We start from the raw sequence: 51,052 nt of genomic DNA, 5'->3' as shown, positions 1-51,052 counted from the left end.
GTCCTAGTGGAGTAGAATGAACTGACAGATACACAGCAAAGCTCCACATACTTTTCCTTTTCTTCGTGCCTACAAAGTTCTTCTTCACCGTCCTCTCTCTTTTCAGCTACTGCCGCTGTGTTGGTTTAAAAAAAACAGGACAATAGTAAAAATTGGAGACAAGTGTTTGGCCATGAAGAGAAATACTGACTGTCTCCCGTATTTTCAAGCGTGGGTGATGGTTGCAGTTTTCCAGCTCACCTTGTAGGTGATGAATCCAGAAAAAGCTTCTGTTACAAATCAAAATGGACACGCCAGAAGTATTAGCTCAAATCAACCTTGTCCTGTCAAACCACCTAGTGACTCAAAAGACCACCTGGACTGTTCATTTCAGTGGCCAGAAAATGGAGCTGGAGAAGGAGTTGTTAGATCAGGGACAAATAACCATGTTCTAGTGGCAACAGAAAATGGAACAAATGGTTGTTTGTTCATAACCATTTGAATCACAGCGAGGTGTATAAACACATTATTGAGTGATAGTTTCAGTTCTACGCCCAAGAAAATGATCAGTGGAGTGAAGTGACTGAAGCATCACAGAAGATATATTTATATTTTTTGTTTTTTCAACTTTCAGTTTCAGGGGATGTGTATATGTATAATATTTGTGTATATAAAATAAAATTATATATAATTAAAGAAAGCCTTTGCACAGTTTGCTGGAGCCACAGAAGCACTGCTGCAGAGCGGAACAATGCCTTACATCTTCAGTGTTCATTTGTACAACATTCACTAGCAGCTACAAAGGTGACTTAATTTTCCTCTGGAAATAATGCTTGCCTGTTGTGAGATGTTGGAATATATAAGAATCATCATCACGTGTTAACACGCCATAAGGAGTTTTTGATACCTGATTCACATTATTAGAGTTGCTTCTTAGTATTCAGGTGACTTTTCACTCCAAAAACACAAGCCAGAAACTTAAGTGAAGGACACCTAGGGCAAATGGTGGCTGAAAGTGAGGAAGATCCAAATTACTGTTGCTTGTCCTGTATAAGGAAAAGAAAACAATTCTTTTCTTATTTGCCAATTTAATTCTTAATTTGCTAATTATAATTATACTTATATACATTTCAACATTTTAATAAAGTTTTTTTTTTTTTTTTTTTTTTTGAGACGGAGTCTCGCTCTGCCGCCCAGGCTGGAGTGCAGTGGCCGAATCTCAGCTCACTGCAAGCTCCGCCTCCCGGGTTCACGCCATTCTCCTGCCTCAGCCTCCCGAGTAGCTGGGACTACAGGCGCCCGCCACCTCGCTCGGCTAGTTTTTTTTTTGTATTTTTTAGTAGAGACGGGGTTTCACCGTGTTAGCCAGGATGGTCTCGATCTCCTGACCTCGTGATCCGCCCGTCTCGGCCTCCCAAAGTGCTGGGATTACAGGCTTGAGCCACCGCGCCCGGCCTAATAAAGTATTTTTTATGGTTAGCTATACAATTTTTAAAGGGATTCTGTTCCTGTAGAACCACTCTTCACACCACAGTCTCTATCAGTCTGGATTCTTCAGAGAAGCAGAACCAATAGGGTGTGTGTGTGTGTGCGTGTGTATTTGTATTCATATGATGTTATTTATTCATGTGATTATTAGGGAGGTACATACGAAAATCTGCAGGATAAGCTAGCAGGCTGAAAACGCAGAAAGAAGATGTTCTAATCCTGAGGCAGAATTTCTTCTTCTCTGGGAAACCTCAGTTTCTGCTCACAGAGTCTTCTACTGATTGGATGAGGCCCATTCACATTACTGATGGTCATTTTCTTCTTGTAAAGTCAGCTAATTCAGCATGGGGAAGGGGGTCATGGTAGACACGGGGGCGGGTTGGTCTCCCCACCTCCTCACATTAGGCTAACAGGGACGCAGACACATTCAGATGCCTTTGCAGAAAGAGAAGCCAGAGGCTCTTGAAGTCACAAAGGGAAGCGTGAAGAAATCCTGCATCTCAGTCCCTCACAAGGCAGCTGTCTCACCCTGCAGAAAATAACAGTCATGAACAAATTCAGGTCAGTGGCTATAAAGGGTAATGCTCTGAACTCCCCACTACACACTCAACATGTCCCAAAGAATCACCATAATCCAGTCTTGTCCCCTCTACCCCATCCCCCTTCCACATAAGGCCCTCCAGGACATCACCTTTACAAGATATGAAAGACACATCACAGCCCTGGGCACTGTCAGGGCTGCCTGGGGTAGAAAGAAAACAGGACCTGGTCAGAGCCTGAGGAGATGTGGGAGAGGAGGAGTTATGACATAGGTGAGCTCCTCCACACCTGTCTCCCATACTTAACACAGCCTGAGCACCTGCTTCTCTACCTCTGGGAAGAAATCATCCTGTGAGCGTCCAGGGAAGAGACAGGACCATGAGGTCCTAGAGGAACCCCCTAGTCTTGGACCCCAGAGAAATTTCCAAAACTGTGACTGCAGACCCAGGGCAGGAAACATGAGGAAAGCAGGCGTGGGAACTGAACCAACTGCACGGTATATAAAGACATACTTAGTATAGAATAGACACAAAGTTAGGTTTGGTCTTCGGTGAATTCATGAATATGATTGTATTAAAATGTAATTGCATTGCATAAAAATTACAAAATGAAGAATACCAAAAAAATTAGGAAAGATTTTATTTTATGCAAGGAGTGTACATTTCAATTCATTAATTTATTCCAATAGAGAAAATGTTATATGCTTATCTGTTGAGCCTATGTATTAATTTTCTGTTACAGCATAACATATGACCACTAACTCCGTGGCTTTATACGGCACCCATTTATTTCTCTACATTTCCTGAATAAGAAATCCAGACCTGGCGTGAATGATTCTCAGTTCAGGATTTCACAAAGCTGTGTCCTCATCTTGAGGTTGGGGTTGTCCTTCAAGTTTACATGGAGCTTGGTGGCAGAATTCACTTTCCGGTAGTTGTAGGATTGTAGTCCTGGTTGCTTGGCAGCTGTGGGGTGGAGGTGGGGTGGGGCTGCTCTCAGTTCCTGGAGCCCACCAGCATCCTTTGCCACAAGGCCCCTCCATTTTCAAAGCTCGCAGTGGAGGAAGCCCCTCACATGGAATCTCGCTCACACTGTGAATCTCTTCGCTGAGGAGAAACAAGTTGTTTCAAGACTTCACCTGATTAGGACAGTCCAAGCCAGGATAATCATGGTCTTAAAGTCAACTGATTTGGGACCTTCCTTATATCTTCAGAACCCTTCACAGTAGCACCTACAGTAGTGTTGATTGAGTAACTGGGGGAAGGTGAATAACCAGGGGTGGTTATTTGGAGGCCATCACTGAATCATCCTCGCATAGCCAGGATCTTCCTTTTGTGTTTAATTGCATCACAGTAGAAAACTGAAGTTCAAATAAATAGATTGCTGTGAATGTTAATAAAATGCATCCTATTGACACATGGAAGTACTGAAATCTTAAAACCAAATAACAGTGAATATCTCTTAGTTAATTTAGAGTAAATTAAAATTAAAGTGTAGTAATTCTTTCTCTCTTTTGAAGCTCTATTAGTTGTCTATTGCTGTATAATAAATAATGTAAAGTTCGACAGCCGAAAACAACAAATAATTATCATCTCCCACAGTTTCCAGTGGTCAGGAATCTGAGAGAGATTTCCTTGAGTGCTTCTGGGTCACGGTCTCTCACAAAGTTCACTGGGGGACACACCTTTCATAGAATATGGGGAGGGAGCCAGAGAACCCTGATAAAAGTGGCAGGCCCAGATGCAAGGCTGACTCCAGTGCTGGACAGAAGGAGAGAAGGTTTGTTGGATGAATCCTAGACCACAGGCAATCTAAAGAGAATTGAGCAAGGCCATGGAGGAGTCCTCTGGCCATAGATGGCCAATAGAGGAGTCCCCTTGTTGCCCAGGAATGGCCTGCCATAGTGCCCGTGCTGTTACCTGTCAGTGGCTGGGAACAGCCTATGAGAAGCAGGGCCTCTGCACCAATGCTGCTGAGGATGTCAGAGCACAAGAGCGAGGCTTTGGGAAATTACCTAGGAGAGTGGTTCAAACCTTCCTCCTGAGGGGTCTGGGCCTTTGGAAATCAAACTCTCTCAGACTGGGTTGTTGGATGATTCTGTTCACATTTGCAATGGGACAAGGGGAACAAAGAGGCCCCCAAGTGAATCTGTGGGTTCCACACAAACTCCTCCTGCCCCATATCGTGTAACAGCAGCCCTGCCTCGTCCTGGGGATCTGGGTCCGTCACCTCTGCCTGGAGAGGAGAGGGGTGCTCTTCTCCTCTGCTTGTCTCTGGGCCCATATTGTCCAGACTTCCCTGGAAGCAACTGCAATGTGTAGCTCAATGGGCTCTTGTTTGTCCCCTTGTCCGAGTGCCTCCCTGTGGAAAACCAGGACCTCCCATACTACAAAGCCCAGACTTGGGAGATAAGAAGTGCCAATTCCACAGTGGGTGAATATAAGAGATGGGACATGGAGCCACGCCCTCTTCCATCCCTTGGTTTCTGAACCCAAGTTTCTTCCTACTGAGAATACAGCACCGTAGTGATGTCTCTGATTCAATCACTGCACTGTGTCCTGAAAGATGGACCCATTCCTCAGTGTTTCCTCCAGGCTGGCTCTGAGTTGTGCCTGTTGAAGGCCTGTCCATGGTTCTGTGTGGCCTGCAGCCCCTGCGTGGTGCAGATGGTGATAGGATCAGCGGATCCCCTGGTCGTGGCCCATACTGCCCCTACTTCCATTTCCCTGCGAGGTGGGTCCCCCAGGAAGACACTGTGCTGGCAGTAATTCCAAACCTGTGGATCAGGAATGTCCGCAGCTCCTGGATAGTGGTGCTGGCGGAGAGTCTGAGAATAGGGGAAAACAAGCCTACCTATGGAGGAAGTGTCTATCCCTGTGAGGATGAACCCCTGTCCCTTCCATGATGAGGCTCGATGTGGTCACTGTGTCACTTAGTGGCTAGTTGATCACCTAAAGAAATAGCGCCCTAGCAGGGCTCATCAGGGCCTATCATGGCCCTCTAATCCTGACAAGCTGCATATTCAGAGGCAGCAGCAGCTGGATCAGCCTTGGTTGGTGGGAGTCAGTGCTGTGCTGGGCCCATTGTAGCCTCCAAATATGAGGTCACCTATGGGTCCAGCAGCACTGACTCGCACCTGCCAAGGCAGTCGGATGACCTGGCAGGATGGGCAAGTGAAGGGAGCTAGTGTGGTTCCTGCATGCACGCACCCATCCTGCCAGGTCTGAGCGACCCACAGTGAAGGCTGGCTAACTTGCATTTGTCTACTTGGTTGCTCACTGACACCTCATGGGCAGGTATTTTCTGCGTGGATGGGGTGTTAACCTGGGGTTCAGGGTCAATCCACATGGACCATTTCCATCTCATGATGGACACTGTTGGGCCCATCCAATCTACGACTCTGTAGATCACACAGAAGCCAATTGATATAAGCAGTTGGAATCACATGATTCTTGGTGTCCCACGGTCAAGAATTCTATCTGATCAGGGCCAGTAACACTAATGTTGCCTCCAGAAGGTGGCATATGTGTCTGCTGTGGATGACATGATCTTACTCCAGAATCCAAGGCCCTCCACTGTGACCTTCCCCTGATGCTTGGTTCAGCTCCATTCTGCATCTTTCCCCACCCCTGCCACCTCCAGCACCAGGGGGACTGAGGGACGGTGGCTGCTGGCACCACAGCCTGGATCTGCTGCAGGGTCCTCTCCTGTGTGGGCCCTACTTGAAGCTGGCATCCTCGTATGTCACCAAAAATGTGTCCAAAATGATATACCTAGATATGGAATGTAGTGTTGTCAGAACCCGAAGAGATTCACCAGGCAGTGTGCTTCTCTCTCTTTTTTTTTTTTTTTCCAGTGAAGATGAAAGATGCAACAGGTTCTTTTTTGTTTGTTTTGTTTTTTTGTTTTTTTTGTTTTTTTCTGTTTTGTTTTGTTTTCACTCGGAAGAAATTTCCCTGCATGCCCCTAGCCACCACACCCATAAAATTTCACTGTAGTGGCCACTCCTGAAGTTCTGTAAGATTTGTCCTCCTCTTCCTGGGGTGCATGTGTTTTACCAAGGCCTCCAGCATACTTTCCACCTTCTTTCTCATCCATCCCAATCTATGATGTTGCCAATGAAATGAACAGATTGAATATTCTGTAGAATGTTCGGAATCACTTAAGACTCTGTTATAGATAGCGGGAGAGTTCTAATAGCTCTCAGGGAAACTGTAAATAACTATGATATGAATATGAATAACTCCATATCCACTTTCTAATTGGAAAGGAAAGCACTCAGCAAATCCCCGGCGGCACACCATTGGCCTGCAGCCTTGTTAACCTCCGCTAGCAGTGATATGCCGCCAGCATGGCAGCTGCAATCAAGACTGCCACTAGGTCAAGTCTGAAGTAATCCTGTTCATTCTTTAGGTCCCATCAGGCTTCAGCAAGGACAGAATACACGGAGATAACAGGCAACTCCAACACCACCCCACTTTCTACAGCTGTCTAATGGTGGTGCTACCCCCACAATACCTGCAATAACCTCCACAAGACCTGCCCTGGGATGTCATATCACTTCCGATTCAGTTGAGAAGGGGACAGTTTCAGAGGCTTCCCTTTGGCCTTCAGCCCAATAAGAGTCCTCACTCCACAGGCGAGGGATCCAGTGTGGGGGTGACTCCAGCTGCCAGTGCATCAAGACCAATTATGCACTCAGGAAATAAGGAAATAAACAGGGCTGGGACTATGGGATTATGAGCTATAATGTGTCCCGGCCTCTGGAAGCCCCTCTCTGATGGGACATGATGGTGTTGTGGGAATCTGAGCATCAATGTCAGCTCACAGCCAATGTCAATCCTCCCCCAAATTCGGCCTATTTCCCTTGCCCAGTGTACAGTCTCCTGAGTAAATGGCTGTAGGTTCCTTTGCAGAAGAGCTCAGGGAATTGAGCCAGCATACACTTCCATGCTGTTCCAGGGTCTTCCTCCTATGGATATGGACTCCTCCTCTGTCACTGGGATCTGAATCTGAAAGTTGGCTGAGGTCTGGGCATTGAGAATGGATTATGATTTTGTATTGTGTCAACCACGCTCAGCCTCCTACTCCTCAATTCTTGCTTTCTTTCCATAGATATCAAGCAGCACCCTTGCTGGCTGTCCTTCTGTTCTGAACCTGAGACACTGCTCTCTATTAACCTTCCCCACATCCCTGCAGGTCAAGCACAGCCTTGGCTGCTTTGCTGGTGTTGTCATGGTAACTGTGCCCTCTGACTTTTGCAGGTCAATGCCACCACTATCTTTTCACTATCTCTATCTTTTCAGGGCCACATCCTCAAACAGATAGTAACTAGCCCAACTCTGGGACCACGTTTCCTATCATCATCCCCACCCTACAGAGGACAGAACCTCAACATTTCTTAGTGATGCAGATCTCTCTCACCAGCACGTTCATGAGGGCTCTGGTACAAGTTGTGCCCTCTGGGCCTTCTGGTGGGACATGACCCTGATGGGCCTCTGGCCTCACATAACGTCTCCATCCACACCTCGACTTTCCTCAGGCTTCTTATTTCATCCTCTGCATGTTCCAGGGCAACTAAGTTGTGGTTAACTTGTTGAGAGTTGGGCATTACTTTTTCCAGTCTACATAGAGCCACCCAGCAGTGAGTGTGCCTCATGCCCTGGAGTCCCTGATACACCCATGTCCTGAGAAACCGCCCTCAAGCCAAAGGATTTTTATTCATCCAGCCTGACATTCTGATGCTTTGATCAAACACCCTCACATTCCAATCCCGGAAGTGCTCCGTGGGCTCCTACAAGGCCATGCCGGCTGGTTCCTGCAGAGCTCCTGAGAGGGGTTCCCGCTGCATCACAGGGAGGAGGCTTCTGCAGCATCTTCCAGTGTAGGAAGCGGGAACTATTACCAGAGAAAGGGGAGCCTCCCCTGCATGCCAGAGGGTCCTGGAGGACACCCATCAGATAACTCTGTTCCAGTTTGCAGGATCTCAGGTTTCCCCAGCAGGGCCCTGACTTTCCTACAACAGGCGTGCCTTGGCTGAGTGTCAGACATCTCTGGAGTGCTGTGACCCTCACAATGATGTCTTCAGCTGCTGTTCCATGCTACTTGCCCTTCCTCTAGAGGAGATAAAGGACTGTCCATGAGACACTGCAGAGGCTCTCACACATAGCGACCGACTGCTGTTAACAATCCTCAGATTCTCATTCTCCTTTTATATGACACCAACACGGCTGAGTAGTATTCAGCCAACTCCACTGTCTCTGTAGGTTTCCCTCTCACCCTGTCATTACTATGCAGAGGCTTCTATCATCACACCCGCCAGAGCTTCCCCTAACCAGGGCATCTTCTCAGGTCAGCACTGGGCAGATCCACAGTTGCTTGGCGGCACCTTGTGCTATGCACTTTCTGTGTCCTCCACCAACCCAGATGGCATCCTCTTGGCCAGCCAGGCAGTGGGTGAGCTCATCCCAATTCCCCATGCTTTGGCCTGTGTTTTTGGAACACTTCTGATACCACTCTTGTTAGTGTCCCCGGAGAAGACTCTAATATAGTATTAGATGTGCAAGAATTTATTAGGGGAAATGCTTGTGACAGAAATTAGGGAGGAAGATAGAAAACGCTGGGAGAGCCATCAGAGGGTGATGCAAGTCTAAACTCCAGTGAAGGAGAGAGGGAGGGAGAGTCAGCTGGGAGCGCCCTGGACCCACTGCAGGCTAAGGGAGGTTCAGTAAGGGGATCAGGGAGTCCTGGAGCTCAGTCGGCCTTCAGTGGAGGAAAGGTCCTGCCTTAATTTCCCTGCTGTTCTCAACCTTGTCCGGAGGAAGCCTATGGGAACATGGTTTCAGAGCAAATGTGGTGATAGGTTTCAGGCTAGAATAGCTGGGACCATCAGCAGTTACACTTCCTCTAGCTGAGGGCCTCAGGTGTGCATTCCTGTGACTGCCACAGTGGTCCAGTGGAGAGAGAAAAAATGATGATGATGAAAGAGAAAAAAAGAACGGACTGATGAATTATTATCTTTAGTAGATGAGATAGGATGCGGTTTGGACACCGGCAGAGGAACTGGCTCTGGCTGGGACTAGGTTAACCTACAACAACTGTCTATGTGGTGGAAGGCCCATCAAGTGGTACATGAGCTGATGGTGGTGGAATCTGTGAAATTGTCTTCTAATGTGTTTACTTCTCCCAGTGAGGTAGGAAGCAAGGTCATCAGCGGAAGTAAGAATGGGGAGAGAGGGTTGGATGTGTGAGCACAGAGAGAAGGTGTGTAAGAGTCACCCAGGCCAGGAGGAGGCTGAGGGTGAGCTATGCAGGGAGAGGGTGATTGCTGAACGTGGTGGGGGCTCCCCAAGAGGTTTGGGTTGTGAAGGTAGAGAGAACAGTCAGTGTGCTGTGTGCTGCTCTCCAGCCTCCTGCACCTCATGGGGGCAGGTGAATGTAGGCAGAGGTGGAATTCACCAGCTGTGTAGTTTTGCCGAGCAAGTGTGACAACGCAAGGGAGAGACAAGGGAGGGATGGAAATTATCTACCATAGAATTCAAAATCGGTGAGGAGGGAGGAGAGGACACCCAAGGCTCAGGGACAATGGGTAGATGGCAGGATCACTAGATTGAGAATCCCGGGTTGGGGGGTGCCAGGGGGGTCAAAGGATTGCTGAAATTGATGTACTACAGGGTGGACACCAAGTCTGAAAAACAGGTACATATAGAGTGAATTATTTGCTGATATCAAATGACAACATATGATAAAGTGATAGTATCTGTGTCCTCAGAGCCTGTGGCCACCCTGCAAGGAGATGAGTGGGAAGACGGTCAGAGTGGGAAGTGTGAGACTGAGAGTATTTAAGGACTGGGGTTCTTGGCCGTGATGAGGCCTAGATGACAAGGGCACAGGGCCCAGGCACAGCAGAGGAGAAGCTCATGGAGGAGAGGAGTTTTAGGATCTCAGATGCCAGGGAGTGAGGGCGTCCTCTCTGCTGTATGGGTGTCTATTGCTGTCATAAAATTACCACAAGCCGAGTGGCTTTAAGCAGCGCCTCTGTGTCACGTCACAGATGTGTGGGTTGCAAGTCCAGTCTCATGGGGCTAAGATCAAGGTATGGGCAGGTCTGTGTTCCTTCCTGGAGACTCTGGGGAAAAATCCACTCCCAAGTTGATTCAGGCTGTTATCTGAATTCAGTTCCTTGCAGATAGGAGTGAGGTCACTGTTTCTTTTCTGACTGTCATTTGAGAGCAACACTTAGCTCCTAGCACCTTGTCTTGCGTCCTTACGCGTGGCCCCGGTGGCACATCCAATGCCCCTGCTTGGAACCTGTGGCTTCCTCTCCTGTGTCTCCTCTTCTTCCCTCTTCTGCAACATCTGACTCCAGCCAGAGCAGACTCTGTGCTTTTAATGGCTCATGTGATTTGATTGGGCCCATGCAAATAGTCCAGGAGAATCTTCCTATTTTAAGGTCCTTAATCTTCATTTCATGAGTAATGTCCCTTTTGCCATGTAATGCAAGCTGTTCACAGGTTCTAAGGATTGAGGCTGGACTTCCTTGGGGACCATTACTCAGCCTACTACATCTGCATATGTTGAAGTCATCAATATCAAGGAGACAGCACTGCTGGAGAGGCAGCCAGTGAACCAGGAGCTACAAGTCAGGATTGAGAGGAACAGCCTGGGGCCCACAGGGAATGGTTATAATGAAGGGAGTGGGGCCCTAATCTGATGACAGCTTAGGGAGGTTTGGGAGGAGGGAGGCAGAAAGGTCTCAAAACCACAATGAGAAATGAGTCCAAAGGTACAAGTCCCTGGGGAAAGTCCCCATGAGGGAGGACTTCTGAAGGGTCTGTGTCCTTCGGGAAACCCAGGTTCCTGCTGGAGCTGCGAGATCAGGAACATCCTGAGAGAGGATGTGGAGTTTTTCCTGATCGAGGACTGAGAATTCCAGGGGGCGCAGTGGGAAGATTTCTGGAGTTGGGGTGGGAGGATGAGGGGGACAGAAGAGGGGTGTGCAGAGCCTTTTGAGGATGCGAGTGCAGGGTGTTTGGGGGACCCAGTGTGACTGACACAAACAGGGAAAGGGCATGAGGAGCTCAGTCCTGGTGGACTCGAGGCAGACGGTGGTGCTGAGGCTGTGGGAGACGAGGGAGGAGGAGCAGCGGTGGCTCTCACCTGGGCTCTGTCCATGGAGGTGAGGACGGTGGAGTGGTTGGGTCTTAGTGCTGTCTGGACCTTTCTTGACCCCCTGATGACAGAATGGAGTAACTGAGGCAGGGGGATTCTTAGAGGATTGACCCTTGAACGTGAGGAAGGGAAGTGAGCTCATTCCAGGTCTCAGGTCTACCCTGACACCTTCTGCAGGTGGTGTCACTTCTAGGTCCCGCGTGTGACCCCAGCATAGGGGCCCTCTTCTTCCCTGCTGAGCAGACGGAGGCCCAGGGGAGCTGTGCTCCGATTTGACAATGCCAACATGCATGTTCACATCTTAGAATACTATGTGGACATGGAGGTGTTTCCAAATAAAAGAAAACTGAGTAAATGGGAGTTTTAAGAAACCTGAGCAATGGAGAATAGAAGAAAATGTTTCTACTTTTCAGTTTCCCCAAATGTTGCTGTCAAGGGGCTGGAGAGAGAAGTTGCAGGGAAAACAGAAACCTCAGAGAGGGTTGGAGCTCCTGAGCTCTGTTCACCTCCACAAGAAAGACCTTTGGGAAATTATTAAGACAATTTGACATTACTTGGAAATTTCATAATATTAGGGAATTGTAGTAACTCTCTTCAGTGTAATAATATTATTGTTGGAAAAATGTTATATTTTAAGAGTTGAGTACTGAAGTATTTAGGAATGAGGGTCATGATGTTGGCAAGTGATTGTTAAATGTTTCAGCACAAATTACAGAAACATAATTTATTATGTACACAAAGGAAATAATTAGATCTATGGTGAGCATTGTAGTCTTTCAAACTTTTGGACTCTGCAATTTTGTGTAATTATTTGGAGAAAAAAGTAAAGGTAAAAATACATAATCACATGAGAAATGTTCACTACATCATGTGGATTGGAAATTAAGCTTCGAGACCAGATAAGGTGGCTCATGCCCATAATCCCACAGCTTTGAGAGTCTGAGGTGGGAGGATCACTTTAGGTCAGGAGTTCAAGAGCAGCCTGGGAAACATAGGAAGACCCCATCTCTACAAAATACTAAACAAGTAATTGAATCTGGTGGTGGGTATACCTGTGGTTCTAGCTACTTGGGAAGCTGAGGTGGAGGATTGCTTAAGCCTAGGAGTTCAAGGTTATAGTGAGCTATGATCATCCCACTGCCTTGGTGTCAGAGCGAGGCCCTGTCTCAAAAAAAAAATTAAAAATAAAGAAAGAAAAGAATATTAAGCTTTAAGAGCATTCAAGAGCATGTGTGTGAGAATGTGTCAGTGTGTGCCAGTTGTGTGTGTTTTGTGTGTGATTGTGTCATTGTGTGGAGAGTATCTGAGTAAGAACATATGTCAATCTGTGTGGCGGCATCTTTGTGTCTGTGTGTGTTGGTGTGTGAGTCTATGGGTGCATTCATTCATTCATTCATTCATTCACTCAACTAGTATATTTAAAGTAACAATCAGGCACTATTCAAGGCAAGGGAAATACAGCTGTGAACAATCGAAATCACTGTCCTTGTCCTCATGAGGCTTGTATTCCAGAGGAGAGAGAGAGTATAAGCAATTAAAATAAACACATCTGTAGCTGTGCACAGTGACTCGTGCCTGTAATTCCAGCACATTGGGAGGCTGAAGTGGGAGGACCCCTTGAGGCCAGGAGTTTGAGACCAGCCTGGGAAACATAGCAAGACTCCATGTGTACCAAAAAGAAATACAAAATAGCTGAGTGTGGTGGCACACACCTGTAGTCCCCAGCTACTTGGGAGGCTGAGGTGGGAGGATCACTTGAGCCCAAGAGTTTGAGGCTACAGTGAGCCAAGACTGCACTACTGCACTCCAGCCTAGGTGACAGAGCACAACCTGGTCTCTGAAAATAAATATGTAAGTAAATAATTCTTAAATGTTAGTAAAAGTGTTGTGAACAAAAACAAAACAGGGTGGGGTCAGAGGGGATGGGAGACGCCACATGAAGTGGGCAGTGCAGGGACTGGTTGTGGTGGGAATGAGGAGAACGTCAGGGTGGAAGGGAGCCCTGGAGATGAGCTTCCAGGGAGGGAGGGGAGCAGCTGTGCAGAGGTTCTGAGGTGTGGACACCTGGGCGTGCTGGATGAACGACGCCGTGGAGGGCCTCAATCTGGCCCCATTGCACAGCCACATCTGGGTAAACTGGGCGGTCACTGAAGAGGGCCTTTCCAATGAGAGGGATTTTTCACGTAACATGTTTTGAAAAGATTCTTCTAAACATTCCAAAGGTATTACAGGGGACATTTTCCTCCGTTCCCAGACCCCAGGTCCTCTGCCAGAAACGAGCACGTGACCATGTCTCATGCATTCTTCCTGGAAAGCAGCTGTGCACGTGTTATTGTTGTTACATGAAGAAGGAGCACTGAAAAGAAAGAAGCAGAGGAAGAAAATGTTTCTTCTTTTCGGTTTTCCAGAGTGTTGTCATGAAGGGCTGGAGAGAGGGTTTGCAGGGAGGAGATAGAAACCTCAGGGACGGCACAAGCCTCCAGAGCTTCATTCTCCTCTCATCGTTGCGGAGTCCCTTGCTGCCCAGAGGTTCCTTCACCCCCACTGATGCTCAGCCCCGGGTCAGCCATCTCTGCCTGACTTACAGCCCACTCCCCTCTTCTGCTCAGAGAATCTGAGAGCAGCGCGGCGGCGTCCCCCGTGTGGCCACAGGGCTAAGGATAGTAGCCCTGAGGTCCTACCTCACCTGCTCAGCCAAGACCTCCTCTGGGTCTCCCTGGGCTCCAGGCAGCAGGACAGGGGTCTGAACACAAGAGGGCGCGCCTACCCTAGGTCAGGGTTGGGATCAGCCGGGGTCTGTGTGGTTCTATTCATGTACGCTTTATTGTATTCCATTGATTGATGCCTATTTTATGCCAATATCACACTGCTTTTTATTACTAGAGTTTATGGTAAATATTGAAATCACCCAGTATACATCCTCCAAATTTCTTCATTTTAAAAATTATTTTGGCTTTTCAAAGTTATTTTTATTTCCGTAGAAATGGTAGCTTCAGCTTGCCAATTTCTTTAAATATTTCTTTTAAAGCTCACCAGTGTTTTAATTCAAATTGCACTTAATTTAATAGCTCAATCTTGGAGAATTAATAACATTGGAGATCCCAGTTCTTGAATACACTACTTCTCTGTTTATTTTGATCATCTTTACTTGCTGTCAGTGCTGCCATATGGATCTCAGTTTGCAAATCACAAACACAAAAAATTAATGTCTGAACATGGTATTACTTTAATAAATGTTTTATAAATGGTTTTTAAATTTTTCGTTATTCTGATTTTACATTACTTACAGAGACTTTACTTTTGTGTAGGAGTTGTACCCTACAATTCTGATAAATTCACTTATTACTTCTAGAAGTTTTGTTTGCCTTAATATTTTCCACTTGCATCATATTGTCACCTGCAAACTAGGACATTTTACTTCTCTTTCATTTGTAAGTCTTTCATTTCTTTTTCTTGGCTTAATGCTCTGGCCAGGACCTCCAGGACAATATCTTCGCTGTTTTCTTGATCTTAGGTAGAGAGTAATCACTTTTCATCATAAAATATGATGCGAATTGTAGGTTTTACATAGAAGCCCTTTATCAAATTGAAGAACTTGCCTACAATTCCTAGTTACTGACAAATTTTGTCACAAATGAGTGTTACATTCTATTTTTCATTATTATTTTTTAACTTTTAGGTTCCGTGGTACATGTGCAGGCCTGTTATATATTTAAATTGCATGTCATGGGGGTTTGGTGTACAGATTATTTCACAATGCAGGTTATAAGCATGGGATTTGATTGGAAGTTTTTTAATCCTCACTCTTCTCCCATCCTCCACCCTCCTGTAGGCCCTGGTGTCTACTGTTCCCTTCTTTGAGTCCATGTGTACTCACTGTTGAGCTCTCACTTATAAGCGAGAACTCATGGTGTTTGGTTTTCTGTTCCTGTGGTAGTTCTCAGGATAATGGCCTCTAGCTCCATCCATGTTGTTGCAAAGGACATGACCTTGTTCTTTTTTACGGATGTGTGGTATTCCATGGTGTGTACGTACCACATTTTCCTTATCCAGTCTACCATTGATGGGCATTTAGGTTGATTCCATGTCTTTGCTATTCTGAATAGCCCTGCAATGAACATACACGTGCATGTGTCCTTATGACAGAATGATTTATATTCCCTTGGGAATATACCCAGTAAAGGGATTGCTGGGTCAAATGGTAGTTCTAAGTTCTTTGAAAAATCGCCAAACTGCTTTCCATACTGGTCGAACTAATTAATTTGCATTCCCACTAGCAGTGTATAAGCGTTCCCTGTTCCCTGCAACCTTGCCAGCACCTGTAACTTTTTGGCTTTGTAATAATATCCATTCTGACCGTGTGAGATGGTATCTCACTGTGGTTTGGGTTCATATTTCTGTAGTGATTAATGATGTCTATCATCTTCTCATATGCTTGCGGGCCCTGTGTATGTCTTCTTTTGAAAAGTATTTGTCCATGTTTTTTTGCCTACTTTTTTAACGCGATTGCTTGTTTTCTGCTTGTTAATGTCTTCACATTCCTCATAGGTTCTGGCTATTAGACCTTTGTCAGATGCATAGTTTGTGATATTTTCTCCCATTCTGTAGGCTGGCTGTTTATTCTGTTGACAGTTTATTTTGCTGTGCAGAAGCTCTTTAATTAGGTCCCATTTGTCAATTTTTGTTTTTGCTGCACTTGACTTTCGACATCTTTGTTTGACACCTTTAAAAAAAGTTTTAAATGGTAGTTAGTTTTTTTACTGTTTATTTTAGTTTCAGGTGTTAACACGTCAGCAGCTGAGGCAGCACAGCGGAGTGCAGGCACATCGGCTGGTGTGGGGTACCGCCGGGAGTGGGGCTGTGGTGTTCTGTGCAACGCTTGTGCTAGCAGTGGTGGTGGCGTGGCAGAGGCGGAGCTCTGGTGTCTGCTCTGGCACTCGTGCAGACAGCTGTGACAGCCAGGAAGATTGCTTGAATCTGAGAGTTCGAGGCTGCAGTTAGCTATGATCGTGCCATTGTTCTCAGCCTTGGTGACAGAGTGAGACCTTGTCTCAAAACAAAAAAGGTTTTTTTTTGAGACAGGGTCTCAGTGTGTCACCCAGGCTGGAGTGCAGTGGCGTGATGTTGGCTCACTGCAACCACTGCCTCCTGGGTTCAAGAGATTCTTCTGCCTCACCCTTCTGAGTAGCTAGGATCATAGGCATCCACCACCATGTCGGGCTAATTTTGTATTTTTGTAGAGACGGAATTTCGCCATGTTGGCCAGGCTGGTCTGGAACTCCTGACCTCAAGTAACCCGCTGATCTCGGCCTCCCAAAGTGCTGGGATTACAGGCATGAGCCACTGCACCCAGCCTGTTTTTTATTGTATTAATTGAGTGAGTTGTGTTATTTAATTTGCAGGTGTTGAACCAAACACCTCCCCATAAAAAAACTAATCTGGCATGACACATTGTTCTTTTTATGTTTATTTGAATTTAATAACTTTTTGCACAGAATTTGGGGTCTGTGCTCAAGAGAAATAGTTGTTCTTGTGATTTTGTTGTCTGGATTTTCTTCTTCTTTTTTAAATCTGAGTAATGTTTCCCTCATAAATTGACTTGAAAACGGTTGCCTCCTCTGATTTCTAAAAGGGTGTTTGAAAAATTGATGTTATTTCTCAACTATATGTTCCATAGAATTCATCATTGAAGCCTTCTGGACCTGGAATTTCCTTTATGGGAAGGATTTCAATTACAAATTCAGTTTCTGATATTTATATATAGCTGGCCACATTTTGTATTTCTTCTTGGGTCAATTTTCCTGAGTTTTCTCTCTCAAGGAAATTGTTCACTTGGTTGTCAAACGTATTGGCATGAAATTATTAATATTTCTTTTCAGGACCTGAAGACTGTGCACTGATGTTCTTTTCTTCTTGATTTTGTTAATTTGTGTCTTTTTGCCTTGATCAATCTAGCTAGGGGTTTATAAAATTTACTGATTATTTTCCCATACAACCAACTTTGGGATTTATTAATTTTTTTTTTATCTTTCTGATTCATTGACTTCTGTTTCATTATTATTTCCTTCCTCTGCATGCTTTGGTTTAATTTGTTCTTTTTTGTTTTTTTATGACAGAAGCCAAGTTGCTAATTTGAGATCTTCTTTTTTAATAGAGGCACTTAAAAATACCGATTTTTCTCTAGTACTGCAGCTACATCCCACAGATTTTGATTTATTGTACTTTCATATCCTTCAGTTTAGAAGACGTCCTAGTTTCTCTTGTGATTTCTTCGTTGACAAAATTATCGATCAGAATTTTGATGTTTAATTTCCAGATACTTGGTATGTTTATGATCACGTATCTTAGTCCATTTGGGCTGTTGAAACAGAACACTGTAGTCTGTGTGGCTTATAAACAAATCTATTTCTCACAATTCTCACAATTCCAGAGCCTGGGAAGTCCAAGGTCAAGACAATGGCAGAGAGAGTGTGTGATGAAGGGTGCATCCTGATTCACAGATGGTGTCTTTTCTTGGTGTCCTTACATGGTGGAAGGAGCAAAGGAGCTCAATGAGGTCCCTTTTATAAGGGGACTAATCTCACTAATAAGGGCTCTGCCCTCAGGACTTAATCTCCTCCTAAAGGCGCCACCTCCAAACACCATCACATAAGGATTCGGTTTCAATATGTGAATTTAGGGGATGACAAAAACATTCAGTCCACAGGATCATCTTATTGTTACTGATTTCTAATGTGTTTCCATACGGTCAGAAAATACATCTTGTATGATTTCAATATTTTCAAATGTATTGTTTTATGGCCTGAAATACAGCTTCTCTTGGTAAAATGTATCATTTGCACTTGAGACAATATGTATTTTTTCACTGATGTTCATATGTGTATAAATCAATAAAGACTGTGTGGCTAATGCTTTTTGGTTTTCTAGGTCTTTGCTGGAATTTTCTATAGTTTTAAAATTTATTGCTAAAGAGAAAGTTTCAACATGTCTAATGTTTAACGTTTAACATGTCTAACCCCTGCCTACCTGGTTCCAGCAATTCTCCTGCCTTAGCCTTCCTTGTAACTGAGATTACGGGCACCTGCCACTACACCCGGCTAATTTTTTTGTATTTTTAGTAGAGATGGGGTTTCATCTTGTTGGCCAGGCTGGTCTTGAATTCCTGACCTTGTGATCCGCCAGCCTCAGCCTCCCAAAGTGCTGGGATTACAAGTTCGAGCCACCGTGCCCAGCCAGATTCTTTTTATTCTATCCATTGTGATAATCTCTGAATTCTGATTGGGGAGTTTAATCCATTTACATTTAAAGTAATTACTGATAAGGAAGGATTTAGTTCCGTAATTGTGATGTTGGTTTTATGCAAGTCTTATAGCTGTTTTGTCCCTCATCTCCTTCATTTCAACCTTCCTTTGTTTTTAGTCGATTTTTTTCTAGTGATATGTTTTCATTGCCTTCTCATTTTCTTTTGTGTATATTTTATGTATATTTGTTTGTGATTACTATGGTATTGCATATAACAATACAGTTATAACAATCTTGAATTGAAGCCAATATGAAACTCTGCTTCTTTACTTCTTTTCCCACCCTCCTTTTACATTATTGATGTCACAAGTTACACCTCGGCAGGCTGGCAGGCTGGAAAGTCACAATGTTGCAGGCTTCAGTCTAAAATTTGTAGACCAGGCTGGCAGACTGGAAACCTAAACTGTAGTTGCTACTGTCATCTTCAGGCAGAACTTTTTCTTCTCTGGGAAGCCTCATATTTTTGCCCAAAGGCCTTCAACTGATTCAAAAAGTCCCACCCAGATTATTGAGGGTAATTTCCTAAAATCAATTTATACCAGATTTTAATCACAACTGCAAAACACTATCATAGCAACATATAAATTAGTGTTTGATTAAATAACTAGGTACTATGGTTTAGTAAAATTGACACATAAGACCCACCATCCCAGTCCATGCTGGTGAACTTGGCACCCATTAACATTTTCTTAAACCTTACTTCTTCTCCAAATAAAAACAAGTATAAGGCCTGGTGCGGTGGCTCAAGCCTGTAATCCCAGCACTTTGGGAGGCCGAGACAGGTGGATCACGAGGTCAGGAGTCGAGACCATCCTGGCTAACACGGTGAAACTCCGTCTCTACTAAAAAATACAAAAAACTAGCCGGGCGAGGTGGCGGGCGCCTGTAGTCCCAGCTACTTGGGAGGCTGAGGCAGGAGAATGGCGTGAACCTGGGAGGCGGAGCTTGCAGTGAGCTAAGATCCGGCCACTGCGCCCCAGCCTGGGCGACAGAGCGAGACTCCGTCTCAAAAAAAAAAAAAAAAAAAAAAAAACAAGTATAAAGTCATACTTTTGCCAAAGATGATACAATTAGCTTGCATCCAACTAAAAACACACTAACCCTTTCCTCAGAAAAAGATTCAAACTGAATGCGTGATATGCACTCTTCTCTTTGATGTACTGTAACCTAAATACCATGTGTAATAAAAGTTACACCATCATTAATAAAAGGGAACTATTGTTAGCACGTCTTAAGTTTTATTACAAGATGATCAGGAAAAGATGAAAAGAAAGGTATTTGCTCAAAACATGTATGGATACATACACACAGACAGAAATATCATTATAAAAAGATAAGGAAGTAATGCTGATAACATTTACCGTCCTTATTTCTGTAAGTGCTCACATGGTTACAGTTGGTTATTTATTTATTTATATATTTATTTACTTATTTATTTGAGACAGGGTCTTGTTCTGTTGCCCAGGCTGGAGTGCAGTGGCATTACCTCAGCTCATTACAACCTCCATCTCCTGGGCACAAGTGATCCTCCTACCTCAATCTCCTAAGTAGCTGGGACTACAAGCACACCACCAAGTCTGACTCATTTTTTGTATTTATTTTCAGTAGAGGTGGAGTTTTAGCATTTTGCTCAGGTTGGTCTCACATTCCTAGACTTAAGCAATCCACCCGTCTCAGCCTCCCAAAGTGCTGGGATTACAGGCATGAGCCACTGTGCTGGCCACAACTAGTATTTATAAATACTTTTGTTGTTTTTCACTAATCATCCCATATTCCCATTGCTTTCAGCAAGTCCGTCAGCTGATCAGGTTTCTTTTCCTGCTTGGGAGACTCAAACCTTCATTTCTGAAGGGAATGGGTCATTAGAAGTCCTACCTGACTTGGGTTGTTGTACTTTTTATTGACTTTAATTATGGGGCAGAGTATTACTAAGAGATGCTCTAAAAGATCTCCTGTGTTCCAGACATAGTCGTATTACTGCCATTGTGTAGTAGCAGACCAATTCCCTGTGATGACCAGGACCGATTACCCCAGACGGTGCAGTCACTCCTTCCTTTGTTGATTCGGAATCACGAGGAGCTGAAGTCCCGGGTGGCTGTCTTAGCTTCCAGCTCAGTGGTTCATTTCTGTGTCTCCTGAGGGAGCTCAATGGTTCATTTCCATGTCTCCTCCTTTTGTAAACCTCGAGATCCTGATCCTGTTCCTCCTGACTGGGCAACACCTCACAGCCAGGGTCTCCAGCACCTCTTACAGGTGTGTTCAGGCTGGCAACAGGTATGTACTTTCCTGGAACAGACCTCCCAGAGGAAGGGGCAGACCTTCATCTTTGCTGTTACATAGCCTTCACTGGTGATACCTTCAGGTACTGGAAAATCTCAGGCAACTAGGGACTGTAGCAGCCCCCAGCAAACTGTACAGCCCTACAGAAAAGTGGCCAGACTGTTAAAAGAGAAAATGAAAGAAGAGAAAAGAAAACCCACTCAAAGGTCAGCAACCTCAAAGATTTAGGGTAGATAAGCCCACAAAGGTGAGATGAAATCAGGAAAAGAATCTGATAACCAACCTGACAGAACTGAAAAACACGCTATAAGAATTTCACAGTGAACTCAGAAGTATTAATAGCAGAATAGAGCAAGTGGAGAAAAGAACCTCAGTGCTTGAAGACTGGCTTTCTGAAATAAGACAAGAAGATGAGACTAGAGAAAAAAAATGAAAAGGAATGAACAAAACATCTGAAAAACATGGGATTATGTAAAGAAACTGAATGTATGAATGATCGGTGTACCTGAAAGAGATGGGGAGAATGGAACCAATTTGGAAAACATTTCAGGATATCATCCATGAGAACTTCCCCAACCTAGCTAGACAGGCCCACATTCAAATTCAGAAATGCAGAGGATCCCAGTAAGTTGCTCCATGAGAAGATCATCCATCATCCCCAAGACAAATAATCATCAGATGCTCCAAGGTTAAAATGAAAGAAAAAAAGGTCAAGCGTAGCCAGAGAGAAAGGCCAGATCACCTACAAAGGGAAGCCCATCAGACTAACAGTGGATCTCTCAATGGAAATCCTACAAGCCAGAAGAGATTGAGGGCCAATACTCAACACTCTTAAAGAAAAGCGTTTCCAACCCAGAATTTCATATCCAACCAAACTAAGCTTCATAAGCAAAGGAGAAATCAGATTCTTGTCAGGCAAACAAATGCCAGGGGAATTCATTACTACCAGACCTGCATTACAAGAACCCCTGAAGGAAGCACTAAACATGGAAAGACAGTTACCAGCCACTACAAAAACACAATGAAGTACACAGACTAGTGACACAATAAAGCAACCACATAAGCAAGTCTGCAAAGTAACTAGCTAACATCATGATGATAGGATCAAATTCATACATACCAAGACTAACCTTAAATGTAAATGGGCTAAATGCCCCATTTAAAAGACAAAGAGTGGCAAGCTGGATAAAGAACCAAGGTCTATCAGTATGCTGTCTTGAATACACCCATTTCACATGCAATGACACACATAAGCTCAAAATAAAAAGAAGGAAGAAAATTTACGGAGCAAATGGAAAGCAGAAAAAAAAGCCAGGGTTGCAACCCTTGTTTCTGACAAAACAGGTGTTAAATCAACAAAGATCAAAAAACACAAAGAAGGGCATTACATCATGGTAAACGGTTCAATTCAACAAGGAGATCTAACTGTCTGAAATATATATGCATCCAACACAGGAACACCCAGATTCATAAAGTAGGTTCCTAGAGACCTTCAAAGAGACTTAGAATCTCACACAATAATAGGAAGAGATTTTAATACTCCACTAACAATATTAGACAGATCATCAAGACAGAAAATTAACAAAGATATTCAGGACCTGAACTCAGCCCTGGATCAAATGGACCTGATAAATATCTACAGAAGTCTTTACCCCAAAGCAACAGAATGTACATTTTTCGCATTGCCACATGGCACTTACTCTAAAATTGATCACACGATTGGAAGTAAAACACTCCTCAGCAAATGCAAAAGAACTGAAATCACAACAAATAGTCTCTTGGACCACAGTGCAATCAAATTCAAAATAAAGACTAAGAAATTCACTTAAACCATACAATTACATAGAAATTGAATAATCTGTTCTTGAACGACTTTTGGGTCAATAATGAAATTAAGGCACAAATCAGGAAGTTCTTTGAAGATAATGAGAACAAAGATATAATGTATCAGAATCTATGGGAAACAGCTAAGGCAGTGTTAAGAGAGAAAATTATAGCATTAAATGCCCACATCAAAAAGTTAGAAAGATTTCAAGTTAACAACCTAAAATCACAACCAAAAGAACTTGAGAACAAAGAGCAAACATATCCCAAAGCTAGCAGAAGACAAGACATAACAAAAAAAATTTAAAAAGGCATTGTCTCCTGAAGGAGGCAGAGACACAAAAAAACACTCAAAAGATCAACGAATTCAGGAGTTTTGTTTTGTTTTGTTTTGTTTTGAGATGGAGTTTCACTCTTGTTACCCAGGCTGAAGTGCAGTAGCGCGATCTCGGCTCACTGCAACCGCCGCCTCTCGGGTTCAAGCGATTCTCCTGCCTCAATCTTTCAAGTAGCTGGGATTATAGGCATATGTCACCATGCCTCGTTAATTTTTCGTATTTTTAAGAGAGATGGGGTTTATCTATGTTGGTCAGGCTGGTCTTGAACTCCTGACCTCAGGTAATCTACCTGCTTCAGCCTCCCAAAGTGCTGGGATTACAGGGGTGAGGCCATCGCTCCTGGCCTAGGTTTTTTTTTTTTTTTAATTAATAAAATCAATAGACCCCTAGCTAGGCTAGTAAAGAAGAAAAGAGAGAAGATTCCAATAAACACAATAGGAAACAATAAGAGGGACAATACCATTGACCACACAGAAATTCAAGCAACCACCAGAAAATATTATGAACACCTCTATGCAAATAAACTAGAAAATCTAGAAGACAAGGATCAATTTCCTAGACACATACACCTGCCCCCTCCAAGACTGAACCAGGAAGAAATTGAATCACTGAACAGACTAAAAATGAGTTCTGAAATTAAGGCAGTAATAAACAGCCTACCAACCAAAAAAACCCAGGACCAGATGATTGACAGGCAAATTCTATTAGATGTACAAAGAAGAGCTGGTACTATTACTACTGAAACTATTCCAAAAAAAAAAAAAAATGAGGAGGAGAGACTTCTCCTTAACTCATTCTATTAGGCCAGCATCATCCTGATACCAAAATGTGGCAGAGATACAACAACAACAGAAAAGAAAACTTCAAGCCAATATTCTTGATGAACATCGATGCAAAAATCTTCGACAACATGCTGGCAAGCCGAATCCTGCAGCACATCAAAAAGCTTATCCACCACAATCAAGTAGACTTCATCCCCAGTATGCAACATTTGCTCAACATATGTAAATTAATAAACGTGCCTCATTATATAAACAGAACTAAAGACAAAAAAACCACATGATTATCTCAGTAGATGCAGAACAGGCTTTTGATAAAATTCAAGATCTATTCATGTTTGAAACTCTCAATAATAGTTTAGTGATGGAATAGACTCCCAAAGTGCTGGGATTACAAGTGTGAGCCACCACACCCGGTCACTACCACTGACATTCTTCACAGAACTAGAAAAAACTATTTTAAAATTCACCTGGAACCCAAAAAGAGCCTGAATAGCCAAGGCAATCCTAAACACAAGGAACAAAGCTGGAGGCATTACACTGCCTGATTTTTTTTTTTTTTTTTTGAGACGGAGTCTCACCCTGTCATCCAGGCTGGGATGCAATGGTGAGATCTCGGCTCACTGCAACCTCTGCCTCCTGAGTTCAAGTGATTCTCCTTTTCTTAGCCTCCTAAGTTGCTGGGATTACAGGCACGTGCCACCATACCCAGCTAATTTTTTGTATCTTTAGTAGAGACGGGGTTTCACCTTGTTGACCAGACTGGTCTGAAACTCCTGACCTCGTGATCCACCTGCCTCTGCCTCCCAAAGTGCTGGGATTACAGGTGTGAGCCACCATGTCCAGCGTATGCTACCTGATTTCAACTACATTTCGAGTCTACAGTAAACCAAAACAGCATGGTACTGGTACAAAAACAGACATAAAGACCAATGGACAGAATAAAGAACCCAGAAAGAAGACCACACACCTACAACTATGATCGTTGACAAACCTGACAAAAACAAGCAATGGGGAAAGGATTCCCTATTCATAAATGGTGCTGGGATAACTGGCTAGCCATATGCAGAAGATGAAAACTGAACCCCTTTCTTACACCATATACCAAAATCACCTCAAAATGGATTAAAGACTTACATTTAAGATCCAAAACTGTAAAAACCCTAACACAACCTAGGCAATACCATTTAGGACATTGGCATAGGCAACGATTTCATGACAAAGATGCCAAAAGCAAGTGCAACAAAAGCAAACATTGTCAAATGGGATCTAATTCAACTAAAGAGCTCTGCACAGCAAAAGAAACTATCAACAGAGTAAACAACCTACAGAATGGGGGAAGATTTTTTGCAAACTATGCATCCGACAAAAGTGTAATATCTATAAGGAAGTTAAACAAATTTACAAGAAAAAACAAAACAACCCCACTAAAAAGTGGGCAAAGCATATGAACAGACACTTCTCAAAAGAAGGCATACATGCAGCCAACAAACATGAAAAAATGCTCAACATCACTGATCATTAGAGAAATGCAAATCAAAACCACAGTGAGGTGCCATTTCACACCAGTCAGAATGGCCATTATGAAAAAGTCAAAAAACAGATGCTGGCAAAGTTGTAGAGGAAAAGGAATACCTATACACTGTTGGTGGGAGTGCAAATTAGGTCAGCCATTGTGGAAGACAGTGTGGTGATTTCTCAAAAGACCTACAGACAGCAATACCATTATACCCAAAGGAATATACTTCATTCTATTATAAAGACATAGGCACACTTATGTTCATTACAGCACTATTCACAATAGCAAAGACATGGAATCAACTTAAATACCCATCAATTGTAGACTGGATAAAAAAATGTCATACATAGATACCATGGAATACTATGCAGCCAGACAAAGGAACACGATCATGTCCTTTGCAGAGACATGGATGAAGCTGGAAGCCATTATCCTTAGCAAACTAATGCAAAAACAGAAAACCAAATACTGTGTGTTCTCACTTCTAAGTGGGAGCTAAATGATGAGAATGCATAGAGATATAGAGGGGAATAGCACACACTGGGGCCTTTCAGAAAGTGGAGAGGGGGAGGAAGAAGAGGATCAGGGAAAATAACTAATGGGTACTAGACTTAAAACCTGGGTGATTAAATAATCTGTGCACCAAACTCCCACAACGCAAGTTTACCTGTAAAACAGCCTGCACTTGTACCCCTGAACTGAAAATAAAGTTAAAAAAAGGAACTGATCTGTGGATTTTGCCTGTTGCTGAGTAGGTCTATTTCGATTATGAAAACCAGAACTGAGGAAATAATCACAGGGTGGTCAGGGGCCCACCGGACCCGCTGTGAGAATGGTTCATGGATGTTAGGGCTTCAGGTTTTCTATTCTTCCTAATTTAATCTTGGTAGGTTGTTTGTTTCTAGGAATTTATCCATTTCCTCCAGATTTTCCAGTTTGTCAGTACAGAATTGCTCATAATAGTCTCTGATGGTCTTTTGTATTTTTGCAATATCAGTCGTAGCGTTTCTCTTTTCTTTCCTGATTTTGTTTGAGTTTGTTAGAAATAAAGCTCGAAGTCACAAAGAAAATGAGCACTTGAACAAAGGATTTCTCAGCAAGGCAATTTTTACTTCTGCAGAAGGGTGCTACCCGTAAGCCTGATTGCCACGAGAGCACCCAGAACAAGGGAAAGCAGGGGTTTTTATTCCTAACGCAAGTTGTTTCTACTATTGTGTCCTGTCTCCATTGGCTGGAGCTAGGCCACACAATCTAAACTGATCCCAGTTGGCTAAAAATGTTAACTTTCCTAAATAAGGTAAAGGTGCAATGGGGAACAAAGGAATTGAGGGGGTCACTTATGGGAAACGAGGAAGACAATAATATTTCTAAATAAGGCCTGTGCCATAGCGCTCTGTCTCAATGTCTCCCTGAGTCTTGGCCCAGGAGCTGTCTGAGAAACCAGGGAGAAACCCTCGGCATGGGCCCTGTCCCTCTCCCTTCACTTTTCATCCCGGACTCCCCGTCCCAGAACTGGACTCCCTGCCTCCTACTCCTTACCTGTCCCAGTGGACTCTTCTAGAAGAAAACTCACCCCAGAGAGCTTGGTGCCAGAGACTGAGCTTGCCCTGGGGATGGAGGTGTAGAGACAGGGCTTTTTTTTTCTTTTCTTTTTTCTTTCTCTTTAAATCTGGAAAAGTTGCGCCTGAGTGCATGAGATAGAACAGAGACCAGTTTGCTTTTTGTTTATTAACTACAGTGAGTAGCAGAATCTTGGTAACCCCTGAATGATCAGGAATCTAATTGGTGAAAAATGTGACTTTGGCCCCTTGATATATAAATGTGTCTAAAAGCATTATAACAGGATTCACAAAGCTCCTAAGTTTCACTTCCCCAGACAATGTATCTGTGACTCCCACTTGTTGTATTTTAAATTTACCACCATTCCGTAGCCTTGAGTTTCCCTGTGAGTCCAGGACATCTCCTCAATACAAAGCAGCACACTGTGGTACTGTATGTTGCAACCATGAGTCAGTACAGACTTTATTCACCTCATAGTTGCAAGTGTTCAACGCAGTCACAATGCCCCTCACTAGTGCTCATGCTCTGCCTGTTTTTAGGAAGTATCCACATGTAAGTGGTGTGTATATTTTTTAGGAATACTTAGTACTTTTAAACCTGATTAACATAAAAAATGATTAGTTTCTAGGCAGACCCACATAAGACATTAAAGGCCAACCTCAAAGGTCACCCTGCGAGGCTTTGTAGATGGATGTATTAAAATCTATAAAACAATGTATTTAAACCTAAGAATTCTGCTGCTTTGGAATTCTTTCCCTCTGCTCCTTTTCCTCACCTTCTGCTTCTCCAGCCCTTCCCTCCGTCCCTCTCATCCCTCAGGCCCTCTTCTCCCCTTAATCCCCACCACCCTGTCACTCCTGAATTGTGGATGTAGCACTGTTCCATGACCTGCTATGTACGTGACTGTTCTCTCCACAGTGGTCCTGCTGCTGTGAGTCACAGTGTGTCATTTCTCCACCTAAAACACTCCAGTGGCTCCACCTTGTTCTTGTGAAGCTTCTAGAATGTCAGGCATTTGAGCATATGAGGGCATACCTGGTTCATCATAGGGACTAAATGAATTTTTCTTGACTGACTGAATGAAATATGAGTGTATTAAATTGCATCACAGAAAATTATAAAATGTAAAATACTGAAAAAGTTAAAATATATTTTATTTTATGTAACTAGTGTGCATATCAATTCATCAATTCATTCCACGAGTCTTTTGAGTCTCTGTATGAATTTTACAAGACTGTGTAGCAAATTGTCACAAACATTGGCTTTAAACACACCCATTTATTGTATTCATTGATTTGTTTTTAGAGACAGAGTCTCCCTCTGTCATCCAGGGTGAAGTGCAGTCACATGATCATGGCTCACTGCAGCCTCAAACTCCTGGGCTCAAAGAATCCTCCTGCCTCAGTCTTCAGAGTAGCTCGGACTGCAGGCAAGTGCCACCATGCCAAGGTAATTCAAAAAAAACTGTAGAGACAAGTGTCTCACTGTATTTTCCTGACTAGTCTCAAAGTCCTGGCTGCAAGTGATCCTCCTGTGTCAGCTCCTCAAATGTTAGGATTACAGGCATGCACTACCACGCCTGGCCAAACAACACCCGTTTATCTGTTTATAGTTCCTTAGTCAGAAATCTGGGCATGATGTGGACAGAATGTCTATTCCGGGCTTCCCAAAGCTGTGTTTTCATTTTGAATCCCCTTCAGGCTTATACAGAGGTGGCAGAATGCAGTTTCTGGCAGTTGTAAGACTGAGGTCCCTGTTCTTCTCTGGCTGTCACTGTAGAGAACAGGGAGGGCTGTGCTCAATTCCTGGTGCCCACCAGCGTTCTTTTCCACACAGCCTCTTCATTTTCAAAGCCCACGGTGGAGGAAACCCCTCATGTTGAATCCCTCTCACATTGTGAATCTCTATGCTCAGGAAGAACACAGTCCTTTAAAGGGCTCATCTGATTAGGACAGTCCAAGCAGGAGAAACCCAGCCTAAAGTCAACTAATTGAAGTGCTTAATTATATCTGCTAAATCCCTTCACAACAGCACCTACATTAGAGTTGGTTGAATAACTGGAGGAAGGTGAATGACCAGGAGCTGGTTGTTGAGGCCATCATAGAATCAGCCTAGCAAAGATTGGATCTTCCTTTTGTGTTTTATTGGGACACAGTTGGAAATTGGAGTTGTAGTAAAGTGATCATTGTGAATGGTAATAAAACGTCCTCTTCAGCCATGAAAATTCTCCTTACCTTTTAAAACTAAGTTACATGTTTATTATCTTATAGTTAATTTAGAGCAGGTGTGGTGTCTCACGCCTGCAGTCCTAGCACTTTCGAAGGCAGAGGAAGGCAGCTTTGACTGCAGAAGTTCAAGATCAGCCTGGGCAATATGGTGAAACTCCCATCTCTACAAAAGAATAAAAAATAGAAAATTAGCCAGGCATGTTAATTCATGCCTGCTGTCCCAGCTACTCAGGAGGTTGAGATCAGAGGATCCCTTGAGCCCAGGAGGTTGACACCAGTGTATGATGATCATGCCACTGCACTCCAGCCTGGGTGACAGAGTGAGACCCTGTCTCAAAAATAGTAATATGATGATGATAAATTTAGAGCAAATGCAAATTAACGTGTAATAATACATCCTCTTGTGAAAATGTATTAGTTATTTACTACTGCATAACAAATTATGTAAAACTTAGCAGCTCAAAACAACAAATATTCATCATCTCCCACAGGTTCTAATGGTCAGGAATCCAGGAGAGGTTTCCCCGAATGCTTCTGGCTCAGGGCCTCTCACAAGGTTGCAGTCCAGTTGTCAGCCTAGGGCTGCATTGTCTGAGGGCTTCACTGGGGCTGGGGATTCACTTGAAACATGGCTCACTCACATGGCTGTTGGAAAAGGCCTAGTTCCTTGTTTTCTGGTCCGAGGCAGCCTCAGTTCTTAGCCACATGGACCTTCCTGCAGGGCTGCTTATGGCACAGCAGCTGGCTTCCCCCAGAGCTCATGATCCCAGAGACAGAGACAGAGAGAAGGTGGAAGCCACAGTGAGTTTCATATTCTGCACCCAGAGTCACAAACTGTTATGTCAGCATTACTCTATCAGTTAGAAGTTGTATTAGTCCGTTCTCACACTGCTATAAAGAAATACCTAAGACTGGGTAGTTTATAAAGGAAAGAGCTCAATTGACTCATAGTTCTGCATGGCTGAGGAGGCTGCCCCAGGAAACTTAAAATCATGGCAGAAGGGGAAGCAAACATGTCCTTCTTCGCATGGTGGCAGGAGAGAGAAATGCAAAGTGAAGTGGGGAAAATCCCCTTATATGGTACATATACACCATGGAATATTATGCAGCCATAAAAAGGAATGAGATCAAGTCCTTTGCCGGGACATGGATGAAGCTGGAAGCCATTATCCTCAGCAAGCTAACACAGGAACGAGAAACCAAACACCGCATGTTCTCACGTATACTTGTGAGCTGAGCAATGAGAACACATGGACACAGGGAGAGAAAAACACACACCGGGGCCTATTATGGGAGGGCAGTGCTGAGGGGAGCATTAGGAAAAACAGGTTCAACCACTGACTTCCACAGCTTGGGGGAACCATCCCCATGATTCAATCACCTCCCATCAGGTCCCTCCCCCAATATGTGGGGATTACAATTCACAAGACAATTCAAAATGAGATTTGGGTGGGAACACAGAGCCAGGCCCTATCAGAAGTGCATCACTAAGTCCAAGCCACACTCAAGAGAGGGAATTAAGCTGCACCTCTGAAAGAGAGCTGTATTAAAGACTTGCTATACGTTAAAAGCAAAATTAAAATTATTGTTTCAGGATTTTGTAAAACAAAGCCTTCTTTTATCTAATTATTTTTCTTTAATGCTTTAAGCTTGTCTTTTAATTTAATTTAATTTAATTTAATTTAATTTAATTTTAAGTTCCAGGGTACATGTGCAGGTTTGTTACATAGGTAAACATGTGCCATAGTGGTTTGCTGCACTTATCAACCCATCACCTAGGTGTTAAGCCTGGCATGCATTAGCCATTTTTGCTAATGATCCCCCCATCACTGCACTCTCCCAACAGGCCCCAGTGTGTGCTGCTCCTCTCCCTGTGTCCATGTGTTCTCATTGCTCAGTTCCTAATTATAAGTGAGAACATGTGGTGTTTGGTTTTCTGTTCCTGTGTGAGTTTGCTGAGGATAATGGCTTCCAGCTTCATTCATATTCCTGCAAAGGACTTGATCTCAATCCTTTTTATGGTTGCATAACATTCCATAGTGTATATGTACTATATTTTCTCCATCCAGTCCATCATTGGTGGGCACTTGGATTGATTCTGTGTCTTTGCTATTGTGAATAGTACTGCAATGAACATACACATGCATATACCTTTATAATAGAATAATTTATATTCCTTTGGGTATATAACCTATAGTGGGATTGCTGGGTCAAATGGTATTCCTGGTTCTAAATCTTTGAGGAATTGCCACACTGTCTTCCACCATGGTTGAACCAATTTACATTTCCACCAACAGTGTAAAAGCATTCCTGTTTCTCTGCAACCTCACCAGCATCTGTTGTTTCTTGACTTTTAATAATTGCCATTCTGACTGGCATGAGATGGTATCTCATTGTAGTGTTGATTTGCATTTTTCTTCTGATCAGTGATGTTTAGCTTTTTTTCTTATGTTTATTGGCCACATGTATGTCTTCTTTTGAGAAGTGTCTGTTTAGGTCCTTTGTCCACTTTTTAATGAAGTTGTTTTTCTCATGTAAATTTGCTTAAGTTCTTTGTGGATTCTGAATACGAGACCTTTGTCAAATGGACAGATTGCAAAAATTTTCTCCCATTCTGTAGGATGTCTGTTCACTCTGATAATAGTTTCTTTTGCTCTGTAGAAGCTCTTTTGTTTAATTAGATCCCATTTGTCAATTTTTGGTTTTGTGGCAGTTGCTTTTGGCGTTTTCATCATAAAATCTTTGCCCATCCCTATGTCCTGAATGGTATTGCCTAGATTTTCTTCCAGGATTTTTATAGTTTTGGAATTTACATTTAAGTCTTTAATCCATCATAAGTTAATTTTGGGTAAGGTGTAAGGAAGGAGTCCAGCTTCAATTTTCTGCATATTGCTAGCCAGTTCTCCCAGCACCGTTTATTAAATAGGGAATCCTTTGCCCATTGATTATTTTTGTCAGGCTCGTTGAAGATCACAAGGTTTTAGATGTGTGGTCTTATTTCTGAGTTTTCTATTCATTGGTCTATGTGCCTGTTTTGTACCAGTACCATGCTGTTTTGGTTACTGTGCCTTGTAGTATACTTTTAAGTCGGGTAGCCTCATGCCTCCAGCTTTGTTATTTTTGCTTAGGATTCTCCTGGCTATATGAACTCTTTTTTGGATCCATATGAATTTTAAAATAGTTTTTTTGTAATTCTGTGATAAGCTTCACTTTTTAAATTAATGATTAAAAGTTTGAGACATCACAGAGCCTTACGTGTTGAGGAGAAAACAGCTTGAGGCAGATAAAGAAGATACAACAGTATCTCTGAGTTTTTCTTGCCAATATCTTTAATAACAACAATGTTCTCTTCAATGAGTTAACACAGTTGAGAACATAGAGTAACTAGATCAAATAGTTCCAAGACTTCAGTGCCATAAAAATAATGTCTTGAAAATAAGTCTTTGTTTTGTCTAAAATGTCTCAAATTTAGTGGAAGTATGTCCCAAGCGCCAATTTTCTTATTGAAATACATCTTCAAAAAACATTTGCCTACACTTAAAAAAAGAAGCACTGCTCTGTCTCTGGAGTAGCCGTCCTTTGTTTCTTTACTTCTCTAATTAACTTGCTTTCACTTAGAAAAATATTGCCTAATCAGATTTCTTTTCATTTACAAAGATGTGAATCTCATACTTCAGTTAACACATGTAGCTTAGCCTGATGCCAATAACTGGTTTGATGCAGTATCATGAAATTGTTAGTTCAAATTGAGAAACAAGGTTTTTCGATAACTGGCTATTCTATCAGCATTCTATAATACACTTAACATCTTTTGTTGTGGTGTTGAATGATATGTGATAGAAGTGATTGGGACACCACTATGATTCTAAATAGCACTGCTATCAGGTGCTTCTGAGGTGGTTTTGTTTGTTTGTTTGTTTGTTTTAGCAGTCCTATTGCGTTTTCTATTCATATTGCTATTCCATCACTGGTTATTCCTTTCTACTGTTTTCTTGTTTCATTTATTTTGATCAATGATGTGCATTTCCAATTCTGTAAAAGTTTAACTCATTTGTATGTGTGGTAAAATGTAACACCAAACCCTTTGCAAGATGGAATTACCTTGCATATGAGATTGAAGATTGTATACTTCAAAAATCTAGAGAGATGCCAGTGACCAAGGATCAAATGACCTATTTGTAGCCAACGCCATTTTCATGGCACGCTGGTCCTCTCTGTCACATGGCTCCTTACAATTCTCTGTCGTTTTCTTCCAGTGTAAGTAGTTCTTGTTAAGGATGCTTGCAATGAACTTTGGTATTCTTTTCTCTTTCATTTTTATAAAAACCAGGTATATTTTAATTTGAAAAACTCTGTTTAAGGAATTAGGAATTTAAGTCAATTCTTTCAACTCAGTGTTTTCAGAACACATCATCAACATCAAGTATTACAAATTTATTTTAAAAGTTCCTTTTTAAAAGGGAATGGATGTGTTGTATGGACTTTAGCCAGCACTGTTGTAAAACACAGAACCTGTAAACTACCCTGGGCTGCTGCCCATTCACATCCCCCAAAAGGAGACTCCATCCTGAGTCTTGTGATTATTTTTCCTTTATATTTATTTAAAGATTTGTGTAATAAGTATAGATATATCCCCAATCCAAATATTCGTTAGTTTTGCTGGTTTTTAAGCTTCCAGTACAGCAAATTCCTATTGCGTTTATTTTCCCATGATGCACATTACGTATAGGAGTTATCTGTGGTGTGGGAGGCTGTCATTCACTCATTTTTACTGCTGAAGGTTTACATTTTATGGTTATACCATAATTGCACTAGTTTTCTATTGATGTATATGTAGCTGATTCCAGTTTTTGCCATAAACATTAGTGTGCATGTCTCCTGGGCACATAGGCAGGACAGCCCGCAGAGTGTATGATTAGGAGTAGGATGGTTGGATTATATGTTGTATGGACTTTAACCATACTAGATAATAATAATATTAGTTCCAAAGTGATTGTGCCAACTTAAACTTATTTATTTATTTATTTTTGAGACAAAGTCTTGCTCTGTTACCCAGGCTGAAGTGCAGTTGTGCCATCTCGGCTGATTGCAACTTCTTCCTCCCAGTTCAAGCAATTCTCCTGCCTCAGCCTCCAGAGTAGTTGGGATTACAGGCATTCACCACCACGCCCAGCTAATTTTTGCATTTTTAGTAGAGACAGGGTGTTGGAGGCCGAAAGAATGAGGGTCGTGATCAACTCACTATACCACTGGAGGCTGTATGAGCAAACAACAAACTGTTCTCATGAAAACAGGATGCTGGCAAACTGACAAACTGCATTTGCCACCAGAAGGAATCACTAGTAGCAAGAAGCCCCTGACCCCTTCTTTCAGAACAGATCTTTTTGTCTTTGTCTTTATTTCTGTGTTCGTCCCCTTCATTATATCCCGTAGTAACCGATTGCAACAATGGGGTTTCACCATGTTAGCCAGACTGGTTTTGAACTCCTGACTGCAGGTGATCCACCCGCCTCCGCTTCCCAAAGTGCTGGGATTACAGGCGTGAACCACCACACCTGGCCTAAACTTTTGAATTAAATGTGTAATACTTGATGTTGATGATGTGTTCTAAAAACACTGAGTTGAAGGAATTGAATTGAAAGCCACTGTCTTGGCTGCAGAATTATTGCAGGCATTTTTGTTTAGATTCTGTTAATAACTTCCTGCTGTTTACTTGTTTCTCATATACCATGGTGCAGGGGCCTTTGAAAACAGTATGCTGAGAATAGATAAGGCTCAAGGACAGTATCTCCAACTGAACTTTTAATGAACTCCCGTAGGCGCCAAGAAGGCGGGTAAATAAGAAAGAATATAGAAACAAGGTACTGAGTAGAAGGTTACATGTGGGAAAAGAAAGTTTGTTTTGCATTGCATTCTTTCTGCTGACGTGAGGTTTATGGAGTATAAATAAAGTGAGGCGGAGGCTCTGAGTGCGGCCGCCATGTTCTCTGTATGTCTTTGTCTTTGTGTGTGTTCTTTCATTCTCCACCACCCCCGGTGCGGCCCCCAACACCATGGCATTATACTTTTGACATATAGATCCAGAAAATGCTTACTTATAGCCCAAACACATAGGGTTACTTTATATGTTAGGAAAATTTCATAATAAAAAGGAAAAAATGGAGGAAGGGAGGGAAAGAAGGAGGAATGGAGGAAGGAGTGAAAGAAGAAAAGAAGGAAGGGGAAGGGGAAGGAAAGCAGAATGAAAAGGAGGAGGGCGAGAGGTTGAATGGAAATATAGAAGAAAGAGAGGGAAGGAGGGACAGAAGGAAGGAGAAACGGAAGGAACAAAAAATAAAAGAAACTAAAATAAAGAAAAGAATAGACGTGAGAAACTAGAAACCCTATGTATGGCCAATATTATGAAAATGGGAGGAAATAAAACAGATGTAGTGAACCTGTAAAGAATAATGGAAATGTAAGAGGGCTTCATTTGTTTATCCATTGCTGTGTAACAAACTACCCCCAAATTTAGTGATTAAAGCAACAAACATTGACGAATTCAAAACCATAATACAAATACCAGCAAAATGGAGCCAATGCAAGTAGAAGAAGTTGAATAAACAAAAGGATTTTGCAAATTGGAATAAGTAAGAGGTCACCGTTGTGCAGATGAAAATGATTTTGTAGTCCAAATCCTCCAAAAAGCAAGTGCCACCATGGGATTAAAGTTACAGCATTTTATTAGGGGACGCACCTGTCAGACGATATTGCAAGGGAGGCAGATTACCCCGGGAAAGACAACAGACCAAGATGCAAGTGTGACCCCCAGTGATGGACAGAAGGAGAGAGAGTTCACTGGACATGTCCTAGACCACAGGCAATCTAAGAAGAGTTGAGTAAGGCCATGGAAGAGTCCTGCAGCCCATGGGAAGCAGAAGGTCAGTACCAATGCTACTGAGGATGTCAGAGCACAGGAGCAGGGCCTTGGGGGATTACCCACGAGTGTGACTCAAACCTGCTGCCCTGACGGGTCTGTGCCCTTGGAAATCAAACCCTCTCAGGCTGAATTGCTGGATGATTCTGCTCACACTTACAATGAGGTAAGGGAAACCAGAAGGCCCCCAGGTGGATCTCTGGTTTCCACACATGCTTTTGTCCTCCTGTGTGAAAGTAGCCATGCCTCCTCCTGAAGATGAAGATCTATTACCTGGGCCTGGAGAGGAGGAGACTCCTCTTCTCACCAGGTGGTCTCTGGGCACACATTGTCCAAACTTCTGCGGTGACTAAAGTAATGTGTAGTTCAACAGGCTCTCTTTTGTTTCCTTTTAAGGGTACCCTCCTTTGGAAACCAGGACCTCCTATCCTGCACAGCCCAGTGTTGGAGATAAAACATGCAAAATACCCTAGTGGGTGAATCAAAGAGATTGGACATGGAGCCAAACCTGCTTCCACCTTTTGATTTCTGGACCCACATGTTCTTCCACTGAGAACACAGCACCACAGAGACGTCTCTGATTCAAACAATGTACCATGTTCTGAAAGATGGCACCCACCCCTCAGAGTGCTTCCTCCAGGCTGGCACTGAGCTGTGCCTATAGAAGACCTGTGCAGCATTCCTTGTGGCTGGCAGCCCCTGGGTGGTGCAGTTGGTGATAGGATTAGTGGAACCCACAGCCATGGAAGCACTGAAACTTTCCCTGCCAAGTGGGTCCTTCAGGCAGATAATGGGCTAGGAGCATCGCCTAGCATGTGGATCAGGAATGCCAACTTCCTACCTGCTGTTCATCCACCCCAGTCAATGTGAAATTGTCAATGAAATGAGCTGATTGAATATCCTATAGGATATCCAGTATGTCTACTGTAGTCTTAAGACTATATACTATAGAGGGCAGAAGAGTTACAATAACCCTGAGGCAAATGATAAATAAATGTGTTGTGTACCCCACATGAATATGAATCACTCCGTATCCCCTTTCTAATTGGAGAGGAAAGGAATGCACTCACCAAATCCACAGCTGCACGCCATGTGCCTAAGGATTTATTGATCTGCTCTACCAGTGATATCCAGACAACACAAAAACTGCAATTATAACTCCTACTTGGCCATACCTAGAGTAATTTCATTCATTGTTTAGGCCTCACCAGGCTCCCTCAGGGACAGTTTGCTGGATTATGTAGATACAATAGACAGCCCCAACACCACCCCACATCCGTCAGCTCTCCAATGGTGATGAGACACCCACAGTACTTTCAGTGTCTCCCACAAGACACACGAGGTTGCCTGCTTGCCATGGTGCCTGCTTTCCACCCCTCTACACCCCCGTGTCACTGTCATTGTGTCCTGAATAACAGTTTCAAGTTTGTCTATGGTTTCTGTGAGGAGCCGGGACATCCAGATAGAATGGGCCACATGAATCAACTGGTACGTGTTTCCCCTTTCAGGCAAAGTCTCACTCACTTCACACAAGCACAGAGATCCCCATACAGGCTACTAGACTATGAGAAACAAACACACCCATCCAAACCCAAAGAATGGACTCAGAGACCCGGAGAAGAGCAAAAGTGAGACTGTGAGTGATGGTTTTGCAATATCAGGTGTCTGGAATGCAGACACACCAGGGACGGTTTGAACAATTTCAACAATGTATTCGCTAGTGCTCAAGTCCCTCCCCCATTTCCTCATTAGCTGAGTACCAAGGGCTTATGATCTTCCCAGATGTCACCTATTGGTAGTTTGATTAAGATTTCAAGTATGTTCCTTAGCGTCTTTTTGCTGCATTTTGTTGCAGCCCATAATGCATTGCTATTGTCTCAGGACTCTTTAAACATTTGACTTATGGCCCTAATGGCTGCACTTAGTTGATAAGAAAGGGTATAATTATCTATGTTGCAAGCTAGCCTAAACTAAATTTTTGGTGAGGTGGGGAGGGATTCATTGAGGGGGCCCCAACCAATAGGCTCCTGGCCAGTGTATGAAAGGGAAAGCAAGAAGGAGAGGGAGTGGTCACTTAGTACATTTTGCTTCTTTATCTCTTTATGACCATGTGGGCTGCTTAAACCTATACTAAGGCACATAGAATTGAAAATGAACCATCACATGTAGGTTATTTTTTATACCCTTAAGTCCTGCCCAAGCCAGGGCTGGGCCAAGGCCCTCAAACGTCCAGCTGTGGCCTCCTCTTGCTGCAGATGAGGAGTGGGCTGCAGGGAGGGCCATGGTGCCTGCTCTGTCTCCATCCCGGTCTCTATCTCTCAGGCTGACCAGGGCACATCCAGGTGGGTGAGTTGGGAATTGCGTGCTGATTGCTGAGGGCCTGGATGATCACTATCTCAGAGGGAGCAGCTGTGATCTGGGGAGGGCTAGAAACTGGAGAGGAATCCAAGGAGAGGTGGTGCCTCTAGTCCCTTCCTCTCTGCATCACCCTCCGCTGTTTCTCCAGCCATCAGGAGGACACCAAGAAAAAGACCCACGAGGCCCAGACTGAGGGCCCCTGTGTGTACAGTCCTTTTGAGGTCCCCTTGTACCAGGGAGGGTCCTGAGTGCACACGGCCATCCTCTGTCCACTTTGCAGCTCCCCATATATCTCATCTGGGAGCTGTCTCAGGGGTGTCATGTCTTCCGGGTCCCTCGAGGCCGTGCTTTTTCCAGGTTCCCACGATAAGGCCCCTGTCTCCCTGTGTTTCTTGCAGATAATATGGACAAGGTGATAAGCAGATGTCCCTGGGCTGTTTGGGGAATGGGGACCAGCTCCCTGTCAGGGCAGCTGTGCTCCCTGTTTTCATCTAATGTCCAGGTGTTAGTTTTTCCAGCCCCCGAGGGTCATAGTCCCCAGGGGGCTGTTTTTTGGGCTTTGTTCTGTACTCTGTGGCCTCACCTTGCCCTCTTTGAGCCAATTTTTTTCTTCTTAACATAGTCATGGCCTGGTAAGTTTAAAATAAGAGACAGTCAGAATCATTTCCCCCACAGCCAGGTTGTTTGAGGGGAGAGGAAAAGAGCAGCAGAAAGTTTTCAGTTTCTGCAAAGACAGAGACAGTGCAGGGAACAGTGAGAGTCTGGGGTGTCCCGGAGACCCAAGTGTTTCTGCCATTTCCGCACTTCTGTGTGTCTGGTCAGTGAGGTGGTGGTGACTCATCCTTGAACCTAACGGCACTGTCAGTCGGCGCCTCAGGCCTGGGCAGATGGGACGGTTCATCCCCTGCCCTGCAGCAAGAGGGCCCCGTCCAGGGGGCACCTACAGGACGGGCAGTGCAGGTCTGTGGTCGCTCCTGCTCTCACCTGTGGCAGCTCCTGTAGAGGGACTGTCAGTTCTGGTTCCCTGTAGGCAGGAATGGTTTCACTGGGACAATGGCCAGAAAAAGGGCATGAAAATCACATGTTAATTTCTCAAAATTCCTGCTTTAAATGTTGATGTCCATCAACATAATTTCAGCTGGAGAATCTTAATAGGATGTCCTCCAATACTGATGTTGTAAGGGACGTTGAATGGAACAGGAACACAAGTTTAGAGCTTCCTTTCTCAGAGGATCCATGTGGGAGATGGTGCCTGTGGCAGTGGCAGTCCCCAGGTGCAGAGGGTGCAGAGAGGCAGCCTCAGGCTGAGGGGTCTGAAGAAACCCCCTACTGCACAAGGAGAAGGAGAAGATCCCCTGTGGGCAGCAATGGCAGTGGCCTGGGTGGAAGCCGTGTTAGGAAAGGGACAGGAAGGGCTTGCAACCCCACTAAGCAGCAGCCCTGGGGTGGAGCTGCATTTCCAGGGGTGAGTGGACAGGCAGGAACAAGCACAGCCCATATGCAGGTTATGGGGAGGGGAGGCTGGGCCTCCTTGAGCAAGGGAATCACCAGCATCAGGTCAGGTGCAGACTCCATGGCAGCCACATATTTCCATGCTGGGCCTGTGAGCCTCAGGGCTTCCTGATGGGATCTCCAGTTAGGAGCTGTGTGCTCAGAGCTGGGAGGGGAGGAACGCTGAGCTGCAGGTGGAGGGCAGAACCCACAGTGTGCAGGGTCTGCCCTGGTGTGCAGGTGCCTCCGCAGATGAGGAGGTCCTGGGGTCTGAGGGGTAGAAGGACTGTGTGTGTGACCCAGCCCAGGACTGGAGGACATGGAGACACAGCCAGGGCCTCTCTTGGGGAGGCCTCCCACTGTGTCAGGGCTGGTCAGGCGTGAGAGGAGGAGGAAAGGGCACTGAGTTTCCTCCTGGGTCTTGTTCCTGAGTCCTGGGGTCCTTTCACTCATTGCCGGGGTGGGTGCTGGGCACAGGGCAGGTGCTGATGCTGATGGAGTCACGGGAGGGGACTGGCAGGGGCTGGGAAAAGTGTCATGGGAGGGAGAAAAAAGTGGGGACATCATCTTCCCTCAGAGAAAGGGTGCATCTGATTTTGGAGTGACTGAGGAGGGAGAGGTCCTCAGGGAATAAAAAGCAGCGCCCTGCACCCAGTGGAACATTTACTGTTTCTTTCTTTTCTCCAGAGCTGATGAGCCTACAAGGCCCAGATCAACACCTGGCTGGGACAGGAGACCACCAGGGCAGTGCACAGCTGAGATCTCAGTCTCTGGTGTCAGCTCCTGGGTCCGCTGGCTCCACTGAGGGCAGCTAGACTCTGCAGCCAGGCGGTCTGGATTCAGCTCCTTGCCTATGTCTCAGCAGCACGTTCTCTCTTGGTGCCTCAGTTTCCTCATCCATGACATGGGGAAACTATGAGCATTTATTTCTTGTGGTTGGATGAATGAAAAGGGTTAATATATATGAGGTGCTTGCAGCTGTGCCATATTATTTTTGTTATTTTATTATATTTGATATATTACATATGCAGTAATTGTATTATTATAGGTGACCTTTATGAGTGAGTGTCCTGCTTATGGCTCCTTGTGGGGAGCCCAGGATCAGCTTTCCTGGCACTTTGAGGTCCTGTCATCTCTATCACACTCTCCTGCATTACCCCATTCTATTCTGTCTTCATATTTTATACTATAGATATTTAGCTCTTAAATAGAAATTTCCGGTCTGCGTTTTATTTCAAGTGTCTGGGAAGGGATAGAGTGTGAGGTTCAGGAGAGAAGGAGAGGTCTGTCTCGATGACTTGACACAGCACAAAGAAATCTCCCCTCCTCCCCCACATCTCCACACCAGTTCTCATTGAGGGACAGATTCACATCAACACCGAAAGGGCTGGGAAGGGATGGGGGGAACATCTGGGACCAATGTTCAGGGGCTGACCCTGTGGGGGACACCTGCCCTGCAGAGTTGGAGCTCACATGTGATGATGTAGAGCTGAAGATGATATCAGGGAGGTGACAGAAAGTGCTTTGTGGTTTCCTGATTACAAAGATTAGAGGTCAGTCAGCTTCTGGGGTGAAGTGACTGTTGGGGAGATTGGACTGAATTAATGAAGAATAAATGAGCTGGGAATGAGGATGAGTAAAGCAAGCATCAGTATCTCCTGCCATCAGTTCAGACTGACTGGGGAGGTGGGAGAGTTCCTGATCCTGTTGCGTGGTTCCTCCTAACTTCCTGGTCTTGGGGGCACAGGTGGGTGGTGCTGTTCTTGGTCAGGGCAGCCTCAGCTCCATCCAGGTAAAGCAGTGGTGACAGAGAAAGTTAGGGGAGCACCTGTGAAACAGACCAAGGCAGGGATGGGAGCCCCCTGTGCAGCTGGAGTGGATGCAGGATCTGCCTGGAAGCAAGAGAAGGATGAGGGAACCTAGTTGGGTCCTGTTTCCTGCCTGCCTGTGTTCACAGGGTAACCAGTAAGGGAGCTGGGGTAGGGAATTCGTTCATAAGCTATCTATCCAGAGATGTGTTTATAGACATATTCTTTCATGTTTGTATTCAGGTTTGTTGTCACAGACACATTTATCCATGTATGTTTTATGTTTAAGTTACTTTGGAATGGTTCAGTCACAAAATCTTAATCTCTTAACTTGTGCTGCTCTCTACACAGACACACACACACATTCACACACATGCTATACAAACATGTCTACCTGTATCTATAAAGAGACATGTTATGTTATTTTTAATTTTTTTAATTCATATATATTCATGGGGACAAGTGCAATTTTGCTATATTGCTATATAGGTTGTGGTAAAGTCAGGGCCTTCAGAGCATCCAGCACTGGAGACAAGCACATTGTACTCACCAAGAAATCCCTCTGTTATACACCCAATGCCAACCACCCTTACCCTTCTGGGTCTCTGTGATCCATCACTTCACACTCTGCTTTTATGTATATGAAGAGATATTAACCAAATATGGCAGAGTGGTAACTTGAATTTTACTGCACCATTCTTTCAGCTTATTTGCACATTTGAAAATTTATACAATTATAAGTTGGAAGAATGAGGGAAAAGAGAGGGGAGGGGGGAGAGAGAGAGAGAGAGAGAGAGAGAGAGAGAGCTGAATCTGAATAGGCTAGGGGTTGTGTCCCACTAGGAACCATAATCGATCTTTGCCATTTTGAAAGTGTATCCCCTGAGCTGCCTTCAGAGAGTTCAGGAGGGAAACCTGTTTTCACAGAAATACCAAGATGCCATCTGCCTGTTTCATTATGTTGACTTTTCCATTAATGCTGCAAATGCCAAGGTCGGTAACACACCCAGCACCTCAGCAGAACCAAGGCAGTGGCTCCAAACTGCACTGCCATTTAAGAATGTCTTTGATGGTGCAGTAAAAAAATTATGTTCATTAAAGTTTGATCCTTGAGTACATGTCTTTAATATTCCTTGTGAGAAAATGGGTAATATGCATAAAACACTTATTGCACAGAGAAGCTGGATGGTAGCCTTGAGAAAGGGCAATTGTGTGACTCAGTTATGAGTTCAAACAGCAGATCTCACTCACCCACTGAAAGGCAGTTGCATTAACTCCTGTTTGGGGGTATTATGAATAAAGCTGCAAGAGTATTTGTGCACAGGATTTTTGTGAACATAAAGATTTCCCGTGTTTGAAATAAGTGCATAGGAGGGCAATTGCTAGTCATAAGGTAAATTGCATGTTCAGTTTGAAGAAAACTGCAATACTCATTTCCAGAGTGGCTGTCCCATTTTTAAAAAAATTCCCAGCAGCAATATAAGAGTGACCCAGTTTCTCTGCATCCTTGCCAGCATCTGTTGCTACCTTTATTTTGTATTGCAGCCATTCTCATCATTGTGGTTTTAATTTGTATTTTCCTATTGGATAATCATGTTGACTCCCTTTTCATCTGCTTATTAGCCTGGTGTTTATCCTCTTCAGTGAAATATCTGTTCATGTCTTGCTTATTGCCTATTGTGTATTTGGATTTCATTTTTACTGTTGGGTTTTTTAATTTCTCCATATATTCTGAATACAGTCTTTACAGAATATGTTGTCTATAAATATCTTCTCTCGTTCTGTAACCTGTCTTTTTAGCTCTTCACAGGTCTCTCACAGAGCAACAGTTTTTAGTGTTGATAAGATCCAATTTGTTAACTTTTTTTTTGATGGAACATACTCTTGGTGTTATGTCTAAGAACTCTTTGTCCAGTCTTAGTTCGGATGACTTTTTCTTAAAAGGTTTGTAATTTTAAGTTTTAAATTTATTATTTATTTTAGAAAAAAAAAATTCTTGCCTAGGCTGGCCTTGAACTCCTGGGTTCAAGGGATCCTCTCACCTCAGCCTCCCGAGTAGCTGAGAGTACAGGCCTGTGATACCACACCTGGCTCAATGTTTGCCATTTTAACTCTGTGTTTTACATTAAAGCTTGTGACTCATTTTGAGTTATTTTTTGTATAAAGCATGAGGTTTGGGCTCAGGTTATTTTTTTCCACTGTGGTTGTCCAGTTGTTCCAGCACCATTCATTGGGAAAGCGCTCCTTCCTTCATTGAATTGCTTTTGTGCTTTTGTAAAAGTCAGTTGTGCATATTTGTATGATTTGCTCATTTTTAGTTGAGTTGCTCGTCTTCGTACATTGAGTTTAAGAACTTGTCTTATATTCTGGATACATGTTCTTCATCACAAATGTAATTTGTGATCAACTGTGAAAATTTTTCCCTCAATGTATGGCTTGTCTTCTCATTTTCTCAATAATGTCTTTTGAAGCACTTAAGTTTTAAATTTTAACTAAGCCCAATTTCTCTCTCTCTCTTTTTTCATTTGTAGATCATGTTTTTGGTATTTTATCTAAGAATCTTTTGCCTGACTACCCAATGTCACAAAAATTTTCTTCTATGTTTTCTTTTAGAAATGTGATAGTTTTAACTCATAAATTTTAGCTGTTTAGGTCTCTAATTTGTTTGAGCTTATATATTTTTTCTTTTTTTATTATACTTTAAGTTCTAGGGTACATGTGCACAACGTGCAGGTTTGTTACCTATGTATACATGTGCCATGTTGGTGTGCTGCACCCATTAACTCATCATTTACATTAGGTATATCTCCTAATGCTATCCCTCCCCTCTTCCCCCTCCCCACAATAGGCCTCGGTGTGTGATGTTCCCCCTCCTGTGTTCAAGTGATCTCATTGTTCAGTTCCCACTTATGAGTGAGAACATGCAGTGTTTGGTTTTCTGTTCTTGCAATAGTCTGCTGAGAATAATGGTTTCCAGCTGCATCCATGTCCTTACAAAAGACACAAACTCATCCTTTTTTATGGCTGTATAGTATTCCATGGTGTATATGTGCCACATATTCTTAATCCAGTCTGTCACTGATGGACATTTGGGTTGATTCCAAGTCTTTGCTATTGTGAATAGTACTGCAATAAACATACGTGTGCATGTGTCTTTATAGCAGCATGATTTATAATCCTTTGGGTATATACCCAGTAATGGGATGGCTGGGTCAAATGGTATTGCTAGTTCTAGGTCCTTGAGGAATCACCACGCTGTCTTCCACAATGATTGAACTAATTTACAGTCCCACCAACAGCGTAAAAGTGTTCCTCCACATCCTCTCCAGCACCTGTTGTTTCCTGACTTTTTAATGATTGCCATTCTAATTGGTGTGAGATGGCATCTCATTGTGGTTTTGATTTGCGTTTCTCTGATGTCTAGTGATGATGAGCATTTTTTCATGTGTCTGTTCACTGTATAAATGTCTTCTTTTGAGAAGTGTCTGTTCATATCCTTTGCCCAGCCCCTTTTTGATGGGGTTGTTTGTTTTTTTCTTGTAAATTTGTTTGAGTTCTTTGTAGGTTCTGGATATTAGACCTTTGTCAGATGAGTAGATTGCAAAAATTTTCTCCCATTCTGTTGCCTGTTCACTCTGATGGTAGTTTCTTTTGCTGTGCAGAAGCTCTTTAGTTTAATTAGATCCCATTTGTCTAATTTGGCTTTTGTTTCCATTGCTTTTGGTGTTTTAGACAAGCTTATATTTTATGTGGTGGTAAGTGTCACTTCGTATTACCTATGCAACTTTATTGACGATCAATTGACAAAAAATGTAAGAATGTCTTTCTAGATTCTCACTTCTGTTCATTGATCTCTGTGTCTTTCACTTTCACACTGTCTGGATTATTGTAGATTTATAAGACATTCCATTTTACACGTCTCCTGGACACATAGCCAAGAATGTCCCCAGAGTGTATGATCAGGAGGCAGACAGTGGGATTATATGGTGTATGGACATTAATCAGACTAGAAAAGGCTAATTTGATTTCTCAAGTGCTTGTACCAAGAATGGGTAAGAGCTCATGTTGCTCGCGTGTCCTGAAAACATTCAGTTGAAGTAGGAGATTAAATATTAAAAGCCACTGTCTTGGCTGCAGAATCACCCTAGACGTTTTCTTCATATTCAATTAATAACTTCCTTTTCTTTACTTTTATATTATAAATTATGGCATTATACTTTTAGCATTAGGTTCAAGTGATGCTTCCTTTTAGCCTAAACACTTAGGTTTTATGAAAAAAATGGAGGGAGAAAGCTCTGAGGGAGGAAAGGAGGAAAGAAGGAAGGAAGGACAGAGAAAGACAAAATAAAAATGTTCAAAAAAGAATAGGAGGAAAGGGTTGGAAACGGCAAATATGGCTAATGTTATTAAAATGCAAGGTATTAAAAGATGTGTAGATAATATCCATGGAATAATGGAAACTTAAGAAAGCCTTGGCCAGGCGCGGTAGCTCACGCCTGTAATCCCAGCACTTTGGGAGGCCAAGAAGGGCGGATCACGAGGTCAGGAGATCGAGACCATCCTGGCTAACATGGTGAAACCCTGTCTCTACTAAAAATACAAAAAATTAGCCCAGCGTAGTGGCGGGCGCCTGTAGTCCCAGCTACTCGGGAGGCAGGAGAATGGCGTGAACCCGGGAGGCGGAGCTTGCAGTGAACCGAGATTGAGCCACTGAACTCCAGCCTGGGCAACAGAGCGAGACTCCATCTCAAGAAAAAAAAAAAAAAAAAAGAAAGCCTTAATAGTTCTCAAGTGCTGTGTCACAAACTACCTCAAAATTTAGTAGCTTAATAGAACAAATATCCGTTAACTCAAAGAGGTACTACAAACACAAGTAAAATAGATTCTATGGGGGTGGCAGAAGTTGGACAAAGAGAAGGATTTTACAAGTTGAAATAAGTAGAAGTTATTGATGTGCAGATGGAAATAATTTTTAGTCTAAGTCTTTCAAGGAGCAGATGCCCAGATGAGCTTCAAGTCTGTGGCATTTTATGAGGGGATACACCTGTAAGGGAATATGGGACGCGAGCCAGAAATCCCTGGAAAAGGCAGCAGACCACAATGCGAGTGTGACACCCAAGTGCTGGACAGAAGGAGAGAAGGTTTGTTCGACACATCCTAGAGCACAGGCAATCTAAGGAGGGTTGAGCAAGGCCATGGAGGAGTCCTCCAGCCACCGTTGGCCATCAGAGGAGTCCCGTGTCTCCCAGTAATGGCCTGCCTTAGTGTGCCTACTGTGACCGGTCACCGGCTGGGAACAGCCCATGGGAAGCAGGGCTTCTGCACTAACCCTTCTGAGGATGTCAGAGCACAGGAGTGGAGCCTTGGGACATTATCTAGGTGTATCACTCAATCCTTCCTTCCTGAGGGTTCTGGGCTCTTGAATATCAAACCCTCTCAGGCTGGGTTGCTGGATGATTCTGCTCACACTTACAACAGGACAAGGGGAACCATAAGGCCTCCAAGTGGATCTCTTATTTCCACACACACTTCTGCCTTCCTTGTGTGATAGCAGCCCTGCCTCCTTCTCTTCTCACCTGCTTGTGTCTGGACACATACTACTCAAACATCCCTGGGGGCACCCATAATGTGTAGTTCCATGGACTCTCATTTGTCTCCTTGCCAGGGTGCCCCCTTTGGGAAACCAGGACCTCCTCCCCTGCAGAGCCCCGATATTGGAGAGGAGAAGTGCAAAATCACCCTGAGGGTGAATAGAAGGGATGAGACATGGAGCCACACCTGTTTCAACTTCTTGGTTTTTGGACCCACGTGTTCTTCCTTCTGTAAACACAGCACCATACAGACGTCTTTGATTTAATACGCGCAGCACATCCTGAAAGATGGTCCCCGTTCCTCAGAGGGTTTCATCCAAGCTGGTACTAAGTTATGTCTGTGGAGACCTGTCCATGACTCGGTGTGGCTGGCAGCCCCTGGGAGGTGCAGGTGGTGATATGACCAGGAGATGCCTTGGTCATGGCCCACGCTTCATCCCTTTCCCTCTGAGGTGTGTCCCGCGGGCAGATAATGTACTGAAATTCTGAGCCAGTGGATCAGGAATGCCAATAGTGATACTGGCTGAGGGTCTGAGAGTAGAGAGAAAAACACACCACATCGAATAGGTACCTACCCCTGTGAGGATGAACCTCCGCCTCGCCGGCAGCTTCCCACTTGAGCTGGGTGATCTGAGCCGCCGTGTCTGCGGCGGTCAAGGAGCACAGGTCCTGGTTCAGGGCGACGTAATCCCTGCCGTCGTAGGCGAGCTGGTGATACTCCCGGAGGAGGCGCCCCTCGGACCCCTTGTCGCAGCCAGGCATCCTCTAGATGGTGTGAGACCCTGGCCCTGCGCCCGCGGTCAGCCCCGCCCACCGAGCCCCGTCCCCGCCCCGACCAACCTGCGGGATTTTGGCCTAAACTGAAAATGAAACCGGGTAACGGCTCCTAGGCTTCTCCCCGGTCAAGGGTCTCCGGGTCCCGCGGCCTCGGGGTGGATCTCGGACCCGAAGACTCGGGGAGACCCGGGCTGTCCGTGGGGGATGTGGAGGGGTAGTGCCCTGCGCCCCCGGCCGGTGTCACTCACAGGCCTCGCTCTGGTTCTAGTAGCCGCTCAGGGTCCGCAGGTTCATTCGGTAAACTGTGCGTTGGTCTTGGCGGTCCCTGTCTTCTCCTCCCAATATTCCGGCCCCTCCTGCTCCATCCACGGCGCCCGCGGCTCCATCCTAGGACTCGCGGCGTCGCTGTCCAACCGCACGAACTGCGTGTCGTCCACTTAGCCCATGGAGATGAAGCGGGGGCACCCCGCGGCCGGGCCGGGACGTGGCGGTGTGGAAATACCTCAAGGAGTGGAAGCCTGTGGACGAGGGGGGGCGCTGAGACCCTCCCGACCCTCCTCCCGGCACCGCAACCGGGTTCCTGCGCCCCCACCCGGCAGACCCCTAGCTACTCCCCACAGAAGCTGTTTCCCTCCCGACCCCGCACTCACCGGCACAGGTCTGGGTCAGGACCAGGGCTCCCGAGAGCAGCAGAAGGAGGGTCCGGGGTGCCATGACCCCATCCTTGGCGACTGGGGAGAATCGGAGTCCTGGTGGGTGCGTGGGAACTTTAGAACCGGGAACTCTAGAAACCCGACACTCAATGGGAGTGACAACTGGGGCCGCCCGGTGAGTATCCAGGAAGAAGGACCAGACGCAGGTTGAGAGAGGGAGGAGAGAAACCCTTCGGAGATGGGGAATCCCCAACGCTGGGCCTCCTCAGTCCCCACACGCTTTCTGAGCCTGAGATTCTGAGAGCCATGCCTGGGGCTCTGGGACTTAGCCCTGACCCCTCTACTCCTGTGCCAAGCGCTCTGTCTCAATGTTTCCCTGAGTCTTGGCCCAGGAGCTGTCTGAGAAACTAGGGAGAAACACATGGCATGGGCCCCGTCCCTCTCTCTTCACTTTTCATCACGGACTCCCCGTCCCAGAACTGGACTCCCTGCCTCCTACTCCTTACCTGTCCCAGTGGACTCTTCTAGAAGAAAAATCACCCCAGAGAGCTTGGTGCCGGAGAGTGAGCTTGCCCTGGGGATGGAGGTGTAGAGACAGGGCTTTTTTTTTCTTTTTCTTTAAATCTGGAGAAGTTGCGCCTGAGTGCATGAGATAGAACAGAGACCAGTTTGCTTTTTGTTTATTAACTACAGTGAGTAGCAGAATCTTGGTAACCCCTGAATGATCAGGATCTAATCGGTAGAAAATGTGACTTTGGTCCCTTGACATATAAATGTGTCTAAAAGCAGTACAACAGGACTCACAAAGCTCCTAAGTTTCACTTTCACAGACGATGTATCTGTGACTCCCGCTTGTAGTATTTTATATTTACCTTCATTCCGTAGCCCTGTGTTTCTTTGTGAGTCCAGGACATCTCCTAATACAAGATAGCCACTGTGTTATTTTATGTTGCAACCAGGAGTCAGTACAGACTTTACTCACCTCACAGTGGCAAGCACTCAATGCAGTCACAGTGCCCCTCACTAGTGCTCATGCACTGCCTGTTTTTAGGAAGTATCCACATCTAAGTGTTGTGTATATTTTATAGGAACACTTAGTATTTTTTAAATCTGATTAACGTAAAAACAATTAGTTTTCGGACAGACCCACATAAGGTATTAAAGGTCAACTGCAAAGAACACCCAGTGAGGCTCTGTAGATGGATGTATTAAAAATCTATTAAACAAGTGTTTAAACCTAAGAATTCTGCTGCTTTCAAATTCAGTCCCCCTGCTCCATTTCCTCACCTCCTGCTTCTCCAGCCCTTCCCTCCATCCCTCTCATCCCTCAGGCCCTCCTCTCCCCTTAGTCCCCACCACCCTGTCACTCCCGAATTGTGGCTCTAGCACTGTCCCATGACCTGCTGCGTGACTGTTCTCTCCACAGTGGTCCTGCTCCTGTGAGTCACAGTGTGCCATTTCTCTACCTAAAACATTCCAGTGGCTCCACCTTGGTCTTGTGAAGCTTCTGGAATGTCAGGCACGTGAGCATATGAGGGTACACCTGGTTCATCATAGGGATTAAATTAATTTTTGTTGACTGAATGAATGAAATATGAGTGTATTAAATTGCATCACAGAAAATTATAAAATGTAAAATACTGAAAAAGTTCAGAAAGATTTTATTTTATGTAACTAGTGTGCATATCAATTCATCAATTCATTCATGCACTACCACAACCAGCAAAACAACACCCATTTATCTGCTTATAGGTCCTTGGTCAGAAATCTGGGCAAAATGTGGAGAGAATCTCTGTTCTGGGCTTCCAAAAGCTGTGTTTTCATTTTGAATCCTCCTTCAGGCTTATACAGAGGTGGCAGAATGAAGTTTCTGGCAGTTGTAAGACTGAGGTTCCTGTTCCTTGCTGGCTGTCAATATAGAGAACAGGGAGGGCAGTGCTCAATTCCTGGTGCCCAACAGCGTTCTTTCTTACACAGCCTCTTCATTTTCAAAGCCCACGGTGGAGGAAACCCCTCACGCTGAATTCCTCTCACACTGTATTTCTATAAGCTCAGGAAGAACCCAGTCCTTTCAAGGACTCACCTGATTAGGACAGTCCAAGCAGGAGAAACCCAGTCTAAAGTCAACTAATTGAGGCCCTTAATTATATCTGCTAAATCCCTTCATAGCAGCACCTACATTAGAGTTGGTTGAATAACTGGAGGAAGGTGAATGACCAGGAGCTGGTTGTTGGGGGCCATCATAGTTCAGCCCAGCAAGGATTGGATCTTCCTTTCGTGTTTAATTGGGACACAGTTGGAAATTGAAGTTCAAGTAAAGTGATCATTGTGAATGGTAATAAAATGCATCCTCTTCACCCATGGACATTCTTCTTACCTTTTAAAACTAAGTTACATGTTTAATGTCTTATAATTAATTTAGGCCAGGTGTGGTGGCTCACGCCTGTGAT

The 51,052-nt window shown here is 44.1% G+C and overlaps 1 protein-coding gene across 1 annotated transcript; it reads right to left on the bottom strand.

Annotated features, from left to right (window-relative positions):
* Positions 1-13,044: 13,044 nt before the first annotated feature.
* On the bottom strand, positions 13,045-50,843 carry LOC139363100 (uncharacterized). Its single transcript, XM_071096055.1, has 7 exons — positions 50,782-50,843; positions 49,109-49,126; positions 48,600-48,716; positions 48,198-48,467; positions 47,748-47,863; positions 26,760-26,904; positions 13,045-13,534 (listed from the first exon to the last, which is right to left on the bottom strand). Exons 1-7 carry the CDS (start codon positions 50,841-50,843, stop codon positions 13,045-13,047), a joined length of 1,218 nt encoding a protein of 405 aa, XP_070952156.1.
* Between the last annotated feature and the right edge of the window lie 209 nt (positions 50,844-51,052).

Source organism: Macaca nemestrina, chromosome 5, assembly GCF_043159975.1.
Source record: "Macaca nemestrina isolate mMacNem1 chromosome 5, mMacNem.hap1, whole genome shotgun sequence".
Lineage (NCBI taxonomy): Eukaryota > Metazoa > Chordata > Mammalia > Primates > Cercopithecidae > Macaca > Macaca nemestrina.
This window is presented reverse-complemented; position numbering and strand designations above follow the sequence as displayed.

Coding starts and splice junctions, on each gene's coding strand:
- LOC139363100 (XM_071096055.1), bottom strand. CDS start 50,843: ATGGCCCCCAACAACCAGCTCCTGGTCATTCACCTTCCTCCAGTTATT. Junction 48,468..48,599: donor CCTGACCCAGACCTGTGCCG/GTGAGTGCGGGG, acceptor CCTCGTCCACAG/GCTTCCACTCCTTGAGGTAT. Junction 13,535..26,759: donor AGAAGAGTCCACTGGGACAG/GTAAGGAGTAGG, acceptor CTTTCTTTTCAG/TGCTCCTTCTTCATGTAACA.